Source organism: Eleutherodactylus coqui, chromosome 4 (assembly GCF_035609145.1).
Source record: "Eleutherodactylus coqui strain aEleCoq1 chromosome 4, aEleCoq1.hap1, whole genome shotgun sequence".
NCBI classification, from domain to species: Eukaryota; Metazoa; Chordata; class Amphibia; order Anura; family Eleutherodactylidae; genus Eleutherodactylus; species Eleutherodactylus coqui.
This window is the reverse complement of record NC_089840.1, coordinates 121,382,334-121,451,322: the sequence shown is the minus strand read 5'-3', so window position 1 is coordinate 121,451,322 and position 68,989 is coordinate 121,382,334. Positions and strand designations below refer to the sequence as shown.

Below are 68,989 nucleotides of genomic sequence, written 5' to 3'. Positions count from 1 at the left end.
TACGTGATTAAATTATGCTCGTGTGAGCCTGCCCTAATACGTAAAAAAGAAGGCAGCGTGTTCTATTTGACCATGTATTATGTGCGATAGAGCCGTATTGTTCGTACATGGGCGGCGTTTATACGCAATGTTGCTAAGCAACAGAGTAGGAAATGAAAAAGAAAATGTCAGACTGCGCACGACAGCGTGCATGAGATACTCTGTCAGGCGCAGTGAAAAAACACTGCCATATGCGGCGAAAGGCCGTCTCACACAGCGGTAAAATGCCGCGTTATACCATGGAATAAGGCCAGGCTCACACAAGCGGAATTTAATTGCGTATTTCGCACGCATAAAAGTCAGTGAAAATACATTGACTTTCATTGATCTATTCACACTTGCGTATATTCATTGCGTATAATATGCATGTAAAAAAAGAATGCTGCATGTTCTATCCTACCACATATTACGCGCGATAGAGCCCTATTGTTTCTATGGGTGCGTACGAAAACGCTGTACATATACAATTACATTGCATACGTACGGCGTTTTTTATGCATGTTGCCAGGAGAGATGGCTTAAAAGTTTTTAAAAAACTAACCATGAAGCTAATGCATGACAGCATGCGTGAGAGACATTGTCATGCTCAGGCAGACGCAGTTATATGCAGCTCCGCATGCTGCGTTTTATTCGCAGCATTTTGCCATACGATCACGTGAGCCCCCCCTACAACTGAGGAAATCCTGAAAACATGACCTGTTGGGGGGTTGTGAGGATTGGGGTTGGGAAACACTGGCGTATGAGGGTGAGGAAGGGACCTACAGTAATTCAATGTGGGCATCAGAAACACTAAGGTCAGCTTCACACAGGCGTTAGCGTAATTGCCCATTCCTCAGCGCTGTGTATTTATGGAATGAACTAGGCTTTTTTGCGCACACCGACATGTTCATTTGTGTGTGGCAATCAGAGACGCACTGATTGAAATGGCTAACGAGTTATGGATATGTTCTTTTTCCAGCGGAATTATGCAGCATTTCACGCATCTCCTTGAGTATTGCACATCTGTGCACCCACATTGACTTCTATAGAGACCTTTGATGTACATATATGCAAAAAAAATGAGCATGTTCTACTTTTATTGCGCAACTGAAATGCACGTGCAGAACATGGCAGTGTGAGTGAACCCATTTAAATTAACGGGCTCTACTCTCTGAATTGTGTGCGCAAATTTTGCACCTGCAAATACACCCATGTGAAGCCGGCCTGAGGTTGCTTTCACACCTGCGTTAGGGTCAGTTCAGTGTTTTCGTGTCTCTGCTCTGTGTTTGGAGGAGAGAAATTGAAATAAGACTGAAAAAAACACGATCTGTCAGGTTTCTATCTTTTGGATCGGAGAATTGCGCAGTCTGCAGCGTTATTTTTTCGCCACAAAAAAACAGAAACCGGATGGAAAAGAAGCAATCCATGGGGAAAGAAACAGATCCGATTTATTTCAGGTTTATTTCAGGCTCTCTCCCCCAAAAACGGAGTAGAGCGTTAAAAAAAAACTGAACTGGCCCTAACGCAGGTGCGGAGCAGCCATAACATGTTTTTTAACTTCCACACCATCTTCAGGAAGTAACAATGTGGTGCTTAGGCCGAGTTCACATCTGCGCTGGGACATCTGGTCGGAGGATCCGGCACAGAATATCGGAAGTAGTCCTGCATACAGCGCTTTTTATTTTGATAAAATGCTGGACAAATGAGTGGAAACCGAACATTATAGTCAGTGGGGTCCATTCTGCGCTGTTCGGTTCTGTCATAAGAGGGACTCGCTCAGCTAGGGGATTCCCCATTCCTTCTGCTATAATGTAGCAGGAAACCGGAATCCCCAACACAGATGTGAAACCACCCGTACACAAGGTATAATTTGTTGTCTGTTTTATGAGGTAAATTAAAGAATCTGGAAGACAGGCATCTCCTGCAGGTTGGTGCAGGCTGCACACTCTGTACAGGGCAGTTGCAGTCTCCACATAGCAGGGGCATTCAGGAGCAGGAATTTGGGATAGGCTGGCAGGTTTTTTGGGTAGAGCAGCTCCTTGTCACTTCTGTGATCATTCATGCAAAATATTGGCAATTATTGCTGGCGGAAAACGTTTATTGGCCTCCTGAGGTGATTAGTGACTGTGCTAGTCGTCTACTGGCTGAGGGGCAACCAGAGGGCTCATTTACATGGGCATGAAAATCATGCAAAAAATCGCAGCTAACTTGAGAGAAAATCGCATGAATAGACAACTTCCCACTATCGAGTCCCAAGCTTAATTAGCGATGAAATAGCCCATTCACATGATTGGGAGCTGTGTGTCACTGACAAAAAGCACTGCTGCTCCCGGAGAAGAGAATGAGATGAAGGAAAGCCCCATGGGGCTTTCCTTCATCGCTAGGCACTCTCTTTATCTCAGCGGGGATTAAAGAAATCCCCTGCAAGGAAGTTGGAGGGATACACCCTTAGCCGGGAGAGAGGGATTCCCCTGCAGGGGAGATGCAGGGATAGCCCCACTGCGAAGATATCCCTATATCTACCCTGCAGGAAAATTCCTATCTCCCCGCCAAGGGAATATCACTCCATCTCCCCTGCAGGGAAATCCCTTTCTTCCTGCTGTGGGGAAATCCCTCCAGCCCTGCAGAGATGAAGGCAGTCCCCAGCATTCAGTGGGTTCCCCTGGGCACTCCCTTCATCTCGCTCTCTCACATCTGTGGGGAAATCTCTCCAGCCCCACAGTGATGAAGAGTCCTCTCATCCCCACGGAGACTAACAGGAGCTTACAGCGGGACATTTAAAACGTGCTTCTGGGTTTATCGGAAACTTCTGTGCATCGCGCATCAATAATAGGACAGGTCCAGCCTTTTCACACAGTAGGGAATTTGAGTTGTGTGAGTTTCAGTCAAGTCCTTCATCTGAATGGTTTCCATAGGAAACCATAAGTTCTAATAGTCATGATTTTTTGTGCATGTAAATTAGCTGCACGAATTCCCCCGTGTGAAAGAGCCCTTACTGACAGGATCCACTCAAACTGTGTGGATGTATCAGTACAACAGGTGGCTTTATATTTACTCAAAAATAAATGATCCTGTGTAACCAAACTACATTGCATCGCCAAAAAAATGCATCATGTATGATTTCCAGGGCCTGCTGCAGTTATCTGCACATACATCAGGGTTTTTATTACAGGTTTTCCAATGATATCAATAGTGAATGCAGCAAGCAGAAGCTTTCATGATCTGCTATATAAGGCCGGGTTCATATCTGTGCTAGAACCTTCCATTTGGAACTTCCGTTGCAGATTCGACACACAATATTGGAAGAAATAGAGCTGAATGCAGCACTTTTTTTTCCCGTAAAATGCCGGACAGCTGAACAGAAACCGAACAGATCCCATTATAGTTATTGGGGTTCATTCGGCGCTGTTCGGTTCCGTCATAAGACAGACCAGTTCGGCTACGGGGATTCCCCTTTCCTGCTTCCCGAACGAAGCAGAAAACCAGAACTCCCGCCGCAGATGTGAAAGCAGCCAAAGCTGTACTAGGAATCATTAAAACGAAAACACAAATAAGGGAGATGCAACAATACCTCTGCAGCGCCACCTATTGGAAGGCAGAATTCCTGCAAGTCAATATTAGACTCTTTATACAAGCCTTGTAACACTGACTGGGAATTGAAAGCCTTGTATAAAGGGTGAGTCTAACATTGACTTGCAAGAATGCTGCCTTCCAATAGGTGGCGCTGCAGAGGTATTGTTCCATCTCCCTTATTTGCATATTACCCAGAGGAGCATGAATGGCCTTATAAGTCTCCTCACACACCTTCCAGGTGCTCTCCCTATGGAGAAAATATAGTGTTTCTAACCAAAGAAAACATAGTCACAGCACAATAGGATGTTAATAATTGTGTTGCAATGTTTTCAAAGACATGTCAGAAGTTTATATCTCCACGGGTCCAGGAACTAAGACCCCCCCAACTAGAATGAAGGGGCACAAATGCTTGGCTGACCACTGTTTCCTTGGCTGGCTTTCCTCAGAAAGCTAGTTGAAGAAAGTCAGGGAGAAAGTGGAAAATTCCATCAGGAGTTGCGATTTTACATTTGTATCTCCCAGTTAGGCCATCTATTGTCAATCTAAAAATTTGAGGGAGCTTTTGATTTGAAGCCATTACCTGGGTGAAAGCTTTGGGAAAGCACTAGACACAAGGAACCGAGATGAGGTTCTTGCAGCTGTAAATAATATAGGGCATGCCCACACTTTGCTGATGCAGATTCACTTGCCATCTTCGATGGTAGGAGGGAATATAAAATCATTTACTTGATTGGCTGTGGTACAGTAGGGGGTTATCTATTGCGCCTCCTGACCCTGCAGTTTGATCTACATGCGGATGACAATGCGAGAACTTAGACATCGTGTCGGAAAACGTGTTAGCAATTAGGACTGCTAAAGATGAAACAGATATATCTAAGTTGAAGACTATCCCAAAACATTTCAAGACCCATCGTGGGTGTGATGAAACTTTGTTCAAAGTGTGAGGTATAGATATAATACTGACAAATGCAAAGGGTGGCCAGCGGAAGAGATTGTTAGATTAGGAAGAAGCCAAATGGATCTATTGTGTACCATACTCGCTTTTTTAAGTGTGGGATGAGATAACCAGCAGCCAATTTGATGAAATTCTGAATATCCAATGAATAGTGATTATGTTTGGTGAGATGATGTTCAGATGCCATTATTGCTAGTGTGTGTGAAGTAGTAGTATACAGTGATTACATCATTGTACTTATCACTCCCAATCTTTCTCTGTAAACTGTACCAAATATCACTGGAATCCCTCAAGTATAAAGGAACCATCTACATGAGAGGCTGGAGGGAATTAAGCCAATCACATTCAGAGATCCAATAGCCGCAGCTATTGGTATTATGGCGGAGGGGGGGACAAACTCCCTTATGTATATTAGAGAGAGCATGCATTATGGGGGTGTCTCCACCGAAATATAATACACTTGTTTCTGACAAGAACACCCAAAGACAAACCATCCCGCAACATACAGTCAAGTTCTTGTTTGTAGGATTAGCAGATACGATCATTTTGACTGCTCCACAGCATGACAGGGATCTGGAATTTGTATACAAGTTTATACATAACTATAGCGGAACCCCCTTTTTGAGACATTTTGACAAATTTGTTTGGCAACCGATCATGTAACAATTTCATTTAATTTTGAACCTTGAAAACCTGAAATCTGTCCATTGCATCTACTCTAGAGTCTAGAGTGTTTCCCAACTCCAGTCCTCAATGAGTAGGCAGAAGTTCAGGCCCAGAGAAAGCACTGTTTGCACAGGTAATAAGACCTTGGATGAAGTGAACAACCTGGATTTCATCACCTGATTTGGTTAGTGATTTCTTAAGCAAGGGATAGTTGGCTTTATGGTGTTTTCTGCCCCCTCTTCTGGTGCATTTTTTTTACACACTAGGATTTTTAGATTTTGAAAGTCAGTAAGTTTATCATCAGGTATTGGGCAAGTTCAACATCAGATGGTCCTTTATTTATTCCATAAGTTTAAAAAGAACATATAAAAAGATACCGTACATGAGTATGTCCATGCCATACACGTTTCAAAGGCAACTGCCTTCTTGATCATGGTATGGTGTGTACATAGCCATGTATGGTACCTTTTTATATGTTCTTTTAAAGTTTTGGATTCAATAAAGGAGTATCTTTTTTGGAGTCAATCAGCTGAACAGGCCCATACTGCCAGCCCCGCTATACACAAGGGTTGGAGCCATTGCTCCGACCCCTGTGTAGTGGGTGGCGCTTGTAATTGCAGGCGCACCTCCCATTGATTTCCATTAGACCCTAGTCTGCAGTTACAAGCATTGTCCACTGCACAGGGGTCAGAGCAGCAGCTTTCACTCCATCCCAGTGTATAGTGGCGCTAACAGCTGATCGGTCTGGTTCCCGAGCGGCAAACCCTGGTAAAGCTACTATTGATGACCTATCCTAAGGATAGGTCATTAATAGTATTTGTGCCTTCAAAACCCCTTTTAAGAAGTCACTTTTTCATATACCAGGATTCCTATTTGATGATATTACATGGGCTGTACCACACAGACTCTTCACAGCTGGGGGTGGGGGAAGAAACTGTTATCACGCTTATTTAGGATAACTTGAGGTTTCTGTCACACAGTTATAATGAAGAAGATAACTGACTGCACACTTATGGTCTCTTTAGCTTAGTTAGATGACTGTAGAAGGTAATCATAATTACAGTGTCTACCCAGCAGACAGAGATGGTACAAGCTCTAGCTGGTCATGTGGTGCTATGCTGATGTATCGTGAGAATGCTAGCACAGTATAGAGAAAGCAGGTAGAAATCTAAACTTCAAGATGGTGTCTGATATGTATCAGACAGGAGCCCGCACTGCATGAAACTGAGAGCATTATACATAGGAGACGTCCAGAGTGTGATGGACAGGTGCAGTAATGGAAAAATGTTTTTGCTGGAGTGGCCATTTAAACGGAGGCTTGCTAATCACAAACTCTTCTCTGAATGAGTTTGAACAGCAACAGCGTGATCAGTTGACCCACTCTAATGGATCAGCTGTGAGATAGCTGCATAGCACCTGCTCCAACAACAAACTAATAAACAGGTAATGATGAAACAGTAGGACATTCATGCTGATTGTAACAATACAGATGTGATTAGAGAACCTTTAGGGCTAATGCCCACGGACGGATTATTGATGCGGAATCCACGGTCAGACACTCGCCTCGAATTCCGCAGCAATGTCTGTCCATAGACATGCTGTGATAAACGATTCTCCCCTGAAAACGAGCGAAAATCAACTGCGATTTTCCGCTCACGGGGGAAAATCGCAGCATTTTCAATTCTGTGCAGAAAAATGCATGGACGGCTTCCTATGCAGTTAATGAAAGCCGTCCGTCTCGCGATACTTCTGCTGTGAGCACTGCGGAAGTACTGTGAGAATCCGCGTCACCACCCAGCGCCGATGCGTCATGCGCTGTGCTGCACTGTGCGGGCTCGCCAGGTGAGACACTCGCGGTGGATCCAGAGTCCTGATTCCGCTGTGATATTTCACAGGCGGAACCCGACCTGGCCATGGGCATGAGGCCTGTGCCTCGGTGTGACATTTTTCTTATTTTTTTCCCATTGATATTCCTCATGGAAAGAAAATACTATGTAAGCATTAGAGATGAGCGAGTATACTCGCTAAGGCACATTACTCGAGCGAGTAGTGCCTTAGCCGAGTATCTCCCCGCTCGTCTCTAAAGATTCGGGGGGCGGCGGGGGAGAGCGGGGAGGAACGGAGGGGAGATCTCTCTCTCCCTCTCTCCCCCCCGCTCCCCCCTGCTCCCCGCCGCAACTCACCTGTCACTGGGGCCAGCCCCCGAATCTTTAGAGACTAGCGGGGAGATACTCGGCTAAGGCACTACTCGCTCGAGTAATGTGCCTTAGCGAGTATACTCGCTCATCTCTAGTAAGCATCGATGCATACAATTTCACATGCAGTTAAAAATCTTTCCTCTGGAGACATTTATGGCGTCTGCGCAAATGGCAGCACCGCTATTGGGGTGTTGTTGTCTTGACTTTGCACAGACGGTCATGTGGCTGCAGAGGGAGTATTTGAAAAGCAAACGTTGACTTGAAGGATATGTCCATATGTGATGTATTTTCTGCAGCAGAACATCTGTTCTGGATTTTGCCATCATTCCACAGCAAAATCTGCAGATAATCTATGGCAAAATTTGCCAAAAATTTTGGTGTGAATTTGCAGTAGACATCACTCTATGCATCACAAAGGGTGAAATCCGCAGTATAAGTTGACATGCAGATCTTAAATCTATGCTATAGGTCTATTTACACTGTAGATTTTTTTTCACAGTGTGTAAAATGAGATTCCATAAAATCTTAACCACTATGTTGCTTCTGTAAATGCTGCGGATTTTCTGCATGCTGTTCCACTACAGAAAATACATAGTATGTACACCCCATGAGTCACAGAAGCGTATTGTGGGCATACTCTTGTACCCATAGTATAGATCAGTTTTCCTGCCTGACCAGATGTCTGTTGACCTGAACGCACAGCATCATGATCTATGATGCTATGAGTTTGGGTCAGTAGACCAACAGGCGGGTTGAAACACTCATTCATAATATAAGTGCAAAAGTGTAGCCTTAATAAGCTTGAGTACAAGCAGCCTAAAAAAGTCCCCCAACAGCATTATTGAAAAAAAAAAAATGTTAGGAGTCTCCGAATGTCACAATACAAAAAATATGTCCACTTTAAAAAAGTATGAAAAAAGTAGCAAGTAGAGATGAGCGAACGTACTAATTAAGGGCGATTTCGCAATCGAGCATCGAGTAACTGACTACTAGGGTGAAAAGATTCGCCGGGGGTGAGCGGGGGGTTGCAGAGGGGAGTGGTGGAGAGAGAGAGAGCTCCCCCTGTTCCCCACTGCTACCCCCTGCTCCACCACGCCGCCCCCCGCTCCCTGGCGCCCCTCGAATCTTTTCACCCGAGTAGTCAGTTACTCGAAAAAAGCGATGCTCGATTGCAAAATTGCCTTTAACGAGTACGTTCGCTCATCTCTAGTAGCAAGGTATTAAAACAATGCAAATTTGGAATTGACATGATCATAATATAACAAACGATGAAAGCCGTAAAAAAAAACATGCCACAATTGCAGATTTTGTGTAATCTTATCTTTAGAAAAAAGCTAAAAAAAAAGTGATCAAAATGTGTGTTCTCAATAATATTGAGATACGTGAAGACTAGAGTGTATCCTGCAAAAAACAAACCCTCATAGGGATCTGTCAATGGAAAATTAAAAATGCTATGGCTCTTGGAATGCAGTGAAACAAAAAACAAAACTTAAAAAAAACATGTTTTTAGTGTGCTAAAAGAGTAAAACATAAAAAAAAACTATACAAACTTGATATCACTGGAATCATGCTGACCCCGAGAATCATGGTACTACATTATTTATTCTGTATACTTAATGCTATAAAAATAAAAACCATGGTGGAATTTCTTTTTTTTCCCAATCACTCCAACCAGAAATTAATAAAAGTTGCACAATATATTATATGTACCCAAAAATGATGCCGTTAACAAATACAACTTGTCACAGACACAAAAAAAAAAGAGGCCTTTCTCAGTCGAAAGAAAGATTAAAAAGCTATGGCTTTAGGAATGCAATGATGAAAAAAACTGAAAGAGTGGTTGGTTATTAGGGCATAAAATGGGCCGTCACTAGGGCTCAGTCACACGGGCGATGATCCGCGCGTATTTCCACGCGGAAAAACGTCCGCATCGCATGCAGACGAAAATCCGCATGACCAGCTCCATTGCCACACATATGTTCTTTTTTTGTCAGGAGCATGCTACCATTTTTTCTGTTGGATTCAAACATCAGTATACAAGGTTTTCATTGTGATAGACTTGTAGTTGCCCAGTGGGTCCTACACAGCACACTTGTCCTGTCACACCTGTCTGCATGCCATCCATGGATGCAGAGGGTGATGTCTGTGGGAGAGACCCTGTGTCTCCCCTTTTTCCTTAAGCCTAGAGCTTAACCCTTTGCAATCCAATTTTGGATTCATGGTTTCCTAGGGGGCTTTCTCTTTCTACCATTATACAATGGTGCCATCTGCTGGCTAGAGCCAGCACTGCGGTATGGGACATGCTGGAGAGGCCCCCGACAACAGAGCGGCCAGTAATATATAGAATACCTTGCCAGATGTCTTTCGACATCGGCGCTGTACAGCCTTCAATCAGAATGTCTTCAGACGTCAGACAGTGGATTGGAAAGGGTTAACACTGGTCACCTGGTCTCACATTGGCTGACAGTCAGGTTGAATTTGACTGATGCAAAGCTCCAAGGGCGGGAAGTAAACATACAAGTCCCTATGCGAGGAGTCCAGTAGTTGCGGGTAGGAAAGAGAGATGATAAAAGGGAGTGACAGTGAGCAGTTAGACATACTCAGCCAGGAGTGAGAGAGAAGAGGTTGCAGTTCAGTTGTCAGATAGGAGGAGTCAGTTACAGCATGTTTGTCACCCAAGGTAGAGTGAGGTGAAAACCCACTCCTTTGGCACCGCAGCATAGGAAAAGGAGAACCTTTCTAAGGTCCATCTTCTACAAACAGTGAGTAGTAGCTACCCAGTGAAGTCAAAGCCAGGATTAGCCTTACATCCACTTGTCCCTCTGCTTTATAAATCCTTCACGAAAATCCAAATCAATTCTTCATCCAAATCTACTAGTGGAAATTGTTTTACTAAATAATCTACAGGAAAGGAAGTGAGAGAGCATTGAAGTCAGAGTATCTTCAATTCACTACCACTGTATCTTCTTGTTGTACTCAAATTGCCTGCTTAGTGCTGCATCTTGGTCTACCTACTAGAAAAACATTTTACAGAGAACTGTGTATTCAATTTGTTACTGCTAATTTTAAAGTTAGTAAATCTGTGCACTCTCAGATTGCTAAACTATTACTGGACTTGAATCTATTATTTCTGCGGCATACCACCCCGAGGGTCCAGATAGAGTGCTGGTGTCACATGACAAGGACTAGGCCATACGTACAGTAAGTTCATTGGGGCGTTACAGACTCAGTGAGAATGAGGCAGGAGCACAGAATGCAAAAGAGATGAGTTTATCCCCATTTATTATTGTACTTTGAGGGGGCCAACCGTTTTAAGGTTAGCCCTATTTAAAATTTCTAGAATGCTCAGGTGACAAAGCTCATTAATCATGTGCAAAGCGTTTATAGTATGTCTAGCGGTAAAGATGTTACCTGATAGCACTGCATTATCAAGACCTCCGGGAAGCTACTTTCTGAAAAGGAACTACAGCAGAAAAGGACTTTTAGGAGAAGCATTGCTAACAGCTGTCTGACACTCAACAATACTGTTTGGCTGAGAACTTCCTCACAATGCTCCTCCCAAATGTCTTTTTCAGCTGTATACCGCTTCAGTATATATGTTACTTCCTCTCCCGACACAGATCTTAATCAATAGGGATCGGTGCCAGAGAATATCCATCCAGAACAAGCGGCCAGTGACTGTTCCTGTTGGACAAACTCCTTGTTTACAGGAAGCTTTCCTGCTCTTTCCTTTCATCCTAGTTGATTTCCTCTTTTTTTCTGATTTATATATCTTACACACATTAAAGAAACAATAACTGTAGGAAACCAAGTGTGGGAAGAGTGTTTTTTTGGAGCGTGGGAGGGAGTGTGCACAAAGAGATGCGAACCTTACGGAGCTATTCCCTTTTGTATTTTTGATTTTTTTTTAAACTCTGGCATAGTTTCGGCTATACAGAGTCATTGCAATTAGGCATAAAAATAATGTAATGGTAACAGAGAATGGACGAGGAAACTAGAAAGTGAAAAAGAAACAAATGGGGAAAGGATAAAGAGTAAGATGAGACCAGCATACAACATTTTGAAAAGTTAATAAAGTACTGCGAATGTTGACTTAAGAGAAGGACGTTTCAAAAGTACTATATACTTGAAGACAGAAAAAAAATCCCTCTGTTACTGCAATCCCATTCCTCCAAATCTGACCTAAGAGGCAAAGTAAGAAGGAAGGAAGATCAACGAGAAAAAGCATAGTATGCCTCACAATGCCAGGAAAGAAGTGACAACAAAAACAATGCAGAGTAACTTAAGTAGCATTAGTCATAGCATAAACTGTTACTCCAGCTGGCTATATCAACAGTAGGTCCACACCAACCAGAGAGTTTCAAATTTGGGAAGCCTGACTTCTATGATACTCACTGATATTTTGAATTCTTGGATTTCTCAGATTTCAACTCAGGTTTTTGGAAAAGGAATAATTAGGAATTTCCAGCTAATGGTGATAGTCAGTTTAGCAGTAGAAAAGAAATGGGAAACAACTTTCTGGATTTTTTGAAAGATCTTCTATATCCCCATTAAGAAGAGCTGACCAGAGAGTTAGTTATCCGATGAAGGCACCAGTTTGGGGTTGAAACACGTTATTGGTTCCAAATAAAAGGAATCTTCTGCTTTACCTTCTTGGATCAATCCTATTCCTTTGTGTCAGCAGCGTCCAGAATCCCTGGTCCGTTTATCCTTTGTCGTGGAGATAGATGAGCACTCATGCTAAGTTTAGATCCAGATAACATGCAGAAATGTATCAGCTAAGATAAGTTGGTATACAGTAGTCATCTCAAGGATACGTCTTCTTCTTAGAACTTCCTGTTAGTATTCACATTGACACATGCTGAATTTAGTCTCCACCGGGTCTAAGGTGGTTTATAGCACCGGTATAACTTAGGGAAAAGGAATGCCAGCTCCTCTAGTTCTGTCAAATTGGTGAAAATGTTTTTCATACTCAAAGGTTTTTGTTTTAGGTGTAGAAAGCGGAAGCAAGAAATACAAAGAGTGCAACCAAAAACCATTCTAAGGGCACAAAACAAACAGGGGAACAAGACCATGAGGTAGTACGAAGAATAAAGTACAGAATTGAAGTCTCTGTAGGACACAGGCATACAATATAATGAAATTATTCCACTTTAAGTAGAGTGATTATTGCTGAGGTAAGTTTCCATATGCGCATATAGTCATACAAGAAATATCGGTAAGTAATTCCTTGAGTAACTATAAAGACGACACAACCAATTCAGTGTATTCTAGGTACAGTTGAGTATATAAGACAACTTAGGGTGTCAGCTACAAGTAGAAAAAACACAGGCATAACAGAGAAGGTCGGGAAAAGAAGAGGGGAAGAGCATGGTAGAGCACAAGAAGTGGGGAAACTGAGACACTACAGATTCCACTTAATACTGAGGTCATTGAAGGGTGCGGAGAAGATTAGCAGTTAGAGTCCTTTTACACAGGATGATTGTTGGGCACTTAGTCGTCCCAACGATAATCGCTCCCATGCTTTTACACATGACTGATGATTGCTCATTGAATGGAGACGCAGCGAGCCGTAGATTGTCTGCCCCATTCATGCAGTGTGACTCTTTACACAAGGCTGTGTGTGCACACTCTTCCCTACAGATCTACGAGAGAGCGTGCACACAGTCTTCTGAAAAGAGTCAGGCTATGTGTATGTACTGATTTCTTGGGGGCAAAACACTGAAACGGGATATTTAGTGAGAATAAAAAGCAGCTCCCCGACCCCGCTGTCCGCTCAGCTTTGGGCCCCATAATGTAGTTGTTGGGACTCAAGGATGATGACAGAGGCCCTTTACGTATGGAGCATATTTTAAGTAAGTAACAGGAGCATATTTTTATATAATATATGGAAAATTGGAACGCAGAAGCCTCTTAGGGAAGAACAAGTCTAATTATGTGTCATTGTCCTCCCAGTCTCATCACATGGTGAGGTTTCCTGTACATGGTCATGCTTTTGCCCACTGGCACATTTTGTGTTAGGACAATGATAGGGTGTTTCAGTCAGTGGACACAGCTCTATAACACAATCCCACCGCCTGTAGGTAAAGACTGGATGGTGGTAACCCATTGATCTGTATAGGCTGCAACTTTACAAGTCATTGTCACCTAGCAACAAGCAAGTGCACCAAATATACAAGATGTATAATCGCTGATAGCAGAGTATGATTCACAGATAATTACTTTGTTTTCTTATTTTGCAAGTTGTATTTTTCTCTCTGCTGATGCTGTAGGGAGGAATGAGGTGTCTATTCTAGTCTAGTTCATTCTTTGTATGGAGTGTGAGTTGGGATTAGAATATGATACTTTTACTCTGAATTAAAGATAAACCCCTTAGTTATTGAATAACATCTGCAGTTATAAAGTAATATGAAGCTTCTCAATTTGTTTGCTTTGGGTAAGTAAAATACATTGCACAATCCAGTTTATGTTAGCAACATCAACACAGTTTTTATATTAAAAAAAAGTGTTTAGAAAAAATTAAAGGGGTTGTCCGGGGTTAAAATAACATGGCTGCTTTCTTTCAAATACAGCACTACTCTTTTTCGTGGGTTGTGTTTGGTATTGCAGCTCAGCTTCCATTCACTGCAATGGAACTGAAATGCAATACCACATGCAGCAGCCGGGAAAGACAGCGGGGATACTAGATTGTGCTTAGTCATGGTGGTGCTACTGTCCTTTCCCAATAGCGCCCAAAACACACAATCCGTCCCGGCTGCATGCAGAGGATAAACTTGGCAATGATACTATAAAACTTTCAGTACTTATCTGTTCACATGATGCCAGTGCCTCTTCTGAGTGATGGACCCGAGAGGAATACATGAGTCCACAGTCAAAGAGTTGCAAAACTGGAGGTTTTTACTCATATTTTCATCTTTAATTTTCCAAGTACAACATACGATAGGCAGTCTTTTAAGTAAAGCGATTCGGAGTTACTCTTCTCCTTAGTACAGTCCTTATCATTCTGTTATCTGACAGTAGACTTCTTATAGAAACATTCCAGACACAGAGGGGAACAAGACACTCATTCTCCATCCATTACTCGCTACACCCCTGAACTCACTTCTCTCTAACATGTAGTTAAGCAGGGGAGTGTGTGATTCCATCCGCCAACTCCATAAACAGGTTCCGGCCTCTGCTCTCTAGTCCTTGGAGGGGATACTTCCTGTAGAGATTTGGAAAAGACCTGGGGCTCTGCTACCTACTCACACGTCCTCCTCCGCCAACTACTTCTCTCCTTGACTTCATTAACTCCAGCCCCCAACCTTTCCACAGAGCAATCATTTCACAACGAGCAGGTTAGTAAGACAGACATGCCGACGTCACCAAGAATGGTAACACCAACACAATACATGGATTAACATACACACACCAAGACGATCTCACTGAGGTAGACAGATATAAACCAGAGACACCCCAAGGCCTCCCTCACACAGACGTTTTTGTACAGTGTTTAGAGCTGCCTTTTCAGCTCTGCGCTAAATGCTGTACAACGCTCCCATTCCGTTCAATGGGGCTGTTCACACAAGCGTAAGAATGTAGTGTCGAAACGCTGCACCTTGACTGCGATGCATGTTCTATCTTTGGCCGTTTTCATTCCTGCGTTGCCCATTGAAATGAATGGGCAGCAGTTTCAGTGCTGCTAAAAACATGGCACAACTTGGTACCACTTTTTGGCAGCGCTAGCTGCACTACTTAAAAAAAAAGTAATACTCTCCTAGCTGGTGCCATCCGGGTACCTGGCGCTGTTCTTCGGAGCTCTGGGCAGGCTAAAGGGCCCTTGTCAAGCCAACAAAGCATCTATTGATTGAAATCCCCACCTCCAGGGAGAGATTACTCTGATTGGCTGAGCCATTCAGAATCGGCGCTGGATGCACCAATCACAGTCATTTAGCTGTGCTGAAAACGCAGCCAAAATGCATGCTAGCGCTGCTTAAACTGCAGTAAACGCTGCGTTTCTGCAAGCGCTGTGTGTGAGGGAGGCCTAACTGTGAGCCACTACACACACACAACCCTTCGTTTCCATTCTTGAAAACGGAAATGGTTAATGGGGGCTAACAGCAGTGTGAGCGAGCCCTTAGGCCGCTCTCACACGGGCCATTTTTTACAGTGTTTAGTGTGCTGTTTCAAATCCTGCGCTAAATGCTGTAAAATTTCTCTATTGATTTTAATGGGGCTTCTCAGATGAGCGTTCAAACACGGCAATTTTAAACCACTGTCTGCCCTATTTCAGCGCTTTTAAATGCACCTTATCACCCATTGCAATCATGGGATGCTTTCAAAAAAGCTGTGGATCGCAGCGTTCCAAAACGCTGTAAAACATGGTGTTTTTACAGATGCCAGTGTGAGAGTGGCCTTGCTATGTGTTTTCGACATTTTTTGCACTTATTTTGCTGTGTCCAATAACGGAGCTTTCTTTAATATATATAGGGGGGTGCGGACAAAATTGCACCAAAAATTCACCGAGCACCAAACATTGGCACAAATATTTGTTGTAAACTCAGTCAAATTAAAAGTTAGACTAGGCAGTCTTAAAATTTGACAGACTTATCCTTCAGCAGAGCTACTGTAATAAATTTGGCACATTTTAAGACTGTATTAGTAAATGCTGCCCACTGTGTTGTGGGTGCTAGGCGTCCAAGACTCTTACTGAAGGCAGGAGCTACGTCAAGAAGCCGCTGCAAGCTCAGTGCAGTGCTGGACCATGTAGTGAACAGCCTGGCACCAGAGGTAATGAAATTCAATAAAATCAGTCAAATGTCAGCAGAAGTGTTTGCAATATTATATTCTTATGCTATATATGTTTTCTTGGTGGGTGAGAATTTACAACCTAGAAGAGGATGTTTCTATGGAAAAATACCATGTAGGTGATTAGTCGCTAGCACGTGTTTCAGATTTTAAGTGACAGAATAAATTTTCCTCCGGCTTGATTAATCTACCCACTTGAAGATAATGAACACATCCCAGATTACTAAATCCTGCAACTCTACTTTGTGTTGCAAAGAGAAGCAGTCAGGACTCAGCTCTGCTATCTGATGTAAGGCTTAAAGGGGGTTGTCCCGCGAAAGCAAGCGGTGTTAAGCACTTCTGTATGGCCATATTAATGCACTTTGTAATATACATCGTGCATTAAATATTGGCCATAGAGAAGTTATACACTTACCCCCTCCGGTGTTGGCGCAGCAGAAGACCTGTGCGGCGCGAGCACACCGGAGCGGCCCCATTCGACAGAACAGAAGAGCAGACTGCGCAAGCGCGTCTAATCGAGGGAGAAGAAGGCTTCGGTCGGCGCCATGGAGAGGGTAAGTGTATAACTTCTGTATGGCCAATATTTAATGCACGATGTATATTACAAAGTGCATTAATATGGCCATACCGAAGTGCTTAACACCGCTTGCTTTCGCGGGACAACCCCTTTAAGGGCTTATTCACACCGGGGAGAATCTTACGCATGTTTTGTGCACTGCGAGACACACAAAACTCACACGAATATGAATTCCATTCTTTTAAATTGAATTATTCCCATAAGCGAATATTAAAATGGTAGCATGTCCTATCTTTGGGCGTTCCCTCGGTTCCCTTGTTTTCAACGGGACCTTAAAAGACATCGTATCACACTTGGATATTAGAAAAATCTTTCTGACAGTGAGGGTGATTAACGAGTGGAACAGGTTACCATGGGAGGTGGTGAGTTCTCTATCAATGGAAGTCTTCAAACAGAGGCTGGACAAACAACTGTCTGGGATGATTTAGTGATCTGCACTGAGCAGGGGGTTGGACCAGATGACCATGGAGGTCCTTTCCGACTCTACCATTCTAGTATTCTATGATTGAAATTTATCAGAAACACTTTAAATCCTCCCATGCAAGTGAAAGACGCGCCTGAGGATCGCAATTTCACAGAAGCAATGCAAGACATTTTTGAATAAATTGTTGTGTCCGCCGGTACAACACATGTTGGCAAGTGCAATATTGGGTCGAGTTTCTCAATATCTAGTTGTCACGTATGAATGTAGCCCAATCATGCGTTTTACCTGCGGATTCGAGGCAATTTTCATGCAAAACCGCCTCGCTGTACTTCTGACTCCTCCTTTTATTCCCTCTGTTCCATTCCCGCACTTTCTGGATTCCTCCCCCTCTTGCATAAGAACTTGTGTTCTGGTTTTACCGCCCTTGGACTCTGCACCAGTGAAATTAAACCTGACTGTCAGCCAATGAGAAACCAGCTGACATCAGTGTTAAGCTCTAGGCTTAGAGGAGAAAGGGAGAAACAGGATCTTTCCTACAGACAGCACCTTCTATATCCATGGACGGCATATAGACAGATGTGACAGGACAAGTGTGCTGTGAGTGTTCTGTAGGACCCGCTGGGCCCCTACACAAGCATGCTCCCATTCATTGATATGGGCAATTAAAGGGGTTGTCCCGCGGCAGCAAGTGGGTCTATACACTTCTGTATGGCCATATTAATGCACTTTGTAATATACATTGTGCATTAATTATGAGCCATACAGAAGTTATAAAAAGTTTTTTACTTACCTGCTCCGTTGCTGGCGTCCTCGTCTCCATGGTGCCGACTAATTTTCGCCCTCCGATGGCCAAATTAGCCGCGCTTGCGCAGTCCTGGTCTTCTGCTCTCTTCAATGGAGCCGCTCGTGCAGAATGCAGGCTCCGTGTAGCTCCGCCCCGTCACGTGCCGATTCCAGCCAATCAGGAGGCTGGAATCGGCAATGGACCGCACAGAAGAGCTGCGGTCCACGGAGGAAGAGGATTCCGGCGGCCATCTTCACAGGTAAGTATAGAAGTCACCGGAGCGCGGGGATTAAGGTAAGCGTTCCGGTAAGCTTTCTGTACGTCCCTGCATCGGGGTTGTCTCGCGCCGAACGGGGGGGGGGTTGAAAAAAAAAAAACCCGTTTCGGCGCGGGACAACCCCTTTAAGTTAATTAGTTCAATATCTGCTATTTCCGTGCACAAATGTGCAGGAAAATGTAGCATGCTGCATTATTTTTTGTGCGAATGAAATGCATGCGCAAAATATATGAATGAACCCCTTGAAATTAATAAGCACTATTCACTGTGTATTAGGACTCATTTACATGAGCGTACAAATCACACAAAAGTTAGCCGCGCCAATTGAAATTGCAGGGTGATTTCCCGCTATCAAGTTTGGAGCTTAATTAGTGGTGAAATTGGCCATTCACAATCCTGCTGCTGGGGATTTCCTTATTCTCCCCTGCAGGGAATTCCTTCTCTCACTGATATAACCATGCTACGAGGCTAGTTTCACATGGGCGAGTACGATATCAGGCCGTGAAACACGAGCCGATAAAATGCTCGCCAACGTGCAATTTTCCCGCAGATGTGAGGCGGTTTTGTATGAAAAATGTCTTGCATCGCTTCGGGGAAGTAATGTTGTACACATACGCTCATGTGAATGACCCCTAAAACCGGCTTCACAAGGGTGATAAAATCTCGCACAAACATGAACCCCATTCTTTCTCATGTGGGGTCATACACATGAGCGATGTTTTCCTGCATGGCCCCGTGATGCGATACTATGTGGGAAACAAATCGCGGCATGTCTATCTTGTGCATGCTTTTGCATCGCAGCACCCATTGTTCTCCCTGGGAGGTGCATGCGATGCAGTGTGATGTCTCCCATTGAAAACAAACTCGTCAGAGAATTCCTGCACTCCCAAGGCTGGTTTCACATAAAATTGCTTCACATCCCTGGGGAATTCACATGATGCGAAGCATGATATGGGGGTGGGATTCCCAGCCCCATATGATGCTCGCCCATGTGATGTTAGCTTAAGGGCTCCTTTACACTGGCGATTGCAATTTTGCCGCGAGAAAATCGCCACAATATCGTGCCTTTGTTCCCGTGATTTTTGAGCATTAATGATGCTCTTTCTTGAGAATAATCTTGCATTGCATCACTGCCGCCTGTGATTTTCTAGCGCAAAAGTCAATAAGAGTTTCCAATGTTAAAAACAGATCGCATTGCACGAAAATCTCAAGTTTGTGCGTTGCGATAAAAAGAAGGCTCCATAGGGAAACATGGGAGATAAAAAAAAATCACAAAACGCAGAAAGATTGTTTTTCCACTCCACAACGCATGAGTATATACATTGCAAAAGGGAATTAAACCGTTGAAAATCATTCTGCATTCATAATTCTGCACTTTCCCTCACTCTCGCATCACTCAAAAAATGCGCAATTTTTTTTTGCAAGTGTGAAAGCAACTTAAGAGTTATGGAAACCGTATAAGCCTGTCGCCTCAGCTGTTTCTGTAACACTCGGCGAGTGGTCAGGAAGCCAGTCGTGGATTTCTTATTTTAGCCAGGAAACATTGAGATAGGACAACCATCCAATGCCAATACCAAATTCTAAAGTTATCCCCTATCCACAAGACCCCACCAAACCTGAGAGTGTGGATCTCCAAGTGCATGGAGCAGAGGTTGCGCAGTCACGCCGTTGCTCCATTTGCTTCAGTGACAGCACTGAAGATTGTGGGCTCCCGCATGCGGAATCCGACATGGCCATGTGCAGCCAGCCTTATGCTACCATGCATTCAGTAGGTTACCAAGAAGTAGGGGAATGTTGGGAGGCAGCAGAGACAAAACTAAAGCCTTGTGGGTCCAGATGCAAAAGTTCAGCATCCCCCCCCTCCCCCTCCCCAACTTTTCTCTGCATTGTTGGGTCTCTTAAGAAGCCAGGGACATTGCTAGAATCTTAAAAGATTAGGCAGAGGCTAGATATAGGGACCCCAATGCAGAGTCTGTAGACCCCCCCCCCCCCCCCCCAACCATCCATGTGCCATTTATAATACTGGTGCTTTCTTATATGATAGAGGGGTCTTTGAGCCCCTAAAGCTCCAGGGTCCGGGAGCAACTGCTACTTCTGCAATCCCTATATTTATGCCCCTGGGAGGCAGTATGATTGCAGGATCAGACTATCCATGGTTTTGTTTGTTGCCCGTTACCAAGGAGACACATAGGTTTGCATAGGAGCTGTATAAACAATGAACCAGAGAAAAAAATTAATAAAGTCCTATTACAAAGTTTTGCATTTACATAATAAAAAATGTCTGTGAAGGTATTGATAGGGTTTGCATCTTTTTATTCCAGGGATTAAAGCTTTTTAATTGACTTCCTATGAAACTGAGCAAAGGGTAGTGTGCTTTATACCGTAATCAAATAAGAGTGGGAGGGTCGCTGTGGAGCAATGCGGACCCATCTACAGGTAATAAATGCTAGCAGTCCTCACACATGTACATGCAGTCCCTCCTTGTAGGAGTACATATGAAGTTGTCTGACTCCTTGCACAATGTACAATCCCTACATGGAGTATTTCCAGCGCCACACAGGTTAATTAGCTGCCTTTTTTCCCTTTCAACCTCCTCTCCCACAATCCTTTGACAATGATGTCATGGTGAACCCTGAGGGGGTGGAGGATTTAATTCTTCCTCTAGCACACAGCTGCCCCTCCTTCCTTCAGTGAAGCCTGCAGTCTAGAGAGTAGGGAGTGGGAGCTGCCTGTCACTTCCACCGCTCACACAGTCAAGCCCAAGACACTGCAGTCCTTCCACAGGAGGTAAGCTGCTGCTGCTGGGGTCTTACTAAGGTGAGAGCCCCTGTGCCCCCACAGTAGGGGGTGACTGCCAAGTGTCATCTAACCTCTGCTGAGCCACAGGGGCACGTACCACACCTCTACAGGAGGAGATGAAGTCTACACAACACTCATTTGTTAGACATTGCTGCTGTTTATGTCTTGTGCTGCTGTGTTCAGTCTGGATCTACTTTATACAAGTTTGTGGGTCCTTTCTCTATAGGTTTCATTGTAAAATCTTAGAATGGTGTGCCTACAGGAGGAGTAGCAGTTGGCATTTATTTCTTAGTATCTACAGGTTATTGTGTCTGTGTACAATGTGTTTACATAATAGATACATTGTATCGATGTGTAAACAAGGAGACTTCACATCTACACTACTGTTAATGGGGAATTGTTCGAGGTATGTAGCATAAAATATACTACCTGCACTTTCTACTTAGAATTGTTTTTTTTGTGTGTGTTTGTTTTTTTTTTTTTATATATATATATTTTTATTATGGTTTAACAAATGTGTTATGTATCTGATGTTTTTTGTGCTCTTTTTGATCTATTTAATCACTTGCTGCTTCACAGATCAATGTGACACTTTGGAGCAGTATATAGACTGTGACACACACACCCTTAAGAAAAGACTAGTGTTTATCTGAAACCAGTTTGCCTTGTGGTGGAGGAGAGAGGGACAGGAGTGTCCTGTATGGAGGTGGCATCCAGGGTGATGGTAGAGGGGTGGGGAAGTGGGTGGTAAAAGAGCAGGAGGAATGAGGGTGTGAGTTGTTCTGTAGAGACTATCAGCTTGGGAAGCTCTCAGTTTCCATGGAAACCAGTTTAAATAAGTTTTGCCACCTAGATCTCCTTATTGTCTACACATTTAATGGTTAATGATGCAGAGAGATTGTATTGTAAGGCGAACGATTCTGCCTCCCTCTGCTGTTTTTTAGCTTCCATTATAACTTTGTGCAATATGTAATTATTGGACTATTAGGTATACGTCTAACTACTTTTTATATTTAATTTATTGCTACATAACCCATCACGCTCTGCTTTTTGGCTCTGTGTGTGTAAATAACCAAAAGCTAAGGGGATAGTCCCAACTTGGGAACCCCAATCCTATGTGCTGTAAATGGGAAGGTAAAGCACTTGCCCATTATATGCCAATTTTAAACAATGCTCCATTGTCTTGAAAAGCTGCAGTGTTCTGTCAGGTTGTTTACTGCTCGTTGCTAGGGGAACCAACCACCTCAACTGTGGAGCTGAGATGGCCGGCGCTTGCGCACTGCTGACTGCAAATGCTGTGCTGGGTGACTGGGATCTCTGGAGCGCATGCGCAGTCGCACTCGGCCACCAGCTACCACTGCATTCTACTTTCTTTTTGTAGAAGGCCTTCTGGGTAGCGCAAACAACTTCACACTTGCAGAGCATTGGAACGGTTCCTGAGATGGGTATAGCCCTTTAACAGTTTCTTTCCCACCACCCATCCCAAACTTTGCATCGATGGTGGGTTGGTACCAACTTTTGAGATTTTTTTTTTTTTTTTTCAAGTAACCAGCGGCCTAGTATTAGTGGGTAGAGTTGCAGTAGTGACTAGGACACCCAGGTTTCACAGTCCAATTGAGTAACAAAGCCCCACCTGATGAAGAATGAGATGAGTTTGAGACAATGTACAGGCAAACCTGAATATTCACATTTTGCCTAGAGAGTTTAAATACATCTATAGTATTTAATGTCTCTGCTGAAAAGAGGTCACAAATATGAATATCGCCAGCAATGTACGTTGTTCTCTCTAGCCCATAGACTACATAGTTACTGCTTCTAGATTCTTATTTTTGTATTTGAAGGCCTAACAATCTTCCCTGAGGAACCAGGATGTAGAATTGTCCCGTGACTGAACTGTTTGAATGGAGGTTAATGACAAACTGCTGGAGAATGTAATTTACGTACATAACAAGGAATGGTTGCATTTATACGTATGTCAGCTGGCGTCTCATGGATAGTGGAGCCAATTATTGTTGCTCATATCAGTGACTGCCATCTTGTTGTGTTTATAGGTTGCTGCCATTTTCATGATGTGTCATCCATACTGCATCACTTCTGATTTCTAAAGCTATCTGGCAGGTGTATTAGTAGTTTTGGTTCTCTTCTGCGAACTTACTGTAAGGCCCGGGGGAGGTTCTGTCACAGATCTGGCTGCGAATACCAGAAGGAAAAGTGATGCATGTAACACTTTTTTTTTTTTTTTCCTCTTTTCTTCTATCTAAGAGCCGGCCAGCTAGGCGGAAAGCTGGTGGCCCCATTATAGTCAATGGGGTCGTCCTGGCGCGGTGTGGTTTCATCCAGAGATGAAACAGTTCAGCTGTGAGGATTCCCTTTTCCTGCTCCCCGAACAAAGAAGGAAAACGGAAATCCCACCGCAAATGTGAAACCATCCTAAGTGTTTCTTTAGAGTTCGGAATATGGCCGCCTTCAGTGTAATGGTTTCGGGCATTCAGCAGGAGAAAACCTGTAGCAATTGCGCTGTAAACCCATAAGGCCACTATCATATTTTTTTTCTTTCTAAACAGCGTTTTAGCGAGCATTTGAAACTCCCACTAAAACCGCTCTGAGCTTCCATTAATTTCAGTGGGGCTTCTCAGACAAGCATAGCGCTGCATTTCCAATGTTGCGCTAAACGAATGCTGTTCTATTTTAGTGCGTTTGCAGCGCTCTTTAACATGCATCACCCATTGCAGTGATGGTGCGCATTAAAATCACTGTTGACCACGTTTTAAAAACACCTACGGGTACCTTCTCACAGGGCAGAATCGAAGGCATTTCGTAACGGAATACAGCCAGCAATTTCACAGGAAATCTACATAGTTTAGGTACGGATTTGGCAGTGTTCTTAATTGCAGATCAGTTGTGAAATTTAACCCTTGTATTTCCAGGGTTAAATTCCTCAACCCCATTTTGCCGCAGAAATACACGGTATGTGTATTTGTTGTTGGAAAATCTTTGCACCGTGTGGAGGAGATTCTGGAAATCTCTTCCATTGCCTGTACTTGAATCCTTTTGGAACTTCCACAGTGATTCCAAGAGTGGAAATTCTGCAGTGTTTATTGCCTGTGTGAAAGGAGCCTAAAACGTGCCTATTTGGCAGCAGTTTGGTGGCCATGAGCTTCCTGTCGTGGGGCAGTGCCTCCTGATCACGTTCTGCTTTTCATACCTGCTTCTTGTTTATATGTCCACTGTTGCTACTGTCTGAACTTCTGGACATTCCATAAATGTCCAGTGTTTGACTTTTTTTTGTGTGTGTGTGTGTCCACTGAGTGTGGTGATACTTCAACAGGTTATTGTGACTGTAATGGTCATCACTTCACAGGTAATCAATTATATTACAACTATTGAGCTGCAGACATGAATTAGAATGATTGATAAACTATGTGTTTATAAAAAATAAAAAAACATAAGAAATTGCGCACACGTTCCCACAGAGCAGGTGGAGTAGGGAACAGGAGTCCTGTTAATTTCCAGATTAGTCTACATACAATATGCTTCACCACTCCACATAGGAATCAAATCGATGTGCGACCTCCTAGAATCACTTTTGCTTGCTTCCGTTGTGGCTGGTTTCGTTTGTTTTTTTCTGTTTCATTTTGGATGGAAAAATATTGCAGACTGCGCTATTTTTCCATCCAAAAAAAACCGGAAACCTAACAGAACGGAAGCAGTCTAAAGCCTTACTATATGCCAAAAACGGAGCAAAGAAAGAAACCCTGAACTGAGCCCTAATGGAGGTGTGAAAGCGGCCTAAATGGACCCTTAAGTTGGCTTCACACAGACGTACTTGCGCACATAAAATCCGGAGAACAGAACCCATTGATGTCAAAGCGTTTGTTCACATTTCCGTTTTTTGGCGCACATTACAATCATGCAAAAAAAGATAGAATGTTTCATCTTTCTGCGGTTTTTTGCACCAAAGGTCCCCATAGAAGTCGTCAAAGGGTGTGGAAATGGACAACCATAAATGCATAGTACTCCACTTTTCTTCAGCATTCACTGTTGATTTACCACTTTAGTTGCAGTTCTTTGTATGTCATGTGACTGCTTCAGTTCCCAATGCAAACCTTGATCTTTCTCTGTGCAGGCATGGTGGCTAAAGTGGCTTTAATGAAGTTCACTAAGAGTAGTAGTAATGTTTGCTGCTTTGTTCACTCCATGTTGTATGTAGCACAAGCCGTGCTTTGCACCCACAAGTACTTTTGTTTGACTTAACTTTGTATCAGTGTTGGACCTTGTACATCATTACACTGGGCTGCAGACAACCGGGTCAGATTCCAAATGCGGGATCCCACAGCGGAATCTGACCCTACGCCCCCCCCCCCCAACACACACCCGATACTGGTTGTCTTATTTGTGCTGCATATGGTCTGTATGGCTCGCTGTCTGGCTTCCACAGCACGGATTTTCCAACGCCATTGCTAGGCAATAACGCAGAATCCGTGACCTGTTGCAGACGGGCCATTGGTCAGACTGCTTTCAATGACTTTGATAGAAGCCATCCATGTGGACACTGCACTAACATAGCGCATGTTGGGATTTTTATTTTGTTTTGTTTTTTAAATGTATTTCTTTCCTTCGCAAGCAAAAAATCTGAATTGATTTCCACTCCTGTGCAGGAAAAAGCTCTTTTCCATAGCATGCTATGGAAGGTATTTGCTGCAGGACCTGGAGGCGGACGCCGGCTCCAGATTCTGCAATGGAAATCCAGCTGTGTGCAGGCAGCAGAATGCAGTTTTTTGTTTCTTAACTATAGAAATCTGGTGATTATGGAAAGCATGACATAATGAATAGAAATGAGCGAGCGTACTTGGTAAGGACAGATACTCGAGCGAGTATCGTCCTTACCGAGTGCCTGCTCGCCCGCAAAGATTCGGGTGCCGGCAGGGGTGAGCGCTGTGTTGCGGGAGTGAGTCGGGGAGAGAGACGGCACCCAAATCTTTGCAGGCGAGCAGGCAGGTACTCGAAAAGAACGATACTCGCTCGAGTATCTGTCCTTGCCGAGTACACTTGATCATCTCTAATAATAAACCTTAGCAGATCGCAACAAGACTAAAAAATACATGGAGAAAACTAATGGAAAATTTGCCCCTCTTCCATGTTTTAGACCCACCACTCGTGGCTAGTAGAAACACGGAATGTATTTGCTCAGTCATCAGCGGCTGAACGATGGATTTTAAATGAGCTAAAATCCATCGTTCAAACGAAAAGCGTATGATGCCCGCCTTCACATGTAACGGTTCTCACTCATTTTCGGCCGCTTGGACAAATTTTGAGCAATAATCATTGCGTGTAAAAGTGCCTTTAGCGGCAGTGTCTATAATCAGTGATATGTAGAAGCTGCAGGAGACGAATGGTGTATAACTTTCAATGAATCCCTACTGCAAATAATGATTCAGTTCAAACATGTATTTAAGTGGAGAGAACTTTGCCCCAGAGGTGTCAATAGGTGATCTTGGTTGGAGAGCTGTTAACCGTCTAAATGTCTGTCACTTCTGACAGTGGCATTTAAAAACTCTATTGACTGGGGGTCCAAAACGGCTCCTGCAGTTGCCATGGCAACCAGGGCCTTCTGAAAGTCCCCAGGGCTGTCACTGCAGATTGCCTATCAGCTCGTGGTATAATGTAATACTATGTTATTACATTATACTGCAGGAGCGATCAAACCATTGCAAGTTCTTTTCTTCTGCGGGGATTAAAAAAAACTTTTATTAATCATTAAAAAAATTAAAGACAATAGGTTTTGCATCTGGGGGTCACCCAGATTCATATGTACTCCAAAATGGTTCCAATAGAAACTACAGGATGTCGCTGACAGCTACGTTGATGGATAAATAAGGGCTCTTCCACACTTAAAACATCGGAAATGAGAATGAAACCATTGAAAATCGTGGGTTTCAAAATCATTCGTTTTCACTCAGTCTTGCATCGCAGGAAAATCTATCACCAGTGTAGAAGAGCCCTAAGGCCTCCCTCACACAGTTTTTGTACAGCATTTAGTGCCTCATTTTCAGCCCTGTGCTAAACGCTGTACAATGCACCCATTCATCTCAATGGGGCTGCTTACACAAGGCTGAAAACGCAGCGTCTTCAACACTGCGCTTTGATAGCGATGCATGTTCTATCTTTGGACGTTTTCAGCCCTGTTTCGCCCATTGAAATGGGCAGTGGTTTTAGCACTGCTGAAAACGCGACAAAACTTGGTGCCGCGTTTTTGACAGCGTTAACGGCACATCGATTTTCGGGAGTAGGGCTTGCAATATAAGCCCTACCCCAAAAATCAGTCCTACCTACAATAGAGGGGGGGGGGGGGAAGCAATACTCACCTAGCAGCTGCTGTGCGGGTCCTGGCCCCTCATCCCTGCCGCTGCTCTAGGCTTCCCCTGCACTGACAGATCTATTGCTGTAAACCAGGTTTGAGAACCCTGCACCACAGCATGATGCCACAGCTATTGTTTTTTTTTTTTTTTGACCTGACAGCTCAATGTTCATGGTACGGAATTCTACTGCAGAATTCCGCAGCGTGAAAGGAACAGCGGCATACTCTAATTGCCGTGGAAAAACACGCAGCTGGCTTCATTGTAGTCAATGGAAGCTGGTCGTCGCACTATACTTCCACTGTGAGCACAGCGGAAGTATCACGTGATGACGTGTCCTCGCCCTCCACCGGCCATATCATCACGCACTGCTGGCGTGTCACGTGCTGTACGGCGCATGAACGCCGGCTCAGCAGTCGGGACGCACACGGCGGATCCGGAGAGGTGAGTATGGGGTCTTTGGGGGGTGTCGTCACAGACTTCGCTGGTATATTGCGCTGGCGGAGTCCATCACAACCGTGGGCATGAGGCCTAAGGTTCATGCTGCTACCCATGAAAACCGATTTTGTTTCTTTTGCCTCAGGTTTGCACTTGTTGATGAATACAAGGATTTCAATCTACGTGTTCACCTAGTTGATATGACTTAAATAAGTCATGCAGTTTCATAGTTTTAATGAAGATGAGGTGCAGGTGGTTTATCTGGTTCCTCCGGACTTGGCTGTCCTGGATCGATGTCGCACCACACCTCCTCTTCCATATATAACACAAGTGTCTCTTGGGTCTGACATGACCATTTGGCTGTGCAGAGTCCTAGCTAGACTTTCCTTCATCCTAGAAAAAGATGGTCTGCTCCTCTATCCGCTCCTCTATCCATGTATATAAATGCCCTGATCAAGGCAGAATGGCGTGTTAGCGCTCAGGATGCCTCATCAGTCACTCCTCTCTAGGACAGGAGACATGTACTGTAGTTAGTAGCCTTAGCACCCCTATTTATACAATTGTACAATCTGTAAATGGGGGTCTCATTTAGAAGGCTTGCAAAGATGTGGGTGCTGGAAAAGTTTGACTTAACTGTGAAACCTTAATGTGTTTATCTCCTCCCCCCCCCCCCCCCACCCCACCCCACTCTGGATTCCGCAGCATAGCACGCTGTGATTTTTGTGCGTGCTCCAGATGGATGGCTTCCATTGAAGTCAATAAACCGTCCGTCCCATGGCCCTTCCGCAAAAATTATTGCAGAAAGGTTGCGAGATCCGCGTCATCGCCTAGCAACGTCACGCCCTATTCTGTACTGCGCATGGAATGCCTCCACCCTGAGGGTCCCAGATGGCTCGTATTTCCCTTCGTGGAAATATACGATCTCACCTGGAGGAAGTAGAATCTTCTTTACTCCACAGTAACAGAGTACACAGGTAATCCCTCCTGAGAGCAATAAGGATATTGATGCAACACGTTTCGACCACTAAATTGATCAAGCTTGATCTTCTAGGAGATCTTCTAGTGATTTACTGGCCATCTGGGACCCTAAGGGTGGAGGGATTTCCCCTGTATTCACATTGGGGAACCTCCCTCTTTCAGAGTGAGTACCCTGACTATCAGTTTGTTCTTATGTGAAGCGCACTGGTATTTTGGGGGTTCTCGCTTTTCGTGCATGTGCTGCTCTCCTACTTCGGTTGATTATAAGAGGATGCAGGAATTCTCAGTGTTTACATCAGATCCATCCAGCCGCTGTCCGTTTCCTTACTCGTTTTTTCATATTGGGTAGACATAGCCAGCGAGTTATGTGATGCAAAACTGTTGATTGGTTTAAGTGACTCTCCTCCATTCCGGTGTGATATTTTATGCGGTGACCATCATATTGCTCCCTTCTTATATGAATTTATTGGTGAAAAGAACCCATTCGCCATCTGCAGGAAAAACTCCTCCTGTATTGGCACAAGAGGAAGGTGCAGGACTCCTAAATCGCCAAAGAGGATTCCTATGTCGTACACCACACCCTCTGGTCCTGAAACGGGTATAAACTTCCTGTATTAGTTTTGCATGGTATTGCAATGTCTGTCAACCGTGCCACGCACAAGCCCTCTGTGTATTTAACGTCGAAGCATATTTTCAATTAACTACAACCATGTTGAACTCTTCATAGTGCTTTTAGCTCTCCACTTGGCTCTTTGAATGAAGCTTTTGCATTAAGCAAAAGCCTCTAAATTTGTTTATTTCCGAGTGATTGTGCATTCATAAATGTGAAGCCTCCAATATCCTTCAGTAGAATGCATATAGTCTAATATCTGGTTGACATACTGTGTATAGAGCGAAAAATTGTTTTTGTGACTCCCCCCTCCCCTCTAGGTCTGTTTGTTACAGAACACCAGTATAGTGTTTTTGTGTTGGATCCCTTTGAACAGTATAGAAACTAGTTATCTAATGAAACTAAACGGTAAATTCATCTGTTCAATTAATAGTGCAATCATGCATGAATAGCTTGGATTCATCATAAAAGGCACTTTGTAGTGAATGAGTAATGCAATATAATATATATTTAGCTAAAACCCCACCTATTAGCGCTTATTTGGGCACAATGTTTCACAAGTACTTTCTTGTCCCCAGCCATGTTATTGCTTAAGCCGGAGTTCTCGAGAGCAAGAAATGTGTCCAAACAAGGACCTTACCAAGTCCCATCATAGACAAGCCACTCTGGCCTTTGCCAAGGTATTGGGAGACATGGCTACCAAACCGAATCTCTGTCTCGGGTGAAGAACAGCCTAGTTACAGCTAACTTTCACAGCTAGTCTTGCCATCCCATTTTTTGAAAGTAATTTGCTTTTGTAAAAGGGGAAACCTTAGTGACAGAAAAACATGTGCTCCTTTATAGCATGCATATCCTGAAGCACTTTAACAATTGTCATCCATGTGGGACTTACAATCCAACTTCACCTGTTAGTATGTTTTTGGAGTGTGGGAGGAAACCCAGGGAGAACATACAAACTCCATACAGATCTTTGTGGTCAGATTTGAACCCAGGGCTCCAGCAATATAAGTAAAGTGTTAATCACGATGCTGTCCATGCAAACGTCAGTTTATTTTCCTTCCACTAAGGTTACCTACAACTCGGCCCAATATCGGACTTGCCAGCGTGCGTCTTGCATGCCAATGCAAGATGTTTTTCTGGCAAGAACTCCTCCCATCGCTTCTGTGAAGTAGCGATCCTCTGTCGTGGCTTTCAGGCGTGTTAAAGGATCGGCAAGTGTTTCCCATTGCTTTCAATGGGAAACCTCACACTGCACTCCTGTGCACGCTGTACGATGTTTTACTCTCCCACTGAAAACAATGGGCGATTCATTCCGAGGAACGTGAAAAGATAAAACATGCCATATTTTATTTTTTCTATTGATGGCTCCAAATAACCATCTCTCATCCATTTGGATCAACACTGTGGAATGTGTATATTAAAAGGAGACCTCCGCTGAAAGCATGTGGCATCCTTCTTTTTTAGTGGTTCACCTTGACTGCTCCCTTTACCATGACTTGTGTTTGCCAGGATTGGGAATGCTATAAAACTAAAATGAGTTGCAGCATCAAAAAAAAATTGTGTGACCGTGCGGCCGCCCTTCACCGATACAGTAGTTCTCGTGTGGTTGACCCTTCTCTCCTTTGCAGCTTATTTTTTTGCCTTAGCTCGATTATAAACGACCCTCGCATTCACTGCTTTTTACCGCAATTGGTGAAGCATGCTGCACTAACCACAGTACAATGCTGTTATTGATTTCAATGGGGCCTTGCAGACCAGTGCTTGAAACGCTGCGATTTTCAAACACCCCACAATGATGGGGTGTGTTTTTTTTCAAAACTCTGTCAAATGCTGTACCATGCATTCAGAAACGCCACTCGAAATCGCAGTAAAATGCCACGTGTGAGTGGTCTAATTCTGTTGGGAACACAACAGTTTCTCGCAGACTAGGCAGGTGATGATAATGCCGACTTTGTTAAAAAACATGATTTTAATTTAGAAACTGGTTAATAGAATCCATTTGTGTAAAAGTCAAATATTTTGCTTAAAAAATGCATCTCTTCCATTCATGGACTACAACCTGAAGTGAGCATTGTCTTCTAACTTAACATCTCTGCTGTGCAGCTCCGGGCCGGTCTGTTTTATTTTTTTTCCCTCACAGGCCCAACATCTCAGCATTGTTCTGGAGAATTGCTGGGATCGTTTATCTTGGAGGATAACTAAATTCCTCTTCGAGTATCTTCACCAAGAGGTATCCTACAATGGAGACATTGCATTGAAACTTAGTTTTGTTTCAGTTGTGCCTCTTGCACATGACTGTTGGTCAACCGCCAAGTTCTACGTAATCATATGGCACTCCTATAATTATAGGGGGTCTATAATACCGCCATTTGTCTCTGCTTTCATGCAGAATCCAAAAGGCAAAACATGCAACATGAACGTTGTATGTAACCTTACATAGGTGTTCCTGTCTAGAAGCAATGCCTTAATACTGTGCAGCAAATAACCCCACATTAAATGGTGGCACATGGGAGGACCTACTGTTCCATAATACAGAGCTGCAAGAACTTTGCATCTGTATATCATCTTTTGTGTCAACCCCCCTATTCTGCACCATGAAGATGTTTGAGACCCCCTATAGAACTCTATGGGACTAAATTGTACCTCGCTGTTCAGTTTCAGGTCCTTATTCCTTGTGGATTTATATGCAATGTGGCATGCCATATCACAAGTTGCAATTACTGTAGTATTCCCCCCTAGAAGCAGAATAGGGTGTCAAATGATGGCACCACGCTGTAGCACATGGAGTGCCCGTGGCTCTGTGTTCTGCAATCTGGTCAGATTTCCCTAACGATATAAACACACAAAAAAATTTCCTGTGTGACTACATTCATCTGCTGTTAGTCAAATCCTGAAGGTGACTCACAAATTTAAGAGCCAGCTCAAGAAGTTTCCATAACAACCAACAAGTCCTTCCAAGTCCATTCAACAGTTTTTTTGTTTTTTTTTTCCCCTCTATCCAGGTAAAGTTGTATTGTAAAATGCTATCACCTCATCTATACTTAGAACAGATTTTAGGTCGTTTCCTGGAAGATGACATGTAGGCTTGGAAAGAGGTCCCTCATGGAATTTCATTTTCACAAACTGTTCTAGAATACACTTGAACATACCGAAGAAATTAAAAAAAAAAAAAGATTGCATTGCTTTGAGCCCCCTATAGATTTTCTAGTGCCCACCTAATGTATAAGGAACAAAAATAGACATCTATAGGAAAACGACTTAAAATGTTAGGCACCCCTTCAAAATTTTGCTGCATAGGCAATTGGGCTTCTGTTGTTCTTCAAAGCCATTCTTAAATATGTTGCAATGTCACTATTAATCTTGGCTGGAACGCCTCATATAGGACGTGGTTGTCTGTGGCTATATTTAAGTTTTGGTGTGGTCTCTGAAGGTTGCCAATACTACTGCAGGAACTATCCTTGAATCTTCCTTCGGCTTTTATTTTTTGTCCCTACTCACGGTGCCATTCATGTCCATGCTGGTAGTAAAACTCTGCCCCATTAACTTGAGAAAAAAAAACTAAAAATTTACGGAACTTGTTGCCTTGCCCACTGTGCTACCACTACTGCTTCTTGGTAATGTCTTCTTTTTCAGCTTTTACTGGAAAGATGTAAAATGTGCCTGACAGAAATGAGGTAGCTGTATGTTATATAGGGTTTCTCAGCTATATCTGCCTACACTTTCATTACATAAACATATTTTTCTTCTGACTGGGAAAAGACTGAAGAAGGCCAGCATCAGCCGAAGGCTAGATGCACACTACGGTAGCTGTGTGGGCGGCACCTGAGAAACTCGAGTGCAATTTGCATTGGACAAAGCATGAACATTACATAGTAAATCCATATTCATATTATAAATGTGAAAGGAACTGTTAATTTTTCACGGCTGAAGCGATGTTGATGAAATTTGGCAGGGAGATAGCTTGCATCTTAAAGGGAGGACATAGACTACTTTTTATCCCGAAAATTTAGTTAGTTCTCCAGGTAGTGCTATGAGAGAATTGGTGATGGCGGAGGAGAAGGGAGTGCACATCATAAACTATGCCAACACAAAAGGGCAGACATGTCGTCACGATATGCGATTATTAAGCTAGCAGGGATACCCGGCGTTGCCAGATATTAAGACTTGAATGAAAGACACATTAACGTGGATTGAGATTTTAAAGAAACTGTTGCCCACAGCAACCAATCACAGCGCAGCTTTTATTTTACCTCAGCAGTATAACAAATAGCTACCAACCTCAGCTGTGAAAGAAATCAAAGCTGAGCTCTAGCAACCAATCACAGCATAGCTTTCAGAGTTCTTTAACTCTTTGGAATTGTCAGAAGTGTCTTCCCGTAAATTGAGGTTAAAGTTGGTGTTCCGGTCCTATTAATGTGTATTCTTGAACTGTTCAACGGCACACGATTGCAACTAACACATTTTGGGGTGAAATATTGTAAGACCTTATTATGACTGGAATAGCAAAAGGAGAAAGTGTTATAATTCCACACATTCCAATAATACCAACGGCTCTGACTTTTCATTTCAAAAGGCTGCAATTCCCTCCTAGAAATGGCATTTGTGATGGCTATCGATAAGGCTAAAGGGCAAACACTTAAGGTAGCAGGTGTACATTTAGAAAAACATGTTTCTCATGGGCAACTGCATGTGGCGTGCTCGTGTATATACAGTCCACAAAACTTTATATCCTAGCAAAACATGACAAAACCAAAAACCTACCGAACTGTGCTGACATAGTAGATTGCAGTTACATTCCTTTCACTATTTCAACTTTTTACTTTTCAATATACAGCAAAACACAGATGGGATTAAAAAAAATCCAAATTCCACACGGACGAAGTCGCAGGTAACAAGCTGAAAAAAGACATACATCCATCCAGTTCAACCAATAGGTTATATTGGAGCCATGTACTATTGGTGGGATTACACAGACAGCATACAGTGCCAGATACATTACTCTTGTGCACAATTCAAATGTAGGCATATTCCCTCTGTACAGAATGGTTAAAGAAATATTGGACTTCCTTTGAAATGCAGTTGGACAATTACATGCTTCTCCAAGGGAAAACAAAAAGGCATGTGGGCCTCATTCACTGTGGTCGGTAAATGCTTACTTTGGCTTGGCGGTGCTCCAGTTATGTAAATCTAACTCTTTCAAGATTATAAGTACGTGCTATGAATCCATGCTATGGATTACTTTGTTGGCTCGCTTAAACTCCGGTTCAACCAGTGCAATCGTACTGTGTAATTAAGCCGCCATAAAAGGATTGTGCAATTTTAATTTTTAATTAAAAATCTGTTTTCTTCCTCTTATGTAGTACATTTTAGTTTCTATATATACATAAGGCAATATGCTTTAGTGTGCAAATCTTACTTTCTATTTCAGAATCCTGAATGCTGGTAACACAATATCTGCATGGCCCATAGTGGTGCTTATTAATGAGATTATGTGGATTCAGGGGATTTTACATCCTTGATTCACCAATTAAAGTGGCTGGTTTTCTGTTAATTCCTGTGCAATAAACCCCACATTTATGTGCACTTTACATTCTGGGCCCTTAATAACCAGAATAGCAGTCCCTGTGTGGGTTATAATGGTGACCATAGACGTTGCTGCCAAACTTTATCATATATAATTAAAGGCCATTGCACCAGGAGGATTAATAGACTATCAACAAGATATAACAAAAAGATGTAATCGGTGAGGGTTTAACCTCTGAGGTGCCTGAAATCAGTGGAGGTGGGTGGGGGGTTGGGGGGAGGGGAAAGGTGGGGTAGCGTCTATGTAAACCACAGTACCACCTAGGTACTTTACTTATGAAACAGAGTTGGGTGGAGAGTTGCTTATCTACTACGAGGGCTAAACGACCCACTGAACAACCCTTTGTTAAGAAATGTGAGAATTTGTTTTTTAATAACTGGACAGAGGGCAGCTCAATGTCTTACTAGTCATCTTATTTCTATTTTTTAATTACGTTTGGTATGTGTCTATTTTCTGTGTACTTTGTGGCTTTTCATTCCCAGTAACCTTGCATTGTTCTATAAAGTTATGAAAAACCTATTTACACAGAGATTTAAGAGTATACCTATGTTGTAACTGGTATGCTAAGTTTGCACTCTCTTCTTGCCCCACCTATCTAGATTCCTCTTGGTATTCCTGTACAGAGTTTTTTGTTTCGAAAGAAACGACTAAGATATCTTGCAAATCACTGAGTTGGATACATGTGTAACAAGCCCATGTTGTGATCGCTTAGTGGTTGTGCCATGTTTGGGATTGGTGGGAGTCCTAGTGGTCCTTTCACAGAAAGTGCTCGAAAAAACCAATCTTCATTGATATAACTCCAAAACTCTGGGCTATGGACTAACAAGACAAACAGAGGATACCACAAACGTGTATCCAGGTAGGCTACACTTCAATCTTTTCTGGATTTTTTCTTCCAATTCTGGAAAGACTGAAGGGTTAGTCCCACACCTCTTAAAATTTATGAGTAATGACAACCTGAACACCCAAAGATCCCCAAGATGCGATCCTGGTTGCCCATTTTTTTTTTTTTTTTACTCCCAGACCTAGATTCAACCTCTAATGTAGAGTAGAGCTAGATCAGATTGTATTGTCAGAACCCAGAACAAACCTAGGGCAATGACCTAATATGAATTTTTCCTGTTTGATGGATTAACCCTGCTGAAATGGCCGAATCACATTCTTCAGTCTGAGCAGGAGATAACTAATTTTGAGGACCTCTGGGGAAAAAAGTACGTCAGAGTTCAAAGCCTGGTTGACAGATTCCCTTAAAAAAAGGGGCGGGGGATCCACTTAAACCGACTAAATGAAAGAGGTACAAGGTGGTTCGGCGTGTTTCAGTTGGACCCACAACTCATCAGGAACCAAGAGGTCTAATGTCATGAGAGGGGAGCCTGATATAAATATCACCCCTACCAATCAATACCCTCAGACATGAAACACTGTCTAAGGGGCCATGCCAGGATTGTAATGCTCTGATGTTCAGAAAAAATGCTCTGATAATTTTTCTGCCTAAAACCAATGGTATGGACGCTGCTACTACTACTGGATCCCTACAATGCACGGGAATCCTAAACCTGCAATCGTTCTGGATCATTACAATACATAGGAACCCTATGGCTATGATGGTCCCAGATATCTGGCTGCAATAGTCCTGGATCCCCACAATACAAAGGAATCCTACGGCTGCAACAGTCCCAGATTTTCTAATCTAATCTTCTAACAAAAGGGTACAATCCCCTACTAAGATATGCAATAGAGGAGACAGAGTAAGTAGCATGACCGCCAGTCCTGATGGTGAAGTGGTGGCCGTATACCAGAACTGGAGTCAGTTCAGTCTTAAATAGGCCAAACCATGCTAAGTCCAGCCCCTGGCTGGGTACTCCATGTGTCAGATCCTAACCAGTCTAAGACATAGGACAAACACTTTAAAGAAATTTATGTACCACATTAAGCTAAAGTGGGCATTGAAGGTTTTTATTTTTCTTTTGAGCCACTTCAAGGCAATGAACACCATAATAATGTTGCAATATAGCTAGCATTTAAGCGATCCTCCAGTCTTGGGACAAAGTTTTGTCCTAGGAGGGGAATAATATCACCCAATGAACTCCATTGGCTGTGTTCTAACGCAGAACCGCAGGCTTTCAGATTCTTCCACAGTCTTCCTAGACCGCCGCAGCTCTTTTCTCGCTAACTTATTCACATTATGCATTGGTTGTGTCTACAAGTATCATTGTGCTACACCTTTTCTCTAATTGGCCATCTCTGCTCATGTGAGCAGTGTTGTTCAGTCTAAATGCAGTGGGAAGTGTTTCAGGCTACTGATTCAGTGTGCACTGGATAGTAAGAGGTATGTTGTACCATTCAGGACAACGGATAAAGTAACAAATCTGTAAAAGAATGTCACAGATGACCTATTTCAGGTACGGTCTCTCCCCTGCCTTCAGGCCCAGAAAACTTTTTCTTGGACCCGAGGGACTGGAGTATTGCTTTAAGAGCTTCTGCCATTAGTCGTAATTAAACATTTCCTACGTGTCTTCATGGTAGCAGGCTACAAACCTATACTCTTGCAGCCCTACACCTTTTTTTTTTTTTTGTCCCATAACTGTAGGATCAGACCACAGAGTTAATAGTCTGCTATTGTGTAGACTCTTGTTTTAAGGATTGTACCCTTTGGAACTTGGTAGCTGAGTTGCACAGGAGTAATCTCATGAAAGGTGGAAGCTGTGGATGGAGCAGCCAAAACATTGAGCTGCATACCGTGTTTCTCCGAAAATAAGGCACCCCCTGAATAAGGCAACCCCTGAAATTTGCAGAAGTCCCAAATATAAGGCACCCCCTGATAGTAAGGCATAGTAAAGTGTGCAGGCAAGTCAAGAGGCCCGTCCCCTGCTGCCATCCCCGTTGTCGCCTGCCTCCAGATGTATAGGTAGATCTGCAGACAGTCTGCTGTTATCCTGTCCCTGCTGTGCTGTACGAGTGTGCTGTTGTGAGCTCCCCTTGCTGGCTGGAAAAGTCCATACTGTACGTTCTGTTCCTGCTGTACATGTCTGCTGTGATGAGCTCCCCCTGGTGGCCGGAAGCTGCAATACCATCCCTGCTTACAAGTGGTCCAGGACCTTCTGTCTGCAGACAGGTACGTTACTTTACAGCCCTTATTTTTGTATGGCTCTGTGTGTGATTCGTCAGGCTGCGTTCTCACAGAGCGTATTTCCTGCGGAAATCTCGCAGTTTGGCCACAGCGATAAACAGCGAGATTTCCGCCGGGAAAGCGCTGCTTCAAAACCCACGGCACTCAGCCACTTTTTTTGAAGCGACCAGGCTGCACGCTTTTCCGTTTCTGTGGCCGGTGAATCCGCACCACAACACTGGCTTCTCCCAGCTTTGCCGTGACAGATTTGCTGTCCCATGTGGACGAGATTTCTGAAAAATTTCATCCACAAAGATGGCCAATTGAGGGATTAGCGGCCACACACGGATTTGCCGCGACGAAATAAGACACCCCCTGAAAATAAGCCATAGCGCATATTTGGGAGCAAAAATTAATATAAGATGCATCTTATTTTCGGGGAAACAGGGTAGTAGGAGGCAATGAATACCGTATGCTGTGAGCTGTGATTTGGTCTCTAAGGGGATCCAGGAGGTTATATCCCAGGCCTTGATTGTTAAACGGAGCCTGGACTGAGGAATTGGAAAGGGTAATTATTCCTTAGTTTTACTCTGTGCCAGTGTGTACTGACTCTGGCAAACCTGACACTCGCAACCCACTCCTCCTAAGTGCTTAGACAGTTGTTTTAAGTTCAATAACATTTTTACCAACACAAGGCTATTTTCCAGGGAACCTACCAGGGTCTTGTGACCTGTCCTAATTTGCTATCTGGAGAGGCCACGTCATGCCACCAGTGGGCGATATAGAGGAGGTTGTGAGCAGCGACCGTTGTGGTCAATTTCTCTGTTCAATAGCCGAACCATGGTTTCCGCTTCTTCTTGACATCTAGAGTTACAACAAATGTAAACCCAAAAGGGTAGCATTTTATCCAAGAACTAAGTCATTTTTTTTTCTTATCACAAAATAGTTAAATGAAATTGGAAGTAGAGATGTCACCCTGCAAAGATGGAACTAGCTATACAATATTTATTTACAATTTGGTGACTTTAAGGATTTGTCCACTTTGGACAATCCCATTTTCTTCCAAGGGTCCTGGGTTGGCTTAAATTCCTATTCTGAGCTGTAATCAAGGGTGAAACCTGGCGAGGAATGTTATGTCCTGACTAATGGAGATCCTTGAATAAAGGTCATCTCTTTACTGATTGTCCATTTCAGTCACTTTATGCATGAACTTTCTCCATACTCTATCTTTGATCACTTCTTTCAGTTCTATCATGTTTGACATCCTCTTCTTCGTGACCGACTGTTTGTGCCGAGCATCAATGTTTTGAGAGAGCTGGCTCGTATTATATGTCCAAAAGATGAGAGCTGCTGTTTGCTGGCTTTGTCCTCTAGTGATTTAGTTTTGGTTTGAAACACTCCAGGATCTTGAAAGGGTTAAAGGGGTTGTCTCGCGGCAAACCTCAAAATTTTACCTTACCCCATTCCCCCTGTCACCCCCTGGCATAAAATAGCAAATTAAAGCGGTTTTTAAACCGCTTGCTACTCACCGATCCGACGAAATAAGGACTTTAAAAAATCTTCTCCCAAAGATGGCCGCCGGTCCTTTCCCAGGGATGCACTGCGATTTTCTCCTATGGTGCACCGCGGGTCTTCTCCCATGGTGCACCATGGGCTCTGTGCGGTCCATTGCCGATTCCAGCCTCCTGATTGGCTGGAATCAGCACACGTGACGGGGCGGAGCTACGATGACGACGCGGTGACCAGCTCTCCGGCACGAGCGGCCCCATTCACCAGGCAGAAGACCGCACAGCGCAAGCGCGTCTAAAAAAGCAAGAAGACATCAGAATTAGACGGATCCATGGCGACGGGGACGCTAGCAACGGAGCAGGTAAGTGAATAACTTCTGTATGGCTCATATTTAATGCACGATGTATATTACAAAGTGCATTAATATGGCCATACAGAAGTGTATAACCCCACTTGCTTTCGCGAGACAACCCCTTTAAATTGCTATAAATGTTCCTTAGGCAAGCAATTTTATTTTCATTTGGGTTAGTTTGTGCTTTCCAAACAAAGGATTCATTGGAGGAGTTGCTGCTGAGAACTACTTAAAGCAAACAAAAGAGCAAGTGTGTGGGCTTGCAAGGTATGGTTGATTTCAAATGGTGTTCTAAGTGTGTGACTTAATCTGTTAAAACTGCTTATTTGTGTTGATATCAAGTTGTAAGGGTCTTAGAGCTTATACATTGTAGCAATGTTTTTTTCCTTGAGGTTAATATACTGTGCTGAGGGGGGTATAGGGGGATTACATTCTTGTTGTAATGTCTTACCGGTGCTCGATAGTAGCTGTGCAGGACTGGAGAGTGGTCAGAAAGAAGCTGGAGGTTGTCAGCAGGTAGTCACTGTTGCAGTACAATGAAGAGATGGAAAGCGTAGTCAGATGGAAGCCAGGAGTTGTTAGTGGGTGGTCTTGCAGAAATAGTGGAGGAGCAGGTAACATGGAGCTTGACCAAACAATGTTGTGAAGCAGAATAATCATGCAAGGAGGGAGTCGCAGGGCCAGGCTTTTTTTAGAGTCCCAATGAGCAGAGGGCGGGGCAACGACAGACAGGAACTAGATCAGGAGATATATAGAACAAGGTTAGGTTTCAGCAAAGGAACTGTCCAAGACATAGATGGCCTAGTGGAGAGAGCTGTCGACTAGAGTGCAGGAGGTTGCGGATTTGTGCCCTGACACTTATATACATATATTTGTTGTGTTCAATCTCCAGTGCCTTGCAGGGGTGATTATGGGTGAAGTTATCTAGTTAAAGGGACTAAAATCATTTGCATTTTCTGTTTTGAACATGGTATGTAAGGCCAAAAAAGACATATGTCCATCCAGTTCAGTTCCTCTGTCCTCTTCTCTATATGAAGTGGCAGCTGAGCATATGCACTGCTTTACTGTTAATTTCAGTGGGAATACCAGCAGATGGAATTTATAATCTGAACTACGTACTGAGAACACCCCCCAAAACTTGCTGTTTTGGAAATTCTGATGGTCATCTAGCATCAAAATTTTCATTTTTATTCAATTCACTCAGAACTATCCGCTTGCCCATTTTTTCCAATACATAATCTTCAAGAATTCACTCATTGCTTGCTGTCTAATATGCCACTCTTAGACAGGAGCCATTGTCCTAAGATAATCCTATTGGTGGTTTTAAGGTTCGTTGCCCTAGATCACCTTATCTACGTGATGTACATTTAAGTAAGGTTGATTGAATAAGCATCGGAGCCGTGACTGACTGCCGACCTCCGGCTTTAATGGCAGAAACCCTCCTAAAATTCTGTACTCAATAGTGGCATCTCGTGTTTAGAGACCACCTGGCTTTGGGACTGCAGTTGCTGTCCCTCTGATCACCGATTTCAGGTCCTGTTTTTGGCCATACAAGACTGCTACGACATTTTCTAACTACTTCATGTACATTGCCTTAATTGGCTAGAGCTTTTCACCAGTTCAGTATTGACCAATCACAGAGCAGTTATAGTATATTAGTAGTGTAACACTATCAATGCACTGTGGGGAATTAGGTAGACTGAAGATTGTAATGGCTATTTTGGGTGTCTGAAGACAGGACATGGAATCCACAGATCAGACGTACTGCAGGTAATATCCCACACTTCCTCTTGTCCCAGGATAGAATTCTTCTGTCCTGAAGCCAAAGGAAAAGAGCTTTGCCCATTGGCAACCTAATCATGGTGAGGAGGCACCCAAAAAAAAAGCTAGGGCGTCTTTTCTGATAAATGTCACCCATGAGGTTTCTTCCAGGGAACCAATAACCATTTGATGCAACACTGGTTGGTTGGCAGTAGAGTATCTCCATCTCTACAACATTGCCAACTGCTGGGGGAAATTACGCACTTCATAGAGAATCTCGGGACACAACTTTGCTTTCAATAAAGCTTTTACATCCACCAGGTAACTAAAATAGTTTCATGCAATTATCCTACCTACATTCTCTTACACACAAAGCATGCATTCTTAATTCTGAATACAAGCTGGGGCGTGTAAACGCTTTGTTTTCACGGAGGGTTTCCAGCTTCCTGTAACTCTCCAGTTTTGTGCACTTGGAGGTATCTAGACTGAAGAAGTCTGTCTCCTTTCTAGTTCTTCCTACCTGCCCATGCATGTCCAAAATGTTGTCTTGTTTTCTCTAGTGTACTTGTATTCCACACATCAGATGTAAACTGGATAGATGTATAGGACCTCTGTTATATAACATGTAGTCTGACCATGTTTGCTTCATACATGGCAATGTCTAATGATATGACTTTGCTGCAAGACACTGTCATTTTGCTGCTTTACCTCCCACCATCCCACCTGCTGGAGATTTGTAAGTCATGGAGCATTGTGGACCATTGTTTTTGTATGAGGCAGGATGAGTGGAATAGAATATGAAAATCCCCCCCCCCCGTATAGCCCCCACATTCAGGATGTGCACGCTTGGAGTGGATATTCTAATTACGCCTCTGAAACTATTTGACTCATCGTGCTGGAAATGATACAGCTTTGACTGTACAAAACGGAATGCCCTTCCGGAATAGGGAGATACAGGAATTACATTGTGTAAACCTACATTGCTTTGTATACTGACAAAGCAATGTAGTCTTCTACCACGTGTGGGCGTTTTCCCTGAACTTGGCTATTTCCATACTTGTGGGATCTGTCTAGAGAAGAAACTCGCCCTAAAAAAAATTAAGGTTGCCACAGAGACTAACTGCCAAAGGCATGCCATAGTTTACTCCAAATTGTGAGCATAGACTCTTGCCGATTGGCTGATGCCTGACCATTAAAGGGACAATTTTTGCTGTGGAACAGGAGTGCAGTGAAAGCAGCTGCTGCCTGATGTAGCTGAGGGGTAGAGAAGTGCTGAGGAGTCGCAGGAGTGAGCCCTGAGGACTGTAGACAGTGCTGCCCAGCTTCGTGGAGAAGCCGGACCGCTAGTTGTCAGCAGAAAACTAAAACTACAGAGTAGTGCTCCTGACCCTTGTCCATGCTGCAGTAGTGCCTGGGTCTGTAGTAGCGGCACCTTCTGTGGGACCTTAAGTGAAGCGAACATCAAAGGGACACCAGGTGTGCACACTAGAAAGGGGCAAACTACAATTAGCAAGCCCGCTGCAGAAGATAGGACTTGTTCTTAGGACACTGCACTGTTATCAAGTTGCTATCCTGGAGCCTTTGTTCATGGGCTGAGTTGTTTGTTGACCAAAGGAGAGTCAAATCTACACCAGGGGTCTTGTACCAGCCTTAGACTCCTTTCGGGAGGAGTAATCTCTCCTTAGGGTTAGCACCAAGAAGGTGAGTGAGGAGACTTATAAGGCCATCCATGCTCCTCTGGGTAATGCACAAAGGAAGATGGAACAATACCTCTGCAGCACCACCTATTGGATGGCAGCATTCCTTCAAATCAACGCCTGATCCTTTATACGGTTCTGTAGAGCAATGATTGGAAATTGAAAACCAAGCCAGAATCCATACACAGACAGCTGTTTCTGGGCTTTGACCCTCGTCAGTGTGCAGTTTTTCAATTCCCAATCATTGCTCTACAGAGCTGTATAAAGGGTCCAGCATTGATTTGAAGGAATGCTGCCATTGGCGTTGCAGAGGTATTCCATCTTCCTTATTTGCATATTACCCAGAGGAGCACCTCCTTTTACATGCGTCAATTCTCGTTTCCCCGAACAAACGAGCTAGTGAGGGCAACGTTTTTAGACTGCATGATTTTCGTTAAGAATCGAATTTAATGAATTTATTTCAGTCTCTCTGCTCCTCAAATAGAACAGAGAATCGCAAATGGTTAACTTGGGCTGAACGAGCCCTTCTTGATATTCTCCAGGTATCACTGTCACAATGGATTGTTCACAAGATATTACTATTCCTGCATTTTAGTTAGCAGTAGATTGCAATGAGAGATTTGCAGATAAAGGTTAAATTGCTTAAATATACCATTCACCGTTTCTTTTTTTTTTCTTTCATGTGAAGAATACCGGTATGAATGGCCCACTGTAAATCAATGTGCTTTTAGCACTGCGTATTACGTGTGCAAATTAAAATGTGCACCAATACACGCATGAGTGAGCCCTTAGAAATTGTAATTGGACACAATATTAAGACATATGTTTTGAAGATGAGGTATGTCCCCATGGAGGATAACGCTGCACTGTTTCCTGATTCTTGTGTGTGGGTCCAATTCCCCTCCCCAAAACAGATGTTTGGGTTAAGAAGGATCATTTATGGATATCAAAATGCCAGTTACTTTACTCTTGGGGGCGATGAGCCAAAACCTGGCAGCTGCTTATTTCCCTCACTATATTGAGAACACTCGGCCAAAGTGAGTCTGAAATCTGTATGGGGTCATGAAGAATAACTGTTGGTCGAGTAAGTGGCCAATGGCTATTGAAGGTGTATGGGTACCTTAAGCCAAGCAGAACATGAGTGCCAGAAGTTGTCTCTACATGATGAAACTTTTTTAAACTTTTTATCATCTCTCGCTGAAAGCATTGTGAATGTCTCATACCTGCGAACACTGGTGACCATGAAGATGCCAAAAAAGAACTATTTAAAAGTCACTACTGTGGACCATACATCCATATTGATGTAAAGCAAAACTTTTATCCTCATCGTTACTATGGGATATTTCGCTGAGCAATGACTCTAATGTAACAGTCATGCAGATGGTAAATTGGGACTTTTCTGCTCCGGTGGATCCAGTTATCAGGTTACCATGGAAACTTGGTATAATCTTTATCAAGGATACTGTCAAGGCAAACAATGCCAAGCATTATGTAGCCCATTCATTCTTCAGCGCAGTCCTGTTGAATGTTAAATCAACATAATTTTACCAAAGACAGCCATGAGTCACGATTTGTAGTGAATGGTTTATTTTTGTAAAGGTCTTAACAGAAGTCAAGTAAAATGGTCTTTAGGTTCTGGTGTTTAAGCACCACCTACAAAAGAATTTAGATTTTATTGGCTTCGGTCATCGAGTCTATGGATAGTTTTTGTAATTTTTTTTTTTCCTCTCTCCCATGTTCACTACAGAAAGGCCATTTTCCCACACTGCTGTGCTCTGTAGTGTGAAGTGGGCCATACACATTAAAACTCTTGGGTTCTACCGACCTACAATTGTCCCACTGATCAATTGTGTATGGAGGCCTCCTGACTCTATCCTGACAGAGATCTGAAAAGATTAGCATTTGGATTTCAACATGCCCCATCTTTCTCATTTTTGACACAGGTGAAGGGTGTCTCAGCTGTTTGGGCTCACTCACACGAGCGAATAATTTTTGCACACTAAATATGCAGTGCTAAAAGCCCATTCATTTACATTAGATAACTCGGACCTGTGTGTTTTAAGGTGCTGGGTGGGGGGGTCAAAAAGTACTATTCTACTGCATATAGCACACCATTATGAGCCTGGTACATTTAAATACATATGTCACATGCATATTTTCTGCATACTATGTACCATGTGCTTAATACATAGGTTAAATACCCTGGTTGAGCCCTAGGAACACCCATCTAACGTCACTGAATCACAGTAGTTATAACATTTAAACTGGACAGCTCAAAACGGTACCATTTCCTGTGAAATGATAGAATGGAAATATTTAGTTGGATCGGAATATAAACTACATATGGATAGGACAGATCCTTGATGAAGATCCAGTACTTGCTATGCCGTTTGGCATCTATATGGGATGAAATTACCATAGTCAGCCAAACAATGGTTATTTCGGCAGATTGCAGATTTGAGACAGGATTGTCTGCCAGTCTCAATTCTAATCTCATCCTCTGATTAGAATTTATTCAAATGTCTGGCTGTTTGGAAGCCAATTTAGAGTTGTTGGCTCCAGCATTTGACCCTTTGACAAAGTCACCAGGTGTTGGCCCCCAAATTTAAAATGGGAGATTGTGCAGATCCTTGGATCTACTATGCAGATATATTAAACACTAGATAGCCTGTCCCAGGACTGTAATAAGTGGATTTTTTTATAGCAGAGTTTCCAGGACGACTGGAAAAGAAAAGTGTGTGTGTATGCATATGCTTGCAAAAATTACTTAGTCAAATTAGTGTAGTGACCCAAAATTTGGGATTCCCTCCAGAACTTGTGAATGCATTTTATGACAATGACATTGAGACATACATAAAAGTGTTGAATGAGTAAAAGTTGTGTATTAGCACCTGCAGACAAAAAGGTGCTAATGGCTGCTAATGTCTGGAAAATGTATCATTTCGTATAGTCATAGATTGGTTGATGTACACATGATGTGTTGTGGGTGAGATGTGTAGAAGCGTATTGAGAGCTGGAGTTTGAGAAGAGTGGAGCTGAAGAGGTGATGGAGATGGAGGAGAGCTGGGCTGTTGCTCCTGCCGGAGCACGGCCATGCCAGAGAGTCCATATAAGGAAGTTCTGCCTTTTCAGGGGTTTTGCAACCCAGGACATGTCGAGGATGCATGGGTGTGAGAGCACAAGAACCGCATGTACCTAGTCAGCAAAAACCACAAGTCAAGCGAGAATAGTGGTTAACTGCCTGATCGTCAAGTGCGAAAGAGTTCCATCCAGTTGAAAGAGTTTCGGCCTAGAGTGAGATCCAACAGATAACTGAGACTTTAAGTTATTTGCACACAAGTCAATCTGTTATCACAAGCTTTATTTGAAGTAAAGGAACAGGACCGAAAAGTACTGTGTGGACTACTTTATTCCAGTTGGGTGATCCGCCACAGAAGGAACGTTGGCGTCACTGTGACAAAACAGGACTTAAGGTAACCCGGGTTACTAAACGTGATCTCCCCCCTAGGTCGGGTTCTTGGCCACCCTTAGGGAGGAGATGGTAGAGCCCCGTGACTAGGTTAATTCTCTACCGCACGGTCTCCTTGGTTGAGGGCCTGCTCCTCAGATGCTGCATTAGCGCTAATAATTCTGCAAAGGCATCAGCTATTTTTAAGACCCCAAATACCCAGACAAACCAACGTGGAGGTGTTACCCCACTGGCCTTCTTTTATAGGCACTGATGGAATTTTTCTTCCAGCACACTATACCTACAGGGTGCAGCGTTTTCTCCTATAATTAAAAGAAAAGTGCGGTTTAAAAATAAAAAAGGCATGTGCTTTTGCAAATTGCACGCTTTTTTGATGTGGCTTTTAATTGCAGTTGAAAAACTGCTACAAAAACCGACATATGAACACAGCCTTAAGCCCCATTTACACACATTGATTTTATCGCTCAAAATTCATTGAAGCGATGGCATGAGTGATAATCGTTGCACGTAAATGTTACCATCGTTTACTCTTTGGCTGAACAACGGTGAGCTTAAAATCAATCGTTCAGCCGGAGAGAAGGTAACACAGACAACACGCTATGTTCTCCACGGGCTGTCAGATTACATTATATTCAGTGGACAGCCCGTGTGAGAACAATGGAGCTGTGTGCAGAGCTCAGAGCACATGCTGTGCTCTGCAAACAGCTCCTGGAGGCTCATTTATACACAAATGAAGCTGATAAAGTTCTAATGGACACTAGTGTCCATTAGCACTTTATGCAAAATAATCGCTAAAACTGTCAATTTTTCAATCGTTTGAAAGATTATTTTTGCGTGTAAATGAGCCTTTAGACTACCAATGCACAGTATGAATCAGATAAAGAAGCCAAGCGGCCATGTTTGTTTCTCCAGGCCTGGAAGGTCTTTTTAACTCTGAACATGCGAACTTAGCAATCTTTTTGTATCCTTTTTTTCCTTGTTTGAGTTAGGCAGTGATATCTACCCTTAATAGCCCTTTTACACACAATGAGAAATACAAGGTTTTTGGCTTGCCCGCGCAAAAGAGCTGGTGGCCTAATTACCAGCTCATTCATACTTGTGCCGTCTGTTTAGCTAATACTCATTTCAGTTCTCATTCAGTTCTGTTACACATTCCTATGTGAAACATTAAACAAGAAGTGTTTAAACACAACGAGAAGGGAACAAGCAAACTTCTTTTTATGCTGGCTGACACTGAATGACAAACGAAAAGTGATCTATTGTTTGTCCTTCAGTCGTTGGCTCGTGTTTAAACTGAACCAAAAATGGTTCAAACTAACGATATCGTTCTGTCTGAATGCACCAGAACTTTTTGGGCCGCTCTATTGACTTGGGATACTTTTACATGGGCTGATAGTCACCAGAGTGATCGCTCTACCATGCAGTTAAATGGCTCAGTCAACAAAGCCCTAGGCATTCTAGGTATTTGATGTTTTATCTCAAGGAGACCTGATGCAACTAATCAAGGACTTCATTACTTACATCAGGTGTGCTTGAAACAACTGATTTACAAATGTGTTCTTGTGAGGAATTTTATTAGGGCTAAATTCTGAAATTACAGCAGTCATTAAAAGGGTTGTCCTGTTATAAACTATTGATGGTCTAAGCTTTGGACAGGCCACTAGTCGGTGAAGGTCATCCACCCGGGACACCCTCTGATCAGCTGTTTGCTGGGCTTAAGCACTTGTACACAGAGCTGATTTCTGCAGGAAGCAGGAGCTCCGTTCTCATTGTAGTAGTCAGGCTTGGTATTACAGGCGATTTACTTCAGTGGAAACTTTGCCTGCACTACCTCGGTACCTTAGTACCGTAATAACGGTTGACATAATGACTGGATCCTTTTAAAATAGTGTAATGGAGCCATAGTGAGAGATTTAGGCAACATGGGAAATTTTATTTGAATCCTCCAGCTCTCTGCATACTGAACAGTACTTACTATCCCCTACTGCTGCTGGGTTTTAAATAACCGTAGATAACATGCCTTCAATTGCCCTTTGAGCACTGACTTTTCTTTTTCTGTAGTTGAGCAAATAAGGTTTAATCATATACAAACGTCTATAGTGTATTTTTGTTTAGCCACATCAATCCTAGCAGACCACAGTAAAGCTAGCCAGCTGTGGATGGCCAGATGACTTCCTAGCTGATCCTCCACCCTCACAATCTGCCTGCACCACAACATCCTCTTGTCTCTTGTAGAGAGTTTGCAATCTGTGATGGCTCAGTATGCACCCCTACACCACCTGTCGGACATCTACAGTCCGCCTAGGATGGTTTCACAACTTTTTATGGCAGATTTTCCTGCAGTTTTTGAGCCAAAGTCAGACGTGGATTAAAGAGGAATGGGAAATATAAAAAAAAAGTCTTGCTGGAACCTCTTCTAGCTTTATCCAGAAGAGGATCCCTTGTATTTAGGGCAGTGTTTCCACAACTCCAGTCCACAGGGCAGCCTAGCAGGTCATGTTTTCAGGATATCTGATAGTAAGAATATCTGTGTTAATGTCAATGGCACTGAGAATAATTATATCACCTGTGCAATACTGAGGAAATCCAGAAAGCCTGAGCTATTGGGGGGACTTGAATACTGCAGTTGGGAAGCACTGACTTGGGGGATAACTTGCTATTCTGACTTCACTTTTGTATGTGTCTTACTTTGTAGCTGTCTTTTAGGGTATCTTTGGTGTGTATTTTAACACATAATTCGCACCCAAATATACTTACAATACACGTCCCATTGACTTGTAATTAGAAACGGTGTCCCTATCTTCACAACATGTGCATGTTTTTTTCCAGGCATACATTAAACATGGCATTGGGAAAAAAATGGCATGTTGCGCTTTTTTTTTTTTTCCACTCTTTTTACGTATCATATTTTGGCCTTGCAATGTTATGGAACTTCAAAATGTGCATCAAATCCACGTTGCCAGGTTTGGATTGTACAAAACAAGAGGTCACAGGAGCGTTTGTTGAAGAGTCATATATTTTTTTCCAGCCCCGTCAAATGCTGCGTGTGAACGTGCCTTTACAATGTTCTGTACATTTCTCATACTGTAGTAAATCGATTCCATGTTACCTTGTCAAACTATGCGGTCAGTTGTTGGACTTCTACAGTTGGTGTATCACATTACATGTGCTTGATGCATGTGAGCAATATGCTTGACTAAGATCAGGGTAAATTTGATGGGAGTCAACTGACTTCTGAAAGACTGACGTAACTTTGTGATGACAAACAGCTTGGCATTCAGTAAAATTGTATTGTACACTTAATTTCTTCAAAGTTACTTAAAAGTATTTTCCTCCTATCTCAGGACAAAACTGTGGTCCAGGACCTGAGTGGGTCAGGGTCGGGAAGTTGCATTACCCACTGGTGGGTTGCAGACCTTCAGTTCTAGGGGACCCCCCTTCCAAGATGGCTGCACGGCTTCCCTTACTACTTGATGCAAACTGCGCATTGGTAGCCAAAGACACTATGCTGTAGTCTAATTGGCCATGCTGCTCACATGCACCCACTGTGAAAGAACGAAGAGCCCTAGGAATAATCGTTGGATCTGTAGCACACTCACATAAAGGTCTGCACGTAATATTACGATCTCCCCTACTGCCACTCCCAGGATAAATTTTGTCCCTAGGATCGAAGGGTCTCTTTAACATAGTAGCTTCCTTGCATTTCTTATCACAAACATGCCGCTGTGCGCTTTGAGTAACAAGCCTTGCCATAATTCCTGAAATGTGCTCCTTAGTTGATGTAAGCAGGGCACACGTCAAACATAAGACCCGCAGGCGAAATCTGTCTCGCTGTCTCATTTTATTTGGCCCGACAGCCATGCAGCATCCTACGGAGTTGGTGACCGCTGGCCCCCAGGCGTATATCCCTATTCAACACCACCTCTACTCGAGCCAACCTAAACAACCAATCGCCGTGAATCGGCCAACTCAAAAAAACCAATCAGGTTGCGAATGGTGTGGAGATGGGGTGTAAAAAGCTAATATGCGACCCCCAGGGTCTGAATGCGCCATCCTATATGTAGCACAAACGCCAAGGGGAGAGGGCAATGGTTACTCAGTGGTGGTGCCAGCCTGGAGCTGCAGGCTGGGTGATTGAAATGCCTATAGGAATTCTGCCCTATGTTGCACTTATGTCTAGTCATCTAGGTTAGTCCCTGAGCGCTGTCTACTTTTTTCTTGTCTTTCGACAATACATGTTGACTCTGTACTATTAAATAAGGTGGTTTTTGGTGTTCTGTGCTAAACAGGGATTTACCCCAACCTACTGATATATAATTAAGGCCTACCTGGCTGCTAGGTATAGTAGTGCACCCATTTTTCCGTGGCAACCACACCACGGGAGCCTGGTCCCACATAATTGTTTGATGGGGGGGGGGGGGTTTGGCATGTCGTCCACTTTTATGCATCCAACTTAAAATCCAATATCACACACAGAACCTTGAATTCTCTCCTTTCATGTAATTTTGGCTTCTGTATGTCAATTCATGTATGAACAAATCAGCTTTACTCTTGTATTATTCGTGAATCTCCTTGTATTGTGGGACTTCAGATTAGCCATTATGGGGCATAGGCTGTCAAGCTTCTCTGTTCACAATTCTGCTGCTTGGCATTGGAAATGCCCAACTGTAGCTCTAACAGTCTATGCACGATAAATACAGTGCACCTACAAGGTTACTCAACTTTTTACGTAGATTTTACTGCTGTAAGGCTGCCTGTCCACGGGTGTCTTTGCATTGCGTTCCCCGCGGCTATAATCCGGCCACAGGAAACGCAATGCACGCTTTGCATAGCGTTGCTATGGAAAGCGCAGGCCCCCCTATCCATGAGCAGAGAATCATAGCGATTCTCTGCTGGCAGGCGGCAAATCGCAGTATGCTGTGAATTGCAGCGATTCTTTGCTGTCAGCCTATCTGTCAGATAGGCTGACCGCGGAGATCCATCTGCAGGCTCCTGCTCACCAGTGGCGGCTCCTGTGCTGGAGATCCACCGTGGGATACCGCAACGCCCGTGGACAGACAGCCTAAGTGATGGATGCCGGAAGGATAAGGCTGCTTTCACATCTGTGGTGGGGGTCTGTTTTCCTGTTCTGCTATAGAAGCAGGAAAGGGGATCCAAGGCTTGAACAGATCAGTCTTATGACGTTACTGAACAGTGCCAAATGAGCCCCATTGACTATAACTAAGTCCATTTGGTTCCCACTCAGCTGTCCGGTGTCTTAATGGAAGCAGAAGCCCTGCATGCAGTGCTTGATCTCGTTTTGTGCTAGATCTGAGACGGATCCAGCGCAAATTTGAAAAGCAGCTTAAGGGGCAGAAACCTCCTATAATTAAAGAAGGTCTGATGGTGACCGGTGGGCAGCAGATTCAACGCCTTCCCATTGGTACAGCTACTTTGAGGAATGAATGTATGTTCAATTCAGTTTCTCCAAGCCTCCAGCAAACATGGTGCATCTTGTGTTAAGGGTGAATTTGATAGGTTGGATCAGTAAAGTGTTAGAAGTAATCGGCTTTTAAAAGGAATGTAGTTGGAATTCTATGAATGCTTCTCTCGCTGGAGGCCTGCGCACGCTTCCCCTCGCTGACTGGATGAATAGCATGGTCTCACGAAATCCCACCACTTAGTGCTCGGATTAGATTTCACTTTTGTTTTTCAAGAATTGCCCTTTTTTTCAGAGCAAATCTTGAGTGAAGTTGAGCCTTTTTTTTTTCTTTTCCTGTTCTTCTGTACGAACATGGCAGCATAGACAGAAGTACACACTTTACTGTCAAGCTGTTCCAGTAATACGCCTTACTAACTGAAGTGCATTGTTAGTCGAATACCTTTTATCTGTACAGCCGTTAACCAGCAGATATGTACTGAGTATTTCTTAAATTGTAGTGGTTGTGAGTGAGATGGGCACATGAAGTATCACCATGTCCCAATATAAGGCTTTTTTCACATGGGCGTATCTGTGTATGCAAGAAAATTGAACGCTGAATACGCAGAGAATAGAATCCATTGATTTCAGTGGGTATGTTCACATGCACGTATTTTTCCTGCACATCTCAGTTACACAAAAAAGTAGCATGTTCGATTTTTCCTGGGCATTTGCATACCCAAAGTCCCCATAGAACTCAATGGGGATATGCAATACGCTAGGTGTGTGAAACTGCGTGACCACTCATAAGACCCATTGCCCTTTTTAAGTGGTGCATTTTTTTTTTTTTTTGCCACTCGCAAATGAGCGTGCCTTGCAGGAGCAAAAAAGGCAGTAAAACATGCCGATGTGTGTAAAAACCTTGTTCTGCAAATACGCAGCGCTCAGGTGCATGCGCATACGTTGATGTCAAAGTGTGACTTAAACTTGCATGCCAGGGTGGTTTCACATCTACTTCGGGGATTCTGGTTCCGTGAATGGAGCAGGAAACTGGAATCCCCCAGCCGTACGGCTCCGTTTTAAGATGGATGTGTCCGGCATTGTTCGGTTCCAACTCACTAGAATGGGGTCCTTTCGCTTTCCACTCAGCTGCCAGGCATTTTGTGCCGGATCTGTGACTCCGCTTGGAACTTCCAGCGTGATGTGAAACCACCCTGACAATTCTGTATAGCTTCTCATAAACCAACTTTTATATTTACATTGTTGAGTTTCCTGCAACCCCTACATAAAATCTACTGTACTAATCTTTCCTACCACACGCTGATCGTCTAGACTTTACTGCTGCCGGTCTTTACCACCATGGCTCAGATTTCTTTCTGCATTACAGGTTGTGAAATTTAGCCAAGGTTATGTAACTATATGGCTAAAGTCCACACCTGTCTGACTATGCAGGTGATTTTCCATCCCCTTTCTCTTTGTGGGCTGGATCTGCAGTACATTCCAGGGCGAAGGTGTTCTGTGGAATTACCCACTTGATATACAAGTCAGAATGCTCTGGGTAAAATATATGCCGTGTGCCTGTTCTAATATAACCCTAAAGAGGAAGACGTGTGGTTTAAATGGATGATGTACCTGGTTTGCAGAGCTGTCTTGCTAGGCAGAGCTAGTCAAGTGGTGTTTACTGCAGTGGAAGATGGCAGTGTTTTTTTCTCTTGAATAGCTCTTCAGGTTAGAGGTAAAGGCGCATTCAAAGAATTTTGAGCGTTAATCGTTAGCGTAAAACGACTGAAAATAAGCGATAATGGTTACATGTAAACGCTGCATTGTGCACTTTTCGTCTGAACGATGATTTTAAGGTGAACTTAAAATCCATTGTTCAGCCTCAGAAAGATAAAGTATCTCAATAGACCACATGCTGTAGTCTCTGACGGATTTGGGAGATTACATTGTATTCTGCCAGCAGCCCCAATGACAACAATGCAGCTGTTTTGCACAGCAGGGCATGTAATTAGTCACATGCTGGGCTCTGTAAACAGCTGCTGGAGGCCCATTTACATGCAAATGAAGACTATCAAATGTTTATGGACATTAGTGTCCATTAACACTTCATGCAAATAGATCACAAACTTTCAATCATTTTGAAAGATTATCTTTGCATGTAAATGGGCCTTAACTCTACAGAATATTTGAGCAAGATCATGTGGCATCTATTGTACCTTGCATAATAAACTGCCATGGATATGCTCATCTAATCCCATTTCGTGAAAAGGAGTCAAGTCTACGGCCAACATTATTACTTTGACTCCTTGTAGTTTCCTGTTTGTAGCACTTCCTTTCAGAAGTGAAGTAGATCAGATTTGGGAAATTTAGCCATTCAATTTTCAAGGGAGTTGTTGCCATAAGAGTATTATCAGAATAGTAGCTTAAATGGGACACAACCTGTGTATCATCCATCTTGCAATGTACTTGCATTACATTTTCTTCTCTGTTTTATCATGGAATATAAAGCTTGAATTGGTTGCCACTTGTGGTCTCCCTTCAGGCCTTTTGCTTCTCTACTAAGATATTAGGACACTCTGTACGTGGGAGTGGTGCTGTCAGCGCAATGGAGCGGTACAGGTATATGGTGGTCCAAATCCGGGTTAAGTACGAGCTGCTCGGAGAATCGCAGGTCACACAGCATTTGTGTAAATAGAGAATGATTTTTGTTTGTTAACAAGCCAAAATATTTATAGTCCTTTTAGACACATTGGAAATGAGGCTAGAGGACAACTGACTTATACATATGCATAACTTGTTACAATTCTCTATTGGTTACTAAACCTTAGCACCTGCAGTGACATCAGGCTCTGTATCATCTGTATTACTATTTGCTAAGCAGAGTACATTTCTAAAGTCCATGTTTAATCATCTGACTTCCCCTGAGCACACACTTGTCAATCACAGGTTTCTTCAAGTCTTGTAAACTTTTTATTTTCCTGTTCATCTGCTAAAATATCTTTTGAATACATGTCAAGCTACAAAATGGAGTGTGGCGCAAGATGGTGTTCAAACATTATGGTTTCCCTTACAGTGCTAACTTTGCAGACTGGCTCCTGAACTCAGACTGAGCAGGGCTGTGCTTGCAACCAGATCACAGATCTGAGCAGATATTAAGACACTGGGCTATTAGGGGTCTACAGTACTGTGTGTGTGGCAAATTGCATACTTCAACTGATACTAGCTGAATATCTAACTCCTCTGTTACTACAAGCAATAGAAGGATGGGCATTTAGATGGTCACTGGAGCAGCACTATGCAAGGCAACATGTGCAATGTCGGAGAGTAACTTCTGGCCATTATAGTATTGGCAGAATGGATGGCTTTAGGAAACCCCCTGCCTGTAAGTAGATTGCAAACAGCAGGGCAGCAGGAAAAAAAAGAAATCTACATTGAAAACTTAATTCCTAGAACTCAAACAGGGTGCAAACAGCAACGAAACAGCAGCCAATTTTTTTCCGATATTGTGGGTTTACATTAAAATTTTAGGCCTAGTTGCAAAATTTTGTCCCAGGCACTCTGGGTTATAGTAATTCTATCCTTCTGCAGACTTTGCAACCCTTATAGTTAGACCACTGAACATATTCTGGAATAGAGTTGATCTGTACCGCTGAATAACAACCATATTTGTGCCCACTAGTTCAGAGTAAAATGTGGGTACAGAATAATCTACTGTATTAAGAGTGCTTCTCCAGAGTGGGAAATGTGGGGAGTAATAGTGAGCAAACTTTTTTGAAAACTTTTGTTCAGCTGGCTTGCCAAACTATTCAATTTAAAAAAAAAAAATTACTTCGATTCGAACTGGAACGTCACCAAACACCTAAAACTGATGTATAACTCGAACAGCCATAAGTGTTCCACAGAGCTTTTATGTAGCTTTGACAGTATTGACTAGTGTTGAGCGAACTAAACAACTAGAACCCTGTTTCAGGTAGAAACCAACTTTTAGCAAATTTCGACTGAAAACTGGGTTCTACTGGTTCGGTTCACTAAAGTGCAAAGATTAATGTAGGTGCAGCACAGTCTGGCATGCCACCTATTGCAATTCCTTGAAGGAAGTTACACTGGCAATGAGACTCTGGAATATCCCATTTTATTTCCTGGATGACAGCTGCATAAGAGAATGCATTTAACCTTGTGATGCATTTAACCTTGTGATGTAGTTAAAGTTCACAGAAACTACCGGGTTTAAGTTGCCACATAGCCAGAAATGCGCACACATACATAGGGTGTAACCTTTAATACTTCGAAACTCTTGCCATAGAGTTTTATCTGTCCTGTCATTATATATAGTTAAAGATGGCCATACATTTCCAAAACCTATACCGTTGCCTTCCTGAGGAAACCCTTAAAACTAGCAGGTGCCATGGTTGAGAAACATTATGTACATATTGACTATTGCTTAAATCAGTAACATTCCATTCTAATAATCCTTTGTCTGCATGTGAATGCCGTCGCTGGAGCTTTGTGACCTATTGGCTCTTGCAGTTTACTTCTAATCTCCCACTTTAAACTTGTATTGCGTAGTTTCTTGAACTTTATATACGTTGGACAACCGACGGAACAGGATGTCTCGTCTTGCTGCTTGCAATTTCTTGCAATGCCGTCTGCACCGCTGCTTCAGATCGTCTCAACATAAAGGGTTTAGTAACTTGGCTCTGATTAGCATAGCGGTCTGCTGGGGTTTGATCTGTTAAGCCATCCTCTTCTGCAAAGTGTAAATCCTGTTAACGCAGGAATATTTTAGGCAGGATTTGCCATAGTAAGGTGATTCAGGACGTACATGTAACTGGCATATTGTGCTAAATTTGTATGTCCCTCCATGTAGGAACATAAAACTAGGAAGAGGGTAAGGGTACCTTATCTCTGCCCTGCCCCAGCTTAAGGCTGCTTTCACATGAGTGACAAAATAACTTGATTTTGCTGCGATAGCGAGAGAAAACGCATGTATGTGAAGCCCAAGCTTTCCAATGGGCTCCTTCACATTGGCGACGTTTTCTCTAATGCTATCTTGCTAGGGGGAAAAAAGGATTGTGGCACGCTCCAATTGCCATGATTTGTGATGTTTTATAGAACAGGCTTCCCTATAAAGCTGGATGTTTTCACAGCCGGATGATGTACGCTACCGTGTGATGCACAGGGCAATGTATACACTGTCTGACAGCTCTCTGCAAGGGGGAGGAGGCAGGAGCTGGTGTGCTGAGCTCCCACCCCTTGCTGCTGTTTGCAGTGGGAGGGGTGGGTCTTGGCTCCGCCCTAGTCCCGCTCCTCCCATTGTAAACAGTGACAAGGGGCAGAGAAGAGAAAAGGGACAGTTTAAAATTCATGCTGCTAAACTTCCTCCCACCTCCCTTCTCCTGGAGCTGTCATTGGCTCCCATAGGAGTCAATGTAGCTGCCGATCGGGCGCTTTTATGCTGCAGAGATACACCACTGTGCACTGATGCATTGTAAACCAATGCATCAGAGGGGCAGCATATATCAGCCAGGGCATGAAAACCCAGCCGATATACGCCCATGTGAATAAGCTCTGAACCTGAGTCAACAGTGTGATGCAATAGCAAAAAAGGCAAACGCAATTGTGGGATGTGTTAAGAGAAGCATAGTCTAGTTCACGTGAGGTTATTATCCCCCTCTACTCTTTCTTAATCAGACCTCATACTGTGTCCAGTTCTGGGCACCCCAATTTAAGACTTAGATAAACTGGAGCAAGTCCAGAGAAGAGCTACCAGGGTAGTGAGTGGTCTGCAAATATCTGAAGGGCTGTCGCAGTGCAGAGGGATCAGCTCCATTCTCATTTGCACAAGGAAAGACTTAGAAGCAATGGGATGAAACTGAAAGGGAGGAGACACAGATTAGATGGTGAGGGTGATCAATGAGTGGAACAGGTTGCCACAGGAAGTGGCGAGTTCTCCTTCAATGGAAGTCTTCAGACAGTCTGGATAGACATCTGTCTGGCATGATTTAGTGATCCTGCACTGAGCAGGGGGTTGGACCCAATTACCCTGGAGGTCCCTCCCAACTCTACTATTCTATATTTTTCAGGTGTTTCATATGCACAGCAGTAGTCCTTCTTTTTTTTTTTTTTTTTTAATCTACAGTTAAACTGATAAATTTTGTGTGTGTGTGTGTGTAATATAATATGGTAACTTTTCAGCTAAATGATTTACACAAGATTGCTCCATAACAGATTTTTCTCTAAATAATTGAAATCTTATTGTCTTTGCAGCCATGGCAGCAATTCGAAAAAAGCTGGTAATTGTTGGAGATGGTGCATGCGGGAAAACCTGCCTCTTAATTGTGTTTAGCAAGGATCAGTTTCCTGAAGTCTATGTGCCAACTGTCTTTGAAAACTACATTGCTGATATTGAAGTAGATGGAAAACAGGTGAGATTATGTAAATTGCATTAATGAAACCATATAGTGTGCGTGCAGTATGCTGGATGTGAAAATTTGTGTTTATTTATATATTATATATTTTTTAATCGGATGATTGTTAACATTTCGGCATTTATAATTGAATCTTTTCATTTGGTCACTGGAGAGAGTTAAAAATCTGTAGATGCCTTAATGTGCTTTTATTCAGAATGATCATTCGTGTTTTGTCCATCGTAGGGCTCTTTTACACGAGCGTATATCAGCTGCCGTATTCACGGCCAGCCGATATACTCTACAACCTGAGGAGTAAAAACCCGTGAGCGGGCACACAAATCTAACGGTTGTGCGCCCGTTCAGACGGCATGGGCCCCCGGCGCATATACGCAGAGGCTACCATGCCGTTGTCCCTTCCCCTTCCTTCCCCCTCGTCGGCTCATCTCCTTTCCTCCCCTCTGGCTGTTTGCAATGGGAGGGGCTCCCGCCCCTTGTTGCAGCCAACAATGGGAGGGGACGGGGTGGTGCTTAGATCCCGCCCCCTCCCATTGCAATCAGCCGAAGAGGAGGAGAGAAAGGGGAGTGAGTTTAGCAGTCACACTACTAAACTGCCTCCCTTCTCTGGCCGCTGTCATTGGCTCCCATAGGAGACTATGCATCGGCCGACGTGTTCCAGGACTACCTTTGCTGACCGGCGCTATGTTGGCCCAGAGCTTTTACATCTCGAGAATTCGGCCATGTGATCTGATGCATTGGAATCCAATGCATCAGATCGTAGCATACATTGGCTGACCGTGAAAACGGCGGGCCGATATACGCTCGTGTGAAAGAGCCCTTATGCAGGCATAAATATCACTGTTGGATCATTCACTGATCATTCACTTATCATTCAGTTTAAAGAGCGCTTGTTCAGCCTCTCATCACTTATACAGCGAATGTGAAAGACCGAACTAAATGAAAAGTACAACTTTGCCTGCAACAAAACAAAATCTGACGTGGTTCTGTTGGTGGAAAAATAAGTGTTATGCGTCTTGGAATGTGGAAAGCAAATTCCATTTTAATTTCCTTCAAATGTTTTTTACTACTTTTACACAACCCTTAGCATAAACTTGGTTTCAGGGCATTCATTTTTCACCCATAGAATGTAGGAAAAAATAATTTACGCCACACTGAATGTGATTAAAAAAAAATACTACTGTAGAATTGCTGTTCTTTGTTACTCATTGCTCACTTTTTATTCTGCTTTTTGGGAGCTCGGTCATCTGTAGCTGAAAATGGTACCTGCAATAACTTCTGGTTGTCCCGCAATAGTCCTTTTATAGGTCTGCGATGGAAAAAAATAGAAACCCTTTTATTTTTTTTCTGTCGCTGCATTAAAAGAACCAGAAAATGTAAGTCTTAGTGTGCAAAATGAGTAACGCACACAAACTATATAAACTAGGTATCACAATTGTGCTGATCCAGAGAATTACCTCGTCATGTGTCTTATACCGCACAGTGAATACCAATAGAACAAACCCCAAAAAACAATGGTGGAATTTTTTTCATTCTCCCATCAATTCTGTAGAAATGGAGTGCCATTCATTCACCAGGTAAGATTGGGTTGGGAGACCTCCATTCTGGAGACAGCAGGGCTTGCATGTTATAAGGCTATGTATACACGGCCGAGAGCAAGCTGTGCCCAAGATTCTCGGGCGTAACTTGCATCGCACAGCACACGGACGCACCATGTGATATGCGGGACAACAAACTGGTCTCATTCTCATGCAAAACTCTGACAAAAATAGGGCATACAGCAATTTTTCAATGAATGGATTCCTTTTCCAGTGAGTTCATATACCTCTCGAACATGGACAGAAATCACATGAGAATATCTGCTTGGAAGTTGCTAGAATTGGTTTCAGTTCAGACTTGGGGTCCTTTTTACACGGAACGACCTGTTGGACGCAGATGCCCGATGGTCATCCCCACGATAAAAGCACAGAAACAAGAATCACCCAGTGAATGGAGGCGGAGGGATCGGGGATCGTTCAAGTACATCCACAGTAAATAGGCAGTCATTCATAGATGATCATCTGCCTGGTTACACTGGCTGATCTGTAGGTTAGTTTTCTGTATGCAGAAACTGAATGAATAAAAAGTGAATAAATTCTCGTTCTGATTCCGGCATCCAGTGGGAATTTGGGCGCTTATCGTTCAGTGTAAATGCTTTTCTTGACTAAGCGACAAAGGATTTATTGGCCTGTGTAAAAGGACCCTTAGTATGTGGTTCTCCTGTGTACAAGTGTAACGCGTCTCTTCAAAGAATGGTAAAACAAAAAAGCTGTCTTGGAGGGGAGCTTACATTTTAATTGCGTGGCTCTTGGCCAGATTGTCCAATTCCTCTTGGTATTCGTGCCAGTTATACAATCTGAAGGCGCTAAATGCTGAGCACCTCGCGTTCCACTCTTCTCTATCTCTCCTGCTCGCTCCTAATCCTATAATCCTTCCTCTCCTTCTGTGCAAACTAATTAGGTTATTTCAATGTAGGTGGAACTGGCTCTGTGGGACACGGCAGGACAGGAGGATTACGACAGGCTGCGCCCGCTCTCATACCCTGATACCGATGTTATTCTGATGTGTTTTTCAATTGACAGCCCAGACAGTTTAGGTAAGAAGATCTCTATATCCGAGCACCTAAGGTAACTGCAGGGAAGAGGTGATCCGAGGAGAATGCAAGACAACCTTGCAAGTGCTTTGTGCAGGTTTCCTTCCATTTTTTGAGATGCATATGTTTCTTTTTGTTAAAACGAGGTGTACCTTCTACACACGGATGCTGGTATGGCTTGTCCGTCATACATGGATTCTTACTATAACTTACTATAGCTGTTATGTTACTTACTATAATTGTTCTGAGCAATGTATTTGGTGGTCTTTTCCATTTTGACCTCGGTACTCGTATGCTGTCTGTAATACAGTTCTTGGCTAAAAAGCGTCTCCTTTTATTTAAAAAAAAAAAAGTGTATAACTTATTTCTATGGCCCTTGTTTAAGTGGCTGTGAGGTAAGCCCTTCGGATAAATTTGCTGGAAAAAAGCCTCAAGAGCATTTTACAGAACCTGATAATTTAGTCGGTTTTTATCGGCCATGTAAAAGTGCAAATGATAAACTAGCAAATGTTTGCTCATATGTAGGTGGAGTAGTAATGATCACTTGTCCGTATAGTACAGATAATCTGCCTGTGTAAATACTGAGGGCTACCTACCTGCATTGCTGATTGTTCAGCACTTGTAGCACTCTGTACATGCTCTCGTAGTCTTGTATCATGAGCAAATGCCAATTCCCAGCAACATGCAAAGCCAGAATAATGTATGGAGGAGGAGCACTAGACAAAATACTGATAGACAGCTACACGTGCACCATAATTATTAGAGGGCTATTTCCTTATTTTTCTTACACATAGATAAAGCTTCTATGCTTTACCAGTCATACAATTGCATGTAGTTCATCATGTAGACTCGCAGCCTGTTGGTCATGTCCATACTACTAGATCAGGTGGGCTGCCCCACAAAAAGAACAAACACCATATTCTTTTCCAAAATCAAGGCCAGACTGCATTCTGCAAAAATGCTAGACATCAAGTATTACTTGATATTTTGGCTAAAACCTACAAGATGACAAATAATGTTAAGGGCCCTCATTGTCTTGTGTCTTTTACACAAAACCCAAATCTTTTTATAGACAAGATATTGACCCAAGTGGCAGATCTCCCCTCAACTAACTAAACTCTATTCAGGAGGCTGTGGAGTCACATCTCCATGTTTTGCCTGCAGTTAATATCTTGCATCTATCTCGGCCTAACTCGATTGTTCCGAATGGTTCGGATGCCGCCGGAGTCATTTACAAAGGGCAGACTTTATCCATCTCTTATGGTGCTGCCCTTGGTGGCCTTTTCGGAAGAAGTGATGAGGGTAACCTTTTAGGTGAGGTGTGTATTTCTTGCGTTTGTCTCATTTTTTTCTTTAGCAGACCCTGTAGTGCAGCAGCTTTATATAAATTGTTTTCTAAAAATAAAGGATTGATTGCTCTTATGATTTCTGATTTTTCTTTGTCTTCAAAACAGAAAACATTCCAGAGAAGTGGACTCCTGAAGTGAAACATTTCTGCCCTAACGTTCCCATTATTCTAGTTGGTAACAAAAAAGATCTTCGAAATGATGAACATACCCGGAGGGAGCTAACCAAGATGAAACAAGTATGAACTTAGCAAAAAAATACAAAATGTCATTCTTCCAGGGGTTGTTTGGTTTAGAGACCTTCTTCTGACTCAGTGATGAGCTGAATACAGTAGCTCGTACTGTCTGGGGAATCGTCTGTCTAGTTTATCACTACTGCATTGTTGTACTGCATCCTTGAGGAGTCGCTCTTTGTTACTGTGTACATAGTTGATCTAATGAGGATAACCTAAATTATATAGTTCTGCCTTAGTAGATGTGTGAAGATGTGCTCACTTTGCTTTTCATCCCCTGGTGCAAGCATGGAGCATGACTGACTCCTAGGGTGACTTTTTCTTGCCAGACTGTTTTTGCAGTTTGCCATTGCCTTCCCTGGTCACCTTTCTCCACCCCCACCCCCCGCCAGCAAGCTGGGTACTCTTTTTACAGACCTTGGAAGGATGGAAGGCTAAGTCAACCTTGAGGTCATGAGTGAGAGCTTAGGACTGCATTTCTGCTGCCTTAACACTCTGCGCCACACACGGCTCCTAAGGAATTCTACTGATCCCTAATCTAACTCCACTTGGGTTATGCATATTATTGGCCATGGCGTACATGAGAGGATTCCCCATTGCAAAAATCAAAATGCCTCCCTCCCTTTTTGCATTATGATGCTTGATATGGCTACCAGAACAGAAGGGCCTGGTATGCTTTTTCCCTTCCATACCCTTCCTACATCCCTCAAAGCAATCAACTTTGCTAGCGCTGCAGTTATTTTGAAAAGGGGAGTCCTGAAGTGTATGTATTATGCATGGGACCAACCGGGACTAGGGGTATTTCTCTCCAAAGTACTCCATGGTAGATACACCCTTGATCATTTTTACGCTAGTCTGGAAATAAAAAATCATTGCAATCCTTGATGTCAAATTTTAAAGGGCACAATTTCATAAATCTAGTGCATTTGGGAAAGAAAAAGAAAATATACGGCTGCTATATGGAATGGATTTGCAGTTTTCGGACCTCACTGTTAAAGTGGACATGGCCTTCAAGTTCAAGACCATTTGTGATTATGCCCATTTTTTGCAACTGTCTTCAAAATGGGAGTGCACAAATTATAACTCTTTGGGGTTTGGTTTAAGTCAAAAACTGGTATAAATTGATAGATGGCAAATAACATATGCATTCATTTGTGCTTTGTTAGTACTTAGTGGCCATAGTGTCGCTGCAATACTTTCTCGGCACCCCTGAAGATGAATATAGATTCACAAGTGCTTGTTATCAAGCAATAAGATGAGTGTGTTACACCAGACCTAATGGAGGGTTTTTTTGTTTTTCTTTTTCCTTTGCAGGAGCCTGTCAAGCCAGAAGACGGAAGAGAAATGGCCAATAGAATTAACGCTTTTGGTTATCTTGAATGTTCTGCTAAGACAAAGGACGGAGTGCGGGAAGTGTTTGAAATGGCAACACGGGCAGCACTGCAAGTCCGAAAACACAGGAAGAAACAGCGTTGCTCCATCCTATAAGTCAACTCTTAGACCCTTTTTGGAAAGAAGAATTGAAGAACAAAGTGAGTAGCTGCATTTGCTACTGTACCACCTGCTATCCAATATCAGAGACTTCAGTAGCAAAGGGCTATATGCACAGTTTGTACTGTAAATGTATGTATCCATGGTTTTGTTTCATTTGTTTATCCACATAAATGTCTATCTAGAGTTGGGCACGATTGGGACTGGAAAATTCTTCAGGAAGCATCACTTGTACATGCAGTGCCTCCTTCTCTACCCCAATGTGTCCCCCTAAACAGTCTTGTTTCTGTTTTCTAAGTAAAAAAAAGCACATGTGGGATTCTGGGTGTTTGATGTAATTTTTTTTATTTTTCGTGCCATATTTTGTTTTGGGACCTTTTTTTGACCCGATGTACTTTCTAGATATCCCCTTCCAAAAAATGGTTTTACTAGACCTAGCAGAAAGGGAGCAGCACTGGAGTAAGGAAAGTTAGTTCAACTTGATGGGTTATGTGCATTTGCATAGCACAACATGATTAATAAGCAGGTTGTACTATCCTATCACCTACATCATGGCTTTCCAGCTTTGTAGAAGACTAGCGTACATGGCAACTATGTTTATGTGACGTGTTGTGTGGAGAAAGATCACCATGACTGTGAATGCGGTAGTGTGACCCAAAAGTGACCACAAAAGTCAGCAAAAACTCAAACCACCTGAATTTCTGTGCAACCACATTCATTTTCATTAGTTGGGGTGTAGCAACGCAACAATGCCGTCTTGGACCAGGTGCCATGTTGCCCTAGCCGCCTTGTCCCCCTCCAAGTAACTAGACTTGCAACTCTTGCAAAGTCTTCCAACGTTACTAGCTGCTTCGTAAAATCCCGATACACAATAGCACAGCTGCTAACGCGTTTCAGTGCCCATTTTTATGAGCCACAGAATGTTCTTAAACTCTTACAATGTTAGTTTTTGTATAGTGATGGTAATCTTGTGCTAATAATACTTCAGACTTGAACAAGAAGCAATTGTTGCGTTATAAGATGCCCACGAAGCAATCTTGTGACATGTGTAAATGCTACAAGACGAACAAGGGCCTCACAGATGAGAAACAGGACAGGAAACTGAACTTGGAGATATCTTTTTGATTTTGTTCCCCGTTTTCAGCTATACAGTCACGTAGGTTTGCGCATATTCCAAATCCTTTGCCCCAATCTTCCGGCTGTTGCTCACTTCATTAGAACATGTGCCAAAATCGCAATTTCTGACCCTCTTTTCATGCGGAAGTATATATGGTTGAGTGACAACTGCTTTGGCTCTCCCTTCTGTTAGTGGGAAGTAGGGATGTACCACTGCACAAGGGTCTTGTTTTGTATTTTATGTAATAAAGATGATGTGTATATGAATAATAGTGGGGATTTGTGGGGTTAAAGGCAAAAAGCCCCATAATCCTTATAATAAGGCACAAATGAAGCCATGTATTTTGTTGTTGTGATTGATCTACCAGCAGGTTTAATATCCATAAAATTTGGAGGGGATTAATTTTTTTTAATGTTTATGTATTATGTTTTGCATCCTGCACCCCTTCCCCCCCCCCCCCCCCCCTTTCCATCACATGATTGCTAAATAATGCACACATTGTACACCAGCATTTTTGATACATGGAATTACCAATTTGCAGAACCCACCTGTCTCTGTGCTTTGTCTACTGAAATGGTTTGTTTTTTTTCCGAGCTTTGTACAGCAAAAATTCTGACTAGCTTTATCTTCTCTCGAGACCTTCAGCTTGTGTGACACATTTCTGCCTTTTAAAATTCCTTTATAGAAATAAAGCTTATAATTGTAAAATAACTTTCTTGTTCGTCTGTTTCTGTATCCTGTTCGCTGCCTATAAAAGCTGACCCAAGTAATTTCTCGAATGTAAACTAAATAAAAGTACAATAAGAATAAATGCAAACTGGTATTTTAATCTGCGTGTCCCTTTTTGGGTAGATTAGGGGGCTTTTTGCATCAACTTATTTTGTATTTGGTATTTAAAAACCACTTTAACTGGATGGTTAGGAATGATGTACAGGATGGGTAATGTATGATCTGGACGGTCCTGAGTTCACGGTTCCAACTTGCTACAGGGAGGAGTAGGGTGGATCATGCTGTGGATAGGCCAATCATGCTGTGGATAGGTGGGGAATGTACAATGATACCTTGGGTTGCGGGTGCCTCAGCTTGCGAGCGTCTTGACTTGCGAGCGCAGGCTCTCACAAATTTTTGCTCTGATTTAAAAGCAAAAACTCTGGTTACAAGCCTGCTTCCGCATTGCAGCATTGCTTTCAATGAGGCCGCCACTGCTGCCTGAAGCCCTATTGAATGCAATGGGCTGCCGGAAACCCCTGCAGTGATTTTTTTGGGAAGGGGCTTTAAATATAAGCCCTTCCCTGAAAAATCATCCCTAGCATGTGTAAAAAAAAAATATCTTCTCTTCGTCGCTGCCGCTGCCAGGACTCAGCCGCTTGTTCTCCCTGCACTGCTTAGAAGTTTTCATCAGGTGGGAATTTAAAGAGCTATATCTGATTGGCTGGCTGTGCACTCAGCAAATCACAGGCAGCGCTCAGCTAGTCAATAAATGACAGCTGAGCGCTGCCTGTGATTGGTCACAGTGCTCAGCCAATCACAGACAGCGCTAAGCCATTCATTGAATTCAATGTATTTGCTAGGAAACAGCAGTAAAAGTGAGCTCCACCAATTTCCATGTAAAGTGGATCTGTCACTGGAGAAAATGTTCACATGATGCCTCATGCTTGCTTAAGGCCTCATGTCCACAGGGAAAATCAGGCCCGCTACGGATTCTCCCTGGAGAATCCGTAGCGGGTCCCTCCTGCCCCGCGGACATGAGGCATAAAAATAGGAATAAACTCACCTCTCGCCCGCTCCGGATCTTCCCTTCGCCGCAGCGTCATCTTCTCTGCGTCGCGGCCGGATCTTCTTTCTTCGGCCTGGCGGATGCGCAGGGCACGTCGGCCTGAAGAAAAAAGATCTGGCCGCGACGGAGAGAAGATGGAGCCGCGGCGAAGGGAAGAACCGAAGCGGGTGAGTAAATTCCGATTTTTGTCTCCCGCGGATCCGGACGGCTTCCATAGGCTTCAATAGAAGCCCGCAGGGGACCCGCACGAAAATAAAGCATGGTCCAGATTTTTTCATGCTCCATTTTTTTTTTTTTTAAATCACTTTAATTGACTATCCGCGGGTATTTATCTACCCGCGGGTGGTCAATGCATCCCTATGGGATGCGGATCCGCGTGCAGGACAAGAGTTAAAATCCGTTGCGGATTTTAATTCTTTTGCCCGTGGACATGAGGCCTAAGGAGGGGGGGGGGGGGGACTACAGCCAATTTGGATAACATGTCAACATCAATCTTTAATATATGCATGACTTGGGGTGCTTTTAGACTAACATCTATCGTTTTATATTTTAAAAAAAAGTGAATGATCAATCTAAATGTGAACCAAAAGCTGAACAACTAACAAGAACTGTTCGCTTTTCTCTCGTCGTCTTTATGCAGGCATAAAAACCATTGTTGGCTCGTTCGGTTTGAACAGTGAGTGAGAGGGACTGAATACTTGTTCCAACAAGCCAAAGATGCATTTACCTGTCTAAAGTTCTGGGACGAAGACCAATATCGACAAGATATATTTAAATATCTCTAGTACCTCATTCCAAAATTCACACAATTGTACCCAATCCCAGACCAGATGCATTAAATCTGCATCATCCATGTAACAATTCAGAACGTGATTTCAATCTAATACCCTTGTTAAACTACTTTAATGGAGTACGATGAACTCTATGCACCAAATACAACTACAATACTCGTTGGCATAATTATAACAGCTTGTGCCTGTCTCTCGTAGACAAACTTAGAGTAACTACACTTTTCAGAAACTTTTTGACATGTCAAAAGTTTACTGCTGCTTGCTGGGACTAGGGCCAGCAGTGTTCATTCAAGTGCTGCCTCTTCCCTCTCGGCTTTCTTCACTTCTTTTTGGCCACTTCTGGCAACTGAAGATAACTGCTCCAAAGGAGTTCTATAGTCCTATATAACTCTGCAGGTCAGCAGCTGCCTGTAGGAGCCGGAAAGGAAAGGCAGCTGTGAGAGAGCAGCCCTCTGGTGATTGCTGCAGCCCCCTTGTTTTACTGATCAGCAGGGGGTCTTCAGCAGTGGGTTCCCCCACTGATAATTTTGACATGTCTGTCAAGTTTTTGGAAAGTGTAGTTTACTCTTTAAAAATGGTGTACAGTATTGCTCACCTGTATTTGAGTATTGAGATAAAATGTACTCTATCCTTAACCCACCTTGGGGCTAAAAATGTCCTGTGTAGGAAAAGTACAGAATTGAGTTAAACACTAATACATATTGCAAAGAATGTTTTACAAAAAATTAAAGAACATATGTTACCCTCACCGGTTTATTCCTCCGCCATTCTAGTGCTCCCTGCCAAGCATTGTGTAGAGGGCTGAAAGCAGTCCTGAGGCATATAATGTACACCAGTGGCTGCCGCAGCCATTCTATA

The 68,989-nt window shown here is 43.1% G+C and overlaps 1 protein-coding gene across 1 annotated transcript; it reads left to right on the top strand.

Moving 5' to 3' along the window:
• The first annotated feature begins 20,891 nt into the window (after positions 1-20,891).
• On the top strand, positions 20,892-66,274 carry RHOC (ras homolog family member C). Its single transcript, XM_066600051.1, has 5 exons — positions 20,892-21,046; positions 58,587-58,744; positions 61,259-61,379; positions 62,831-62,961; positions 64,270-66,274. The coding sequence occupies exons 2-5, from the start codon at positions 58,589-58,591 to the stop codon at positions 64,441-64,443; spliced, it is 582 nt and encodes a 193-aa protein (XP_066456148.1). The 5' UTR covers positions 20,892-21,046; positions 58,587-58,588; the 3' UTR covers positions 64,444-66,274.
• Positions 66,275-68,989: the final 2,715 nt, after the last annotated feature.

Bases quoted from the DNA above. Each gene is read 5' to 3' on its own strand.
- RHOC (XM_066600051.1), top strand. From the start codon at position 58,589: ATGGCAGCAATTCGAAAAAAGCTGGTAATTGTTGGAGATGGTGCATGC. The intron at 58,745-61,258 runs GTGAGATTATGT...ATTTCAATGTAG, and splicing joins TTGAAGTAGATGGAAAACAG to GTGGAACTGGCTCTGTGGGA. The intron at 62,962-64,269 runs GTATGAACTTAG...TTTCCTTTGCAG, and splicing joins AGCTAACCAAGATGAAACAA to GAGCCTGTCAAGCCAGAAGA.